General features: G+C 43.2%; 1 protein-coding gene and 1 long non-coding RNA gene across 5 annotated transcripts; one reads left to right on the top strand and one right to left on the bottom strand.

Annotated features, from left to right (window-relative positions):
• The first annotated feature begins 19,066 nt into the window (after nt 1–19,066).
• Nucleotides 19,067–56,084, top strand: SNX10 (sorting nexin 10). 4 transcript variants are annotated; one of them, XM_087772692.1, is made up of 7 exons: nt 19,067–19,141; nt 34,963–35,018; nt 41,223–41,309; nt 43,365–43,465; nt 44,049–44,147; nt 52,313–52,528; nt 52,986–56,084. In XM_087772692.1, the coding sequence occupies exons 2-7, from the start codon at nt 34,995–34,997 to the stop codon at nt 53,062–53,064; spliced, it is 606 nt and encodes a 201-aa protein (XP_087628818.1). In that variant the 5' UTR covers nt 19,067–19,141; nt 34,963–34,994; the 3' UTR covers nt 53,065–56,084. The 4 variants fall into 4 exon arrangements, with proteins under 4 accessions (XP_087628818.1, XP_087628834.1, XP_087628808.1 ...); XM_087772682.1 differs by lacking the exon at nt 19,067–19,141 and adding an exon at nt 19,196–19,600; XM_087772697.1 differs by lacking the exon at nt 19,067–19,141 and adding an exon at nt 20,045–20,295.
• Nucleotides 49,430–52,310, bottom strand: LOC148057617 (uncharacterized). The gene is made up of 2 exons (XR_015707900.1): nt 52,178–52,310; nt 49,430–49,647 (listed from the first exon to the last, which is right to left on the bottom strand). It is a non-coding gene; the product is annotated as an uncharacterized LOC148057617 (long non-coding RNA).
• Nucleotides 56,085–71,817: the final 15,733 nt, after the last annotated feature.

The following is a 71,817-nucleotide window of genomic DNA, read 5'->3' as shown; positions in this document are numbered from 1 at the left end:
TGCCATCTAGAATGAAGGCAAACAAAGGCTAAGCAGTTGATTAGGGGCATGAAGGGCCTACAGAAGAAGATGATGACTAGAAGGAGCAAGACAAAGGCTGACAGAGCTGCCATCACTTTCAAGAAAGATACCAAGGATAAAGGCTGTTGTGGTTTAACCCCAGCCGGCAACTAAGCACCGCACAGCCTCTTGCTCACTCCCCCCTGGTGGAATGGGGAAGAGAATCGGAAGAGTAAAAGTGAAAAAACTCATGGGTTGAGGTAAAGACAGTTTAATAAGTAAAGCAAAAGCTGCGTATGCAAGCAAAGCAAAACAAGGAATTCATTCACTACTTCCCATTGGCAGGCAGGTGTGCAGCCATCTCCAGGAAAGCAGGGCTCCATCACGCGTAACGGCTAGTTGGGAAGACAGTGTAACTCCAAACGTCCCCCTCTTCCTTCTTCTTCCCCCAGCTTTATATGCTGAGCATGACATCATATGGTGTGGGATATCCCTTTGGTCAGTTGGGGTCAGCTGTCCCAGCTGTGTCCCCTCCCACCTTCTTGTGCACCCCCAGCCTGCTCGCTGGTGGGGTGAGAAGCAGAAAAGGCCTTGACTCTGTGTAAGCACTGCTCAGCAGTAACGAAAACATCAACACTGTTTCCAGCACAAATCCAAAACATAGCCCCATACTAGCTACTGTGAAGAAAATTAACTCTACCCCAGCCACAACCAGCACAAAGTCCAAAGGAGGAAAAGAGCTATTGAAGTGCAAGGAAAAATATGGTCAAGAATACAAAACAATTCAGGACTTCTTGCCGAGAAGAAGACCTCACCATAAGCAGTGTAGTAGCAAATGTCACTTGGTGCGTTGATAACGAATGGTGAGGAAATCCTGCACGCTCTTTACATCTCTGCAAAGTTCATGCAGAGGGAACCAAAACCCTTTCTTTCAGCCCTGGCATTGCCACAATCAAATGAAGGTATATGGTATAAATGCCCTTATTTACATAGTCTGAACGTACAGATTAATTTACAGGGATGCCCAGGAGCTGTGCCCAGTGCCTGGCCACCATGGGCAGGGACAGCCCCCTGGGCCTCGTGGGCACAGGGACTGCCTCGGGCCTAGCACCCCAAAGGCTCTGAGGGATGCTGGACAGAGGGGTGGCGGGTGGGCTGTGGAGGGCCCCATCACCCCGATGTCACAGTGCCACCACCTGCCAATGCAGCAGTCACAATACCTCAGGGCAGGATAAAGGGGGCATCCTCTCATGTCCCGCTGGCCTGGGGGCAGCCTGAAGGCATCCGAGAGGAACTCCCTGAGGATCTGGTGGAATTAGTTGGAGGGGGCTGAGGGAGGAAGACTTGAGGCTGGATGAGACTGCTGGAGGTTCTCCACTGCAATTCCTGGTGGGGCCACATTCAAAGCTCATCTGGTGGAGGGAAATCATGCTTCATCCTGTGGGAAACAGAGGCAAGCTCCTCAGGAGATGAGAAGACCCACCAACACCTGGAGGTGCCCAAGGCTCTCAGGCTTTTTCAGCTGGATGCCAGTGGCAAGACCAAGGGAATGCATTCCTGGCACTTGAGAAGCACTGTAGAGCTCACCATCCTCATCCCCTGTGGAGCCAATGGCAGCAGCCATAAGAAATGGGATGCACAGATGTCCCAACAGCTTCCCCCAGTGCTTTGGAGCTCCCACTGGTGTCCTGCCAGGCACGGGAAGGATTCTTGCCCCCAAGGTCGATCAGGCTGGGGGCACTTTGCTGCACTTGGAAGCCCCTGAGATAGCTCTAGGTTGCGGGAGGAAAGGGGATGGGCAGTGCTAGTGTCTCCTGGGAGATGTGACCAGCCTGTGGGATGAGGAGGCAGGTCTTGCTCACGTGCTCAGGGAATAGCTGATCGCCAGCGCTGGGGTCAGGAAGGAATTTTCCCCCGGGGCAGACTGGCACAGGTGCCCGGGGGGTTTTTGCCTTCCTCTGCAGCATTGAGCATGACCACTTGTCAGGGCTCCTCTCGTCTATTTTGGCTAGGTTACTGCCTGCTGCTCATGCACCATGAAGATGGCCTCTCATGCCCTGCAGCTGGGGGGAGGAAGGCTTTTTTTCCCCCCAGGTGCACTAGCAAGTGTCCCTGGGGGTTTTTTGCCTTCCTCTGGAGCACTGAGCACTGCCCCTTGCCAGGGCTCCTTTGGGCCATTTTGGCTAGGTGCCTGCTGCTCAGGCTCCACGAAGGTGGCCTCGTGCCCCGCATCTGGGGGGAGGAAGCTTTCCAGACTCCCAGGGTGGGCCCCAAGGGTGGCCCCCAGGGGTTGCTTCTCGTCCTCTGTAGCACTGAGCACAGCCCCTTGCCAGGGCTCCTCTGGGCCGTTTCAGCGAGGTTCTTGCCTGGTGCTCTTGCACCACCACGGCACCCCTCGGGCCCTGGCTCTCTCTGGCTCTCCGGCCCATCACGAGTTTGTAGCTGGAGCGAGCTCTGCTCTTCCTTGGCTGCATTCCCCAGGTGTTCTGGTTTGTGCAAAAGGGCTCCAGCCTTGCTGCACCCTCAGGAACCGCCACTTTCCAGCTCTCCCTGCATGCAGCACAAGCGCAGGGCAGGCACGAAGAGCACTTTTCATGCATTGCTGGCCAAGAAGCACAGCGGAGGAATTTTTTGAGGGCAAAAAGTATGATTGTCATCAATAGGTGTTACATTTTTGAAAATACCCCATGGTACCACATACCTTTTGTGTGTGATCAGTACCGATCCTCATTCTTCAAATTCTCACTCTTCAGAAAACAGGGGCTGCTTGGCCTGTATTCCTGCTGCTGCTTTCTGTAGCTCTGTGGCTTTCCTTTGCCAGACTGCAAGGGATGTTTTTTCAAGCCAAACTGAAGAATGCATCAGCCTTCTCCTGACTACACATGCGCATTGTGTTAATGCTTGTGAGCGTTGGCTCTGAAACAGATTCAGAAAAATAAAATAAAATAAAATAAAATAAAATAAAATAAAATAAAATAAAATAAAATAAAATAAAATAAAATAAAATAAAATAAAATAAAATAAAATAAAATAAAATAATAAAATAAAATAAAATAATAAAATAAAATAATAAAATAAAAATAAAAATTAAAAATCCTGTTTCCACTTGTAGTATTTCTGATTTGTGTCCTTGAAAGTGTTTTTGGAGCTGAAAAACCCCTGGCATTTCAGGCAAATCATAGTCGCATAATTATTCAACTTGTCATGAATGCATGAAATTTAGAATAGAACAGAACAGAACAGAATAGAATAGAATAGTTTAGTTATGCTATATTATGGCTAGCGTTATGCATGACAAGCTATGACCTAGGTCTGAGGGTCTACCCAGGAGAGAGACTATCTGCAGTGCAGGGCCCGGGCCCATCCAGGAGACAGGGTCAGAGATGGGGACACCTACCACATGGCTCAGGCAGGGACTGAAGGCCCCAGGCTGAGCTGAGACACGTCCCCTGTGCCCTTGGCAGGAGATGGTGTGGGTGGGGGTCCCATGGGAGGCCGGTCCCAGCCATTGAGGCCTATGAGCACCCCCAGGACCCTGACAGAAGTAGACCTGCACTGCTCATACACTCTCCTTTAGACATTTGTGGTTGGCCACTTTGGAGACAGACTGTTGGGCCAGATGGACTTTCGCTCTGACGGAATACCGTTGTTCTCATGCTCTTTTGTTTTTTTATCTTTTTCCAAGGGAAACAGCTCAGGCATTTCTAAAAATGAGTACAAGAAAAAAAGTCCACGGGGAAATGAACAGGTATTCCTCACATCAAAAAGATTTGCAACCATTTAGTTCAGGAGCACATCCTACTTCAGACTGAGGGCTTGATATTTGAGCCTCACCAGTGTCAGACATGTGGTCTTTTGCCATCCTGTGGAAACCCAGCTAAACCAAATGAACACAGAAGACTTTCAAAAACAGCACTTCACACATGCTTTTTGCAAATTTGTTCAGATGGTCAAATTATCTAAAGACAATCCACAGCTCTCACCCCCATCAGAAGGTACATACCTCCTTCGCACAAAGTGACAGAGCCAGTGCCTAGGATGGGAAATGATTACCCATTCAATCCCTTCTGCTAGTGCACGGCTGGGAAGAAATGTCATCAAAGATTTCCTCAGCATGTACTGTTAGGGAAAGAAGGAGGCAGGAAGAAAAATTAGAATAGAATAGAATAGAATAGAATAGAATAGAATAGAATAGAATAGAATAGAATAGAATAGAATAGAATAGAATAGAATAGAATAGGATAGAATTAGAATTAGAATTAGAATAGAATAGAATAGAATAGAATAGAATAGAGTAGAGTAGAATAGAATAGAATAGAATAGAATAGAATAGAATAGAATAGAATAGAATAGAATAGAATAGAATAGAATAGAATAGAATAGAGTAGAGTAGAGTAGAATAGAATAGTTAGAAGGGACCTACAACGATCATCTAGTCCAACTGCCTGACTCCTTCAGGGCTGACCAAAAGTTAAAGCATGTTGTTAAGGGCATTGTCCAAATGCCTCTTGAACACTGACAGGCTTGGGGCGTCGACCACCTCTCTAGGAAGCCTGTTCCAGGGTTTGACCAGCCTTTTGGTAGAGAAATGCTTCCTAATGTCCAATCTAAACCTCCCCTGGTGCAGCTTTGAGCCATTCCCACACGTCCTGTCACTGGATACCAGAGAGATCAGCACCTCCCTCTCCACGTCCCCTCCTCAGAAAGGTGTAGAGAGCAATGAGGTCACCCCTCAGCCTCCTTCTCTCCAAACCACTGTCCTCAGCTGCTCTTCACAGGACACACCTTCCAGCCCTTTCACCAGCTTTGTTGCCTTCCTCTGGACATATTCAAGTACCTTAACACCTTTCTTAAATTGTGGGCCCCAGAAGTGCACACAATACTCAAGGTGAGACCACACCAATGCTGAATACAGCGGGGTAATCACCTCTTTGGACCGGCTGGTTATGCTGTGTTTGATGCGCCCCAGGATGCGGTTTGCCCTCTTGGCTGCCAGGGCACGCTGCTGACTCGTACTGAGCCTGCTGTCGACCAGCAGCCCCAGGTCCCTTTCTACAGGGCTGCTCTCCAGCCACTCCTCTCCCAATTTATACTTGTGCCTGGCGTTACTCCATCCTAGATGCAGAATCCGGCATTTCGACTTGTTAAATGTCATCCCATTAATTATAGCCTAGTGTGCCAATCTATCTAGATCCCTCTGCAAGGCCTCTTGTCCCTCAAGAGAGTCAACAGCACCTCCCAGTTTAGTATCACCAGCAAACTTGCTAATGGTGCATTCAACTCCTGCATCCAGATCATGGATAAAAAGATTAAAGAGAACTGGCCCTAGAATTGATCCCTGAGGAACACCGCTGGTGACCCAGTCGCCAGCCAGATGTAGCCTCATTCACTACAACCCTGTGAGCTCTGCCCTTCAGCCAGCTCTTCACCCAGTGCGCTGTGTATCTGCTCGCCCCACAGCTGGACAACTTGTCCAGAAGGGTGCTGTGAGGGACAGTACCAAAAGCCCCACTGAAACACAGAAAAACTACATCCACCACCGTCCCTTCACTCACTAGTCAGGCAACCTTATTGTAGAAGGATATCAAATTAATTAAACAGGACTTGCCCTTTGTGAACACGTTGACTGTGCCTGATGATTGCATTGTTCTTTAAATGTCTTTCAGCAGCACCCAGCATGATCTTCTCCATAATTTTTCCAGGTACTGAATCAGTTTTGCCCATAGAGTTGCACACCAGTTTTACATCTCCACAGTAAAGGAGCTGTTACAATGAATTAGGTGAGGTCTAATGAATCTATCTGACCCCACGGATCACTGCACTCTCATTCAGTGCTTGGTGTTCAGTGGATTGTTTACCATCATGTGAAACGATTGACCCGAAACCAAAAAACTCTGCAGATTAGCATTAAGTCTTAATATTTCAGAAAAGCGTATATTGGTGAACTCATAGTTACATAAAATAAGCCTCTTTGCATAACTAAGAAATAGTACTCGTTTCGGATTATATGAGCAGACTTGCAGTTTGGGGTTTCAGTTAGTTTCCATTTATTTGAATAATTGAAATAAACAGACATATACCTGTAAAACTAGAAAGGAGAAATTTTTTACCAGGACAAGGAAGGCAATCACCTTATACACTGAACCTTTAAACTTGATACTCCAATTGTTGTACTAAGCCATAAATCCCGTTAAGGCAGTAAAATCAGACACTCAAGGGAGAAACAGCATCTCACCTTGTTGTCACAGACATTCTGCAATTGTTACAGGAGCATCACTGGCTTTTACTGAGCAGCATTTCTGATTATTCTGTATGATTCCATTGGTTGTATCTGATTAATCTAAAGTTTTGGATGCTATTGGTGAACATTTCTTGATTTTGATAAGTCACAGCATGGCTGATTTCTAGTAAATGCATCTCTCTGAATTCAGGACTGTATTTGGCGACCACTCCATTGCTCTAACTGCAATATAAAATCTGACAAAGAAATAGGTCAGTGCAACTGTACAGATGAGAAAATTTAAGGAAAAAGATACTACAAAGATACAGCTAAGACATATGGAAAGGTGGATAAAGAGGACTTGCTTCCTTAAGACATTAGGAATTACAGATTTTGATTTTGAATACAATTCTCAGCGATGTCTGTCCTAATAGACTAAATTGCAAATTTCCAAGTATTCTGTAACTGATGCTAGAAAGTCAGTGTTTTTCTCTTCACATAATGACGTACAAATAAAACAGAGGAAAATTCTGAGAAATACAGATATGCAGTTCTCAACTACAGGCAACACAAACACTTACTACTACAATATTGATTCATATTGTCTTTTTCTGTCCCACGGGCAATAAGAATTTCTCCTTAGTGTGCACACGCTATGGTCAGCAAGCTAAAAATATATTTTATTTTTGTGGACAGTCTATGTCAAAAGAAGCCAAGAGAATTACACCAATCAAGATAAATACAGTTACATAGGCTGCTATATAGGAACCAATATGTTTGGATAACTTGGACAATATGACACTGCTAAATTTATTTTTTTCTTCCACTGTTGAAATGCAAAGGCTGCTTGAACTTCTTCCCCCCCACGTTTTAAAATACCAATCAAAAGGCAGGCAATGAATTGCAACTTTGGTTTTCCCAGAACTGCAAAACGCTGTTTGTACTGAACGTATTGGGAAGGTTAAGAACTGAAACTCCATTTGCTCCTTCCATCATTGAGCACCACAGGTAGCCTGGACAAGATACAACATTTCTGTTGAACAAAAGCCAGCTGAAACAGTGTGCAGCCAGCACGCTTCCAGTCACCTGAGACATGCTTGTGTCATGTTAATAATCATAGGATTAAAGATCCAGGTGGAGGCACTTAAAAGTTTTTGCTTTAATAGAATAATACATGGTAGTCCTTAGATAAAAAGTAGAATTCGTGGGCTTTCCTTTGAAATTCTGTTGTTTTTTTTAATTGTCACAGACCCACAGGTGCCATGCCTGTCAGTATTCTGCACATCACTGCTTAGAAAATGTATGCTATCACCTCAATTTAGAAAAAAAACCTAGTTAAACCTATCTGTTTTGAATGAGTTGTTGACTTACAGCTGGTTTTACTCCTTCAGGGGTAGTTCAAGATACAGTTGCTAGGTTTAAGCATTTAAACATGTTGTTAGATATAACACATGATTAAAATATCTCATGTGTGGCTGCTTTTATTTCAAATGCTGTGGCTAAATCTACAAACCCTAAGCAAATTGCCGTAGGCAACGGTGGTGGTGATTCAGTAGGTGGCACTCCAGCCTGGGAGTCATGCAGTTGCCTGCAGCCAGCCCTGTCAGCCCCCAGCAGGTGGAGTGGCTCTACCCGACCTGGCTGAGCAGCCACCTACGAGGGGAAAATGATGGAGAGCCGCCAAAGATGCCTAAGCACACCCGGTTGTGCACGGTGTGAACGGTGTCTTGGTCTTGCGTGGAGTCTGTCACCCTTGTGCCACCCTCCTGTTGGATCTTCCAAGAGTTTCATGGCTAAAGGGACCCCAGGCTGTTGTGTTTTAACAGCAGATTGCTGCAGTCTGTTCCTCTCCTTTCAGAAAGACCCGGGAGGTGACGTTTGGTTTTTCCCACATAACTGCAAAGAATTCATAGCCGGTGTGCTCTGCTGCAATGATACACCCTTTGACTGCCCCACAGGATGCAGTTTACAGCCTACTGGAATACTAAGGAGTGGGGTCAAATTAACAACATACCGTTTTCCCATGTTCAGTGCTCCACAGTCCACTTGCTGCTAACACTCTGGGTGCCATTTTCACAGTACTGTGCACTGTCTTTCTGAAAACCACTAATACTGAATAGTTCTTCAGGCGTATTGGCCCTCATCTTCATGGATGACTTTGAAGAGCTGGAAGATGCCACCAGCCTGGTCACTGTGACATAACACGGACAGCACTGGAGAAGAAGGATCATGAAAGCAGCTGTTTCCATATGGCCATCTCCTTGCGACGCTCCACTCGAGACGAGATAGTCCCAAGAATGGAATGGCGAGCAGTGGCCATTCAGAATTTCAGAGGTGAACCACGGCTTCCCTCAAGATGGTTCCAGGCACTGATGTCTCCTTCAGGAATCTAATTGTGCTCATTGCTTTCTAGTGACTAATCTATTTGCTGCCTGTAGATCAGAGTCAGAGCTGCCATCATGAAGATTAGTGCCTCCATTGAGAGGATGTTGTGTTCATTTAGAGGGAAGTAAGTGGGTCTGGGGAATAAAGGTAGTAAGTGTTCAATACTAACTGCTTAAAAAAGGTTCAATGTTTGAATAAAGAGACTTTGTTTTTCTTTATCCCACAGCAGACACGCAAGATCCATGCTGAAGTTTGCAAATGTATTTTTAGGATGAACGACTAAATGATAAAGTTTAAAAAGTTTAAACTTAAATTGAATAGATATGTAAGATAACATTAATTAGAACATTAAAATCCCTTACCAAAGACATTGTAAAGGACTCTCTTAACCTGCCAGTAGTTCTGATGAAAAAGAACAGCTTCTCGAGCTGATTTTGGGACAGCCATGGCTACCTTCCTGCTTGTGATTTCATGGCTGCTACTCACATTGGTGGCGGTGTGATGCCCTAAAGATCCAACTTACTATTTGCTTCCTTGACTACCAAATGGTTTTACTGAACATTTGGACAGGAGGCAGAAGCTGTTTAACATCATCCAGGACAGCTGTGGAGTAGCAGTAGGGAGCAGATGTAGATGACTGCAGCCTAGTGCTACATAGCAATATGTGCACAGTTTGCTTGCTGTGCATATGTGCAAGAGCAACAGAAGAACCACAGCAAATGCTGGTAAACATAGATTTGGGAAACTTTTTCACCAGTTAGAAATGTTGCTTCTGCAAAAGGCAGATATTTCAAATTGATTAAAAGATTATGCATTGATAAATCACTATCTTTCCAAGAAAGCTGTCGTGCTAAAACAGCACTTAAAGCAGCACCTACTGAAATGTTCCTGTTCCTTTTGCAATAATATCAGTAAATGCTGGGCTAGGGTCACAGAGCTGACCTGCTGATGCAAGGCTGAGGATGCAGCAGAGTGGCTGAAGAAAAACAATACAAATAAATGAGAGCACCTTACCCATACGGATAGAATGGTTATAGCACATACTGGGGATGTTATGTGGAAAGAACGGATACAGAGCATTTTGCTTTTCTTTACACAATTGCAAGAAACCTACAACACCAAGACCACTGCAGGCTTGATTCCTAGTCCCTTACTCTTTCCTATGACGTATATTAGCTGCTCTTAAAATAAGAGATGCTGTATTTTGAAAAAGAGGTGATTTGATTTAATAGGCAGCGCTTTGCAAAAGCAAACCCGAAATTTAAGGCAGTACTAAAGCTTGAATTTGTGGAGGACAATGTACGTACATAAAGCCACCAGCACTCGAGTAAATTTCAAAGACAGAATTACAAACTTAAGAGATACTTTCTGTTAGTGGAGAACTGAAGTTCAAACAATTGAATGCCTCCTGCTCTTGCTTATCATCCCCTGTTACTTGCCATCTGAAGCTGCTCAATTAGAGCTGCTACAGACTGCTTGCTGCCTGTGTCTATTTTGAATAAGCATAAAAACGGAACCAGCTTAGTTTTCTTGTGTCTGACCCGGTCATATCTCACTAAGAAGACAACTCAGCAGGCTCTCACTTAAAATTTGCATGCCTTTCTGTTTCCTGTATTTAGTGAGAAATTAATTTTGTAGTTGCTGAGAGTGGTCTGACTGGAGGTCAGTATATAAAGGCCTGGACTCTTGCAGGTATGAAATACAACATGCTCTGAAAAGGTAGGTGAGTGCTACAAGTAGGGAAAAGTTGCTTACGTACTCCCTTGAAATCTCAATTCTAACTGTACCCCAGATATTACACAACATATCTGTAATCAGAGTGTAATCAGCATAACTGCACCAGCAAGCCCAGCTACCATGCTCTCAATGCACAGGGACAAAGTGCTTTTTAAAATAATTTCTTTTATTTAAGTCATATAAAAAATTTCTGAGAAAATAAACAAATTATTGCAAAAAGACTTTTGGTTTCTTGCTTAACTGTGCTAATGAAGTGAGGGAGTGCAGCACAGTACAGCATGGAAATACATATTTGAAATCACAGCAAGCACATGGTAGAGGCCCACATCACAAGCTGAGCTAAGACAGGAGGTATTACAAACCTCCCCAGGAATATTGCTATACCAATAAATCCTAAGGTCAGACCAATGAGTTTTGTAATAATTTAACTAAGAAATTTTTACCACTCTTCCCACCACAGAACTTACACTAATATCCAACACTAGTGATTACGAGGTAATTAAAAAATAAACCCCAAATGTTTCAGAATTTGGAGTCAGAAAGAGGGAATCAAGCCACAGGTGGAAATTAAAGAGTCATTCGAATGCTTGAAAGCATGTCTAATTAAGTAACACACAATTCAGGTAGTCCTTGGCTTTAGCTTTTTTGACCACCTAATATAATGAATAAACCTCACATGAAGTAATTAAGAGCAGACAAAGCAATGATCTACACCATAGGACTTGTCTACACAGGAAAGAGCTCAGAACAACTACTGCAGAGTAGCTGTTCTGCAACAGCTCCCCGAGGGGACACTTTTTTGCAATAAGTTTGCATTTGTGTGGTTTCCCTTAATACACATGAGAAGTGAACTATGTTAAAAGCAAAGAAAGGCATCCATCATGGAAAATAAGAGCATCTACTTGAGTAACTGGTGCAGGATAGCTGCTGGGCTTTGGATTCCTCACTTCAGATCGTTTCACAGTAACCACCTTATATAGATCAATCCAAAGTGCACTACTCCTTCATTGTAAACGTACAAAATGAAGGAAATGGAACAATAGCCCGCATGGCTTCATGATGAGGTAATAGTTAGCCAGAAGCTGCTTGCGATGCTGAGCTGTTGCTGCAACTCACACATGTAGGCTCAGAAAGTTCGGGCTGCCAACTGCAAAGAAGCAACAACAGTCCAGCACCACTTACGCCCTACGATGTGTTTTTGTGGCCATAAATGGCCTTGCAGATGTTTATGAGACAATCACAAAGCTGTTTCAAATGTACTAGTGCATATGATGTAATTTATATTGTAAATTCAAATATGAGATGGATGCGACTGCTTATTCCATATAGACTTTAGAATGAGTCTGAAAAAAATAGCACCATTTCTCCACTGTAACGCCTTTAAGGCAATGGATACACTCTTCTAAAAGGGACAGAACACATGAGCAACAGGGAGGGCAAAGCCTGTCTGATGTATCTGTGCCGGGCAGTGGGAGGTATCTGATCCGCTTGACTTACTACTGAAAGAACTAGACAAGACCCCTAAAAAACAGCGTCAAGAGGGCATTCTGAACAACAGATGGTTTTACTTGCCCATCTCCTCTGTTTAACAAGCCACCTGGTTCAGTAGATTTCATCCATGTGTACTTGTAAAATTTATTTGCAGCAATGAGGTATTGATATAATTAAAACTGACAGCCATTGACATGTTAAATGCTGTACTAGAGGTTGTCTACATATGGGAGTCGTACCATCACATGAGAGTAATACCATTCTAACCACGCAGGTGTGTCTAAAATGATAAAGCTTTGTCAAAGAGTTCATTAAATTGGCATTAGGATGGTATATAGATAAGCCTATGCCTGTGCTAAGGAAGGGAGTAAGTTATACTAATGTATGATAGCTTTAAAGCAGTGTAATACATTAGTACTAGGAATTGTACTGGTATATTTATTCTAGTAAAAGATTGCCCCCCTAAACGGCACTTACACCAGCACAAACCCTGCATGTAACCAGGCCACAGCGCCGAGGGAGGGTAACGGCGGGAGAAGCCCTGCACGGGAGCAAGGTCCGTCTGTCCCTTGGCCTGGTGGGAGCCACCCACAGACTCAATCTCAGAGCACTGGGAAGGCAAGATGACAGCATTCAGCTTAAATCTTTCTTGTTCCCCGCTAAATTAGATTGTATGATACAGCATTTACATGAACTAGCAGCAGAGTCAGTGTAACTCAGCTGACGCACGGTAACTTGTTCGGTTGCCACATCTTCGGCACAGGCATAAGCCCTGACCCTCTGCTGTCAAAGTACCAATGGGAAATGTTAATTTAGTGTGTAAGCAGAACAAGCGCACACTCTCCAGATGAAAATGGGTCCCTTCCCCGGTAACAGAACCCCTCTGTCAGTAATGCCAGACCCAATCAGTCTGGGTCTTTCCAAACCCGCTTCTCCTAATTACATCTCTGCTGTTCTTCATCTTCTTCTAACTTCATTCATAGCCACCTTGCTACAGCTTCTCTTAAAATATTGACCACCAAATCGACCTCTCCCATCCATGTGCATCTCAGATAAAAAGTATCAACCCCAAAAGCCTCTCAAAATGACTGACTCCTCCCAGCTTCTTTATCGGCCCCCCCGGTTCCCATTGCTGGTACTCTAACTTCCTTCTGCCTGCAGGCAACAAAAAGTTACCTTAGCAAGTCATTGCACAGGCACTGTCTAGAAGTTAATGGCAGAAGTCACCTCACTGGGTCAGACCTACCTGCCCCTCGGGCTACCGTCAGCAGAAGAGGCAAGTTCCCGAGGCTTCAGGAGTGCAGTGAGAACTGTGGGGTAACCTGCCAAAGGAAACAGATGCTCATTCGGAAATACACAGATACAACCTGCTTAAAGCAGGGCTCCCTCTAAAGTTTATAAGGAATGGCTGATTTTTTCATGGTTTTTTGTTTTTTTTTTCCCCAGATGTGGAATAAATGGCACATGAGGATTTATCATGGGTTTCTTTGCATCAAAAGGAAAAACACAAGAAAAATACAGGAAAGGTACTTACTAACCCAGAGTATTTGGACTGAGAATATCGTAAGTCTGTTCTTATTCCACTTCTTTTTATGAATGTATCAGGACAATTGTGGGGAGTAGAGAGTAGTCCACAGAGATACTGCCTTTTGTATGACATGCACGTTTTCTGTGCTAACCAAATGCCAGTTCATGGCCAAGCCTCTGCAAGCCAAAAGAAAAAACTACCTTTTTATAGCCAGTTTGACCCAGTGCCTCCCACTCAAGGTATAGAATTGCCCTTGACTGCCTTTCCGGACACTGGAGGCACAGGTGTTTTCAGAGGACAAATTAAATCCTAGTCAGTCTGAATTGTCTGAAGGAGATGTTTGTACCTGCCTCAACTACAGAGAGCCGAGGGACCGGGAAGTCCCTGGTGTAGGCAGGGAAAACAGGGCAGCCAGCTTCTTGGCCTTTGTGCCTTGCCTCCCAGTACAAAGGGCCAGAAGTAGGAGGGCAGACTGGGAGATATGAAAATAAACACTCAGCTGGAATCCCCTTCAAGAACAATATTGTTCTGGTCTAATATTTTGCAAGAAACCAGCACACAACCAGTAAGAAACTGCATATGGAAAAACAGCACCTGAGGCTCTTCCAGTCAACCACTGCTTTACGCTATTATTATCTTCTCTGAAATAGTCATGAATATCAAACAAAATTTGAGGGCTGTATATTTTGTTATTCTAGCATTTGCCCTCGGTGCCAATTTTAATTTGAATCTGTGCAAATAAACATAGTGACTTTATGTTATTTTGTTAAATCCGACCTAAAGAAACAAAACTAAACAGAACAAAAATTGTCTAGAAATAAAGGGAGGAAACAACAAAGACCTTGTAAGAAAGAAAGTTAGAGGGGAGAAGCGAAAAGAAAGTCTGAATTCCTTTGCTTCTATCAGATGTGTAAAGGAGGAGTCCCTTTAAAAACATTCCTATTTGTTTCATGCTTGCTTATTTTTACTGCAGAATATCATGCAAGTCTTGCAGGTTGGCCAGACAACTCTCTGCAACACCGAGGATGGTGATGGACCTTTCTGATGGTGATAGCTCTTTCTGATGGTTTTCAGTTTTTAATAAGGCATTTGGTTTCTGCTCGAGTTGAAAAGATGGCGTAGAGATTTCATTAATAGTCCTTTTCTTCTCAATTGATAACTTTCTTCCTTTTCATGCTAGGAACACCGTGGCCTTCCATTTTAGCTTGTCTTCAGATCAGATCTAATACAGAAAACTGGAATTACTTACAGGGGAAAAAAAGAAAAAAAAAAGAAAGAAAATAAACAGTCCTTTTTCATATTACACACAAATCCAAATAATCCTCTCCCTTCCACAGTCTGACCCAATTTTGCTTGGGCAGACTTTGTTTTTCTAAGCCAGGCACCTTTGAGACTGCAAACTTAGCAGATACTACTGAGTATGAGAGCACAGCACTTGCAAGATCGAGTTTAAAGCTACTACATTCCCGACACTAAAATGTCCAGTGTACTGACAACTTGCCTGTTCTAGCCAAAACTCCTCCCTTAGCCATGCTCACATAAATGGACAAACCAAAGCCAAGGGTTTCATTCCTCTGGCGATTTTAGATATCAGAATGTACATCCAAGCTGCTTGAGGGAATGTCCTACTTGCAGGTAGGAGTATTTAAATATATTCAACTGCTTATTGTTATACATACTTGGAAAAGGGATAAAAATTATTAGCAGGACACCAGAAAATGTGTTCATTTCATGCTTTATTGCAAACACGCTACAAAGAAATCACAACTTGCCAAATACTATGTGACAACATGGTTGAGGGACAATGGTTGTTACCCACCACGGAACACAAACCAAATAATGAGAAATATTTGCAGAGTTCCTTCCTTTCTTCTCCTCACTCTTTTCTTAGTCCTTACATCTTCCTCAACATGAAAGCACGGAGCATCTTTTAGAACTGCAGTCAATGATACAACTCCTGCCATTATTTATTGGTGCTTCCTAATAGTAATGCCTAAGAATCCCACCCTAGCCTAATGCTGCATGATTTCCTCCCCTCTTTAGCCATAAAGAGGAAATCATAGGAGAGTTTTAAAAACGTATTTTGTGTCCATAATAGTTCATGTGTGTTTGTTATTTAACTCTAGTTCAAAGAAACGTACCTTCCAAACTCAGGAATTTTCCTTAGTATTTGAAATTTTTCATGATGTGATCAAGCAGTCTGCATCCAAATAGTCCTATAACGTTTTCTGGATGCAGAGCTTTATTCCAGTCTAATGAAATAGTTGAGGGACTATAAACATGCGGTAACAGAACCAGCATTTTAATCCCTCTGCGACTTAGTCTGTATCTATGTTAGCAAGCAGTGGGATGCAACAGGTGAAGCTCTGCAGTGCAAACCAGCTTGTGCGGAGGACCCAACCTTCACGCTCTGTGCGCTCTGGAGGGTTTGTTCCAGGCTGGCTCCATCAGTGGTTGGAGTGCAGCTTTTGGTTATGCTTCAGGTGAAATGTTTCTTCAGTGTCTTCCGCAGCTGCTCCACAAAATGATCCTGATCTGAAAATGCTAACATAGATGCACACTCAAGTTTGCCCTTCCAAGTAAATGGATGGCCATAGCTGTGGCAGACTTAATCTGAAGTAAGTCAAACTGATGTCATGATAGCAGAATAATAATTTATTGCGGTGGAAATATTAAGAGAGAGCTGTTGTGGAATAAAGTCCCCCTTTTTTTTGGCTGAAACATGGAGAAAATACCTTGTTCTTCAATAACTCCCTGAAAAGCAATTATTTGATCACAGTGTTGAGAGGCAAGTTCTCGGCACAGAGGAAGAAGTCCCCTCAGACCAGTGGGTCAGCCAATGCCAGCAGCAGGCCCCCATCGTTCATACCAGCACTAGAGCTGCACCCTGAGAAAGGCTCACAAAAACCCTTGATGCAAATTCATTCTTGGACATCATGTCAGGAGACGATGCCACTGGTGTGAAAAAAGCTGGACAAAAACAGCATGAGAACTACACAGAAAATGCACAGGAATTTCCTCTATGCAGATTCTTAACTGGCAACAGAATTAAATTGGCAACATCAGTTTTATAAAACTCCCCCTTGCCTCCAATTTCTAGCCCTTTCTTCAGGATATTAATCCCCTCTTTCCAGTCTTTTGGTCTTTTTCCCCTTCCTATTTTTCTTCTGCTTCCTCAGTCTTTCCTGTTATTTTCCTGGAGTGCTATATTTTATATTTTTTTTTATTTAGCAGCTGCAATAATCCTGAATTTTCCCCTGCAGTAGATCCACTGGGAGATGCTCTGAGCAATAACCAACAGGTTCCTCTGGATCTCTCACCAGACAGCATTATACAGCTCAAGGCAAACTGAGAGCTTGTTTTGCTGGCAGAAGGAAGAAGGGAAAGGAGTTGGAGCATGCGGCCCCCATCATCCATTAAGAAATGAAGAACAGAACACAAAATAGGAAACATCAATTAAGACAACTGAGGTTAGGAGAATTTTGTCTATGCTAGCAAAAAACTGGGTGCATTGACCAAACTAGGCTATAGAAAAAAAACACCACCCTTTTGAGGAAATTCATCAAGGAGGTCTTGGAGAGATCTTCCACTTCAGAATCACAAAATGTGGATGTTGTGATGATCAGCATCCAGTCCTTTTGATGCAAGCTTTTATAGAACTTTTCTTCCTTCCTGTTCATATAGGAGCATCGTTCATGTGTTCGTTCTGCTGCTCACCACAAACAGTCATCTTAGTAAGGTCTGATGCCTTCCAGTCTCCTTTCTTTCCTGGAAAATATCCTCACACCATGTCTTTATGGAAGGAGGTAATTCAGTAGGACACTGAAGGGGGACAAAACAAAAAAAAAAAAGTCTGGAAAAGAAATTAAGGGTTGAAATCCTATAAACAAGCAGTTTGGAAGTTTGAACAGACCTTCTCTGAAAGAAAAAATTGTTCCCTGTCATAATTGTTTTCTTTTTCAAGAACATTTGCCTGTACAGCCTGCGTTCACTAAATTTAACTACATCTAATTACGATTTTTTGCTGGCAAAATTGTGTGGCTTAGAGGTAGCACTATTTCACATTTATGCAGAGATAATGAAGATTTATAAATCTCATCGATAATAATTTTTATTATGCTAGATTATATAAAAAAAGATCTGATTTCTGCAAACGAGTTTATCCTAGCAATCCCATTGGGTGTTATTTAGTTGCCAGTTAGCCTCATTCTTCCTTTTTCACTCCAGTTTTTTCCTACGTTGGCCTGCCTTTGTGAGTCATTTCTCGGACAGGACAGTGGCTCAGGGCCGCTGCTCAGCACAGCGTCTGACAGCGATAGCAAAAAAGGTGATGCCCAGCCTCGGTGCTTTCACCATCCTACCACAAAAATGGGCTCTGTACAACTTTAGAGGACAGATGCCAGCAGCCGCTTGGAGTCTTGTCTCCGCTGCCAGCGATGCTGAACCACCATGACCAAAAATGGCAAATATTTTTGGGAAAAGGCTGATGTAGACACCTCATGTAACCCCCTTGTAATTCTCTGTACTCTGTTATTATGAATATATTGTTGTTCGCATTGATCTCTACATATCTTCGTAGTGTTTTGCTTAAGGGCTCTTATCAGAGGAAAGTTTTGCGGTACTCAAGACAAATTAATAATACTTATTTTCTTCTAGCAGAATTTTTATCTCAGAACTTGCTTCATATTTTAATATCTTGTGCGAAAAAACAGCCCATAGTTTACAGAAAAAGACTAAGAAAAGAAAAGATTCTAGGCTTCTCAGCATTTAGAAATGAAGTAAATATGTATAGCAGTATTCAAGTGATTTCTCCTTTTTAAAATAGAAGTTGCTCAGATTCTTTGGTGATTCTTTATCAGTACATAGATAAGTAAAGATGATTCAAGCTCCTCGGAAGCAGAAACCCTTACCACTTCTTGTTGTAATAGAAAATTAACTCTTTTCCTTCCACTCTAATTAGGGGATATTTCCTAACCCGCTTTTATTTATTCCTCTCAAAAGAATTTCAGCACACAAGAACAGCCTCAGCAGCCAGAGACAAGCATTCTCACAGAAAAATGATTTCCCGGAGCTTGTTAAGCTCCTTTTCAGGAGCCAGATTCCAAAACCCAGGAATCCAAGGTTCCCGAGATGTGGCGTGAAGTTACGGTACTATTTCTGAGACGATCTGCCAGCGCTGGCACACAATGTTAATCATGTATTTCAAATGCCTCTTGGAACCTTAACATCGAGCAATCAAAGATGTGATTTAGGCAAAATACACAACATCAGTAAGGAAACGAAACGACCGGTATTTTGATTTCCTGATAAATCAAGTAAAGCTGAAAATAAATCTTCAGGAGAGATTTTATTCACTCTTTTAAAGCTAAATTATTAATTGATTGGATTTATCAACTTTAATTTCTCTCTTTTTTCTTTTTTTTTTTTTTTCCCTCCTTAACTGAAAGGCTCCTAAAACCAGCCCTTTTTTGAGGAAAGCCATGCTTTGCACCTCTGGGTTTCCAGAGCACAGGCGGAGAGCACAGGGCTTAAAAATTAAGCAGCCTCCGGGGAACGCACGGAGCACCCCGCCGGCAGGCCCGGGCCGAGGCCGGGTGCTCCCTCTCCCCGCCGGCGGCACCTCCCGTTACCCCCCCCGACCCCGCACCGACAGCGGGGGCGGAGGGGGGCGGGGCGGGGCGCGAGGCCACGCCCACTGGCGGTGACGCACCGCCCCCTCCGCCTATGGGTGGCGGCGGGAGCGGCAGCGGCGGGGCTGTGCGCGGCGGCGGGGGCGAGCGGTGAGTGGGGCCGCGGCGGCGGCGGCGGCGGCGGCGGCGGCGGCGGCGGCGGCGGCGGCGGCGTCCGCTCCTCCGGCCGCCCGGGGGGCTCCGGCCCGGCCGTGCTGTGGCCGCCGGTGCAGCGGGCAGAGCCCACTGGGCGCCCGGGGCGGGGATTGCTCGGGCCGTGTGCGGTTATCTGCAGCGGCAAACGCCGGCGCGGCTGGGCGGGCGTGGGGCTGTCCTCCTCCGGTCTCCGGCCGGCGGTGAGGCGCGCGTTAAAACGAGCCGTGGTTTAGGCAGCGGCGTGGGGCGGCCAGGTAGAGGCAGCGAGCCCTGTCGCAGAGCTGCCGGCTGCGACAGGGCTTGGTTTCTCCCTGCCTTTTAGGGTGTATTTGTTCCCCTGATCTTCGGTGTAGGGCTCCGCTGTGATTTACGGCTGTGGAAATGGCCGCTCCGAGCAATGATTAACACCGGGCGGTGAGAAACTTTGGTTTAAATAATTACTAATCTTGTTTTGAACCAAGGCTTTTTGCTTTGCTGAAGCTAAGTCCGTCACCATTGGGAACCATGACCTTTGTATGGGTGTGCTAAAGCTCTGCATGTATGTATGTTATATTATTACCGATATACATTATATATTAATGCATATTATTGCGTATAATAATATATAACTATATAATGCATATCACATAATGTATCTAATGGCATAATTTTATATTAAATACATCATATTACATCATATGGACATTGCTTCTCACCCTTCTGGCTAAGATCAAGTGTAGTATCTATGATATTTGTTGTGCCTTTTTTGTTAGTCAGGAGACTGCCTCATTATTATTTTAAAATTCTGTGTGTTATTTAAGTTAAGCGGCCTGAGCGTTTTTGGGTACGTACGATGAAAGCCTCTGGAAACGCAGTAGGCAATTAAAACTAACCGATTTATAAACCAGAGGAGGTTCCAGTGATTGAGTTGCTGGGTTTGCCTTGGGCCGCGTACTGGAATTAGGCCAAGAGGCACGTGGGCAGCTGCTGCCTGCGCTTTGCCTTGAAACACCCGTGTTTGCTCGTTGTCTCGCACCCGCCCGCTGGGATCGCCCCATCGAGACACACCGTCACCGTCGGATCAGCGTGACGGGCTGGGTGTCCTCGCAGCGAGGATGTGGCAATTTTAGGTAAATGTTGCCTAATTCTGCCAGCAGCGGTGAAAAGGTAAAGGCAGGCGGAGGTGTGGAGCCAGGCCACCGAGGGTGGGGGTCTGGCCCGCTCGGGTGCGTTTGAAGCTCCCACCCGAGATGTGCCCACATCACCCGTTGCCCAAGGGAAAGAGCAGTTCCAGTTTTCGTTGCCCGCTCTGTTCCTCGCGTTGGCAGAAAACAGCTCAGGTGAAGACGACGGTCTTCCTATTCGTGCTGGGGAAAACTGAAACTAAAAGTAATGCGAGGTAGAGCTTTCCTGGATGACACTAACTGGACTTCCTTTAGAAAAACGGAAATACTGCTGTTTTCTTTGTGTAGAAGATGAAAATAATACTTGTGCCTACTTCAGCCTAGGGTATTGTGCTATGTTTATAATGCTTCACTTGAAATCCAGAAGTCTCTTCTTCATCATGTATTTTTATATTGAATCTAAGAAGTATTTACCTTTTAATGAATTTCAGTTTAAAGACCTTGCATTGGTGCAGCATGCCTGTATTCATATACTTTTAAGGGCTTATAATACATGTGAGCTTTATTATAGATTATTATGATTTTAAATTTTATTTGAAAAATAATTATATTTAAGTATTTTTTTTAAAAGGGAGAGAAATGTTCTGAAATATCACTGCATAATATCACTGCATAATATCACTGCATAATATCACTGCATAATATCACTGCATAATATCACTGCATAATATCACTGCATAATATCACTGCATAATATCACTGCATAATATCACTGCATAATATCACTGCATAATATCACTGCATAATATCACTGCATAATATCACTGCATAATATCACTGCATAATATCACTGCATAATATCACTGCATAATATCACCTCTCCAATGCTATAGTATAATTAGAAGACAATAGCACCTAGAAGCCTCATTCAGTTACTTGTGCCCCATGGTAGGAGCTGGGTAAATATAGGCAAAAAGGCAGGCCTTGGTGGCAGAGAAGTTATGAAATAGAAAACAAGACGCTATTTGTGAACATAGACAGAAATAGTTGTTTAATCAAGTACCTCCAAGCATTCATACAAGTGGCAAATCCATTATAAATGATATTGGTATCATGGTTCCTCTTTCATTTATGTCTCTATGGTTTAACTGCAGTTAACTGTTATCAGCTGAGCTCCTGGAAGTAGGGATTTGTGCTTCTATACTGTTGCAAAACAGCAGTTGCCAGCTTGCAGATTCTCCTTCCTAAAACTAGCTGTTCTGTGATAGAATCTGCTGGAATAGTTTTTATGTTTGAATAAGATAGTAATTTATTTGAATGATGCAGGTTTGGTGGTTTTTTGTTTGTTTTGGTTTCTGCTTGCTTTTTTTTTCTTTCAAGATACATTTATGGTACAGGGATAGCCCAGTAGAAAGCTGGAGTAGCATCACAACACTGCATTGCTATGTTTCATGAAATATTGCCTAGATCCTATTTCAACAGGCTTTTGGTTTTCTGGTTTTTCCTTTATTCCCCGCCTTGCAGGCAGTGCTGGGTAAACATTGCCTTTACTCTTCAAAGCCTCTCCCTTTCATCTTTTAATACACTTAGGAGTTGTTTTCAGCTATGCTTTTCCGCATTAACTCCTGAAGAACAGCTATTCTGAAGGCAGCACCTTTCACCAACCCTGCTGTACCTGCTTAAGCTACCCCTCCGCCCGCCGCATGCCCGCGGCGCTGTGATGCTGTTAGCGCAGACGCAGTGTACTGGTTGGACATGAGCGGTGCCCGGCTGTGCTGCAGGCCCTGGGTGTCCTGAGATTTCCCTTCCCAAGGACAGTGCCACACACAGCAAAAACCACTGGGGATTTGGGTCAAACTGAGTAATTCTCAGGCACAAGAGGAGGTGGAGCATTAAATCAAGCCAGCAGTTGGTAAACATGTTGTGATGTGGCTTCTCTGGGTGAACTGTCACCATCTAGCCAGGACTGGTGATGTGGCTGATGTAAGGTAGTAGTGCTGAACAGATGAGGGCAAAGGCTACGTTCCTAGAAATTTTTACAGAGCTCACGCTGCTGCTGCACGTGAATCTCTTACAAAATAGCTTTTCCCACCCAGAGAAGGTCGTGGCAGTCATCGTTTTGAAGCTTCCTGCGTCCCGTTCCTAGCTAAGCAACCCTAGCGCGCCTCTCCTTGATGCTTCCCTCCATCCCCTTGACGCTCATTGCCCCTGCTGTAGAGCAGCGTTGCCTTTGGCCCGAGGGGCTGCACCTGCTGGTACCAAATGTGCTTGCTTCAATGTGGTGTTCCCCTCCGCCTGCCCTTCTGCTGGTCCTCTGATCCTGTGGAGTGAAAGACACTGTCAAGAATACTGATACAGAAGTTGAGCCCTTCTGACTGTAAAGGGCTGAATCAGTTTTGCAGCCGTATTTTAGTCAATTCTTGCCCAGTACTTTCCCTAATCGCCATCATCTCGGGCAACTGCAACCTGCTCTGCTTTTATCATACAATTTTGTAATTTCTCCGTATGAAAGAAGCTCTGGCAGGCTCATTTAAAAACGAAAACAAAACCCACACTATAATAAATCCCAAAGTAAAAAGGTTGAGAACATTCGCTCAGCAGCATGGACTGCTGCAGGTGTTCGTTGCTTCCTGGGAGTGGGTAGGTAGGATAGGACAGGTGACAAATTCGGTGTATCATATCTCTGCAATGTATCATGTGGATCTTGTTACCATACATGTGGTATGTAGTATGCATAAGTTTTTGGCTTTTGTACGCAGAGAAGTAAAAGACTTCGGGTTAATTTAGGATATTGTGATTTTTCTTCTTTCTTCTTGTTGAACACTTTACATCTTTTTATTATCTCAAAAAAATAACTCAGCAACTTTTTTTTTCTTCTGTTACTAAAAGTACTAAGAGGAAAAAACAGCTGTGTGTCCTACAGGAATTTCCTGACTTCTTGGCAGCATAACTCTTGGGATAGAGAAGCAAATCATGCTATAGTTGCTCGTTGACTACAGGGAACTATGTGCACAAAGTCTGGTGCATAGTATTTTGGCTCTGGATCTGTTTATTTGTAGCATTCCTTGCTAAATCACTACACAGTGCAGCTTGAGCATGGGTTAGTTGCCTGGATGTGTGTGACTGGTGCCTTTCAAGGGGATCTGGGACATCTGTATGAGGCTGGCATCATGACACATGACCTACAGTTGATCCACCTTCTTGGGCAGCAGCTGAAGAGTAAGCAGGACACCTTGTGAGCATCCACAAAGACACTGAATGTTTCTATCTGAATCCTACTTGTCCAGATTTCTGCAGGGCAGGGGGATCAGTTGGAGATTTAACGAAACATAGTCCAATAATGTAATTGCAAATGGTCTTGCATTTCCCACCATGTTCCTCCAGTGATCCTCCTTCAACTTGGAGAACTTCAAAATAGTATTTCTCTTCTTTAAGGTCTAATTAGTGATATTCACAGTCCTTGGGGCTTCTGGTCCCAGAAACCAGTTTCCTTTTGGACTTTGCTGGGCATGTTATATACATGCTGTCTCACTGACACTGCGGCACGAGTTGTCTGAAAATGTGTCCCAGTACCATAGAGGAATTCATCGATAGACATAAACCCTGCAAAAAACTTTACAACTCTGCATCAACCTGTGGGCCTGGCCCAAAAGGAGGGGCTTGATCAGCTTGAAAGGAATTCAAGCATCTTCAAGCTTGCTCAAGCATCTTCATGTGATTGACGTTATGTCTGTCTAGGAGGATAAATTCACTTATGGGTATCCTACGCCTCAAAGCAAAACGGATGTTTTGCTCCTGCAACAAAGCATCTGTTTTACTATGGAGCTGACAATGAGTAACATACCCTGGCCTCTGCCAACACATCCTTCAAGTTCCTGCCCCTCCTTTCCCTCAGGGAAGCCATAACTGCTCACCTACCTTGCTCCATGTGTACAGCAACAGTCACCGCGTTATAACTTTGTGCCTTCTAATAGTCTCGTTGTTTTAATTGCATAATGATGTGTGGTTTTAAATTAGTCATAACTTCGGTACCCATTTTAATGAGATCTTCAGCTGTCTTCCCAGCGGGGAAGGCTTTGTTTTCCCAAGAGCCTCATCCCAGAAGAAATGAATTTCTACTAATGAGGCATGAAAAGGCAAGGTGGTAAGGGGAGTGTTGGGGAGTGTTTACACAGAGAAGGGAAATAGCTGCGAGTTTTGGGCGCTGCAGAGCATTTTGATAATACCAGAGCCTGTGACGTGTTGGGCGTTCGCATGTATAAATAGTCGCATCAGTGCGTACCATCATTGCAATCATACTTGCTTTGAGAACAGCTAAATGTAATAGCCTTGTCTCTCCTGGTGTGGAGGAGCACAGCCCAAAAATACCCTCACATGTCTTCACGCATGTGAAACGATGAGACCAGCATTTAACAGCTGTGACGCCGGTTGGCCTGCTCCCCAAGAATTTATGACTACATTGCATTCGTTATGTCTGTGAAGACTGGTTGTGGTATGACTATTGGGAGTTCAATCGACAGGAAGGCAAATCACTCATTCCAGATGAGATAAAACCCCTTGCCTGCCCCTCTCCGGGCTGAAGGTGGGGGTTGCTGTGAAGATGGTGGGGAAGGCAGCCAGGTGGCTGGCTTAAACAGTCCCTCCGCCTCCCAGACCACGAAACTGGGTTTGGGCAGTAAGATCCAAGGATCAGAGAGGATTTATAGCCAAAATATCCCTTTGGGGATTTTATGAAGAACTCTTTGAAACACATAAATACTTGTGCAGAAACAAAGCCTTCCTAGTCTGCTTGTCTGCGAGGAAGCTTTTTGACTGCTATTTCACTTGTCATTACAGGTAGATTTGGAAGGAAGATCTGTTTGACGACCTGGCCAGGAAAAGGTTGTCTACGCTAGGTGTGTAGTCCAAGGCTAAATGTTAAAGTAGGGATGCAAGATTTTCCCCTAGGTGAGGTCTTTTCAGTGAGCTTTACACAGCTGAATCACAGGGATTTAATGCAAACCCTGTTAAGTAGGTGTTAATAGTTCAGGTCAGTTTGCAAAGAAAGCACTTTGACTTTCTCAGGAAAACTACCCTTCAGTACGTGCACGAAGCCTTGTAACTAATGCACAATAACTGTGAAGAGAATTTGGAGTACTGTGGGCTATCTTTAAGAAAACATGAAGACAGTCTTCAGGCTTCAGTCAACAAACAGATTTTACCTTCCTTTTTGCCATTACATATTTGCATTTAAATACAAGATTTGAAAAATGATATGCTGTACTATAGCATACGGGTATAAGCAATGATTTTCTTTCAAAAATTATTCTTCCGTATTCTCCAGGCTCTTCGGAGCCAGAGATCTCTTTGTCCAAGGCAAGTTTTGCACGTTAAGTATCTTTCATTAAGAGTAACGAGTCTGCTTGGAAAAAATACAGCTTTGGTATGTACAGCCTGGACTGAAAAGCAGTTGTCCCCACAGCATTGTTGTGTTTCTGCAAAATGGTAGAGCTGGAGCAGATCTCTTGGTGATTGTCAGGTCCCAGTAGCCATGTGATAGATGTTTATTACAGATTTGCCTGTAGGACCACAAAGTAGGATTTCAAATACATCCATACATAATGTGTAGGTTTCAACTGGTTTAGCTAAAGGTGTGATCATATAAATTGACACTTGTTCGAGGACTGGATTGTCCTTTTTTTGTCCTGAAGTAAATATATTTAAGTGAACCTGGAATAAGCCTTACTTAAACAACACAAACCAGTTTCATCTCAGTCCACTGTTTTCCCATAGGTTTTTAATACAGTCTGAACTGACCATGTTTAAAATGAATATAAATCTGTGCATTCTGCTCATTTAGGCAGCACCTGCTCCATGAGTGGGAAGTCTTTCTCCTGCTAAAGGCAGAAAAAGTCCTTTAGATTACTTAGTGGTCTGCTTTAATTCATTGTTGGAAAAATATCATGTGGGTTTGGGCACTGTGAAAGGAAGCTACGGGACGTATTTGTCCTGCAGGCATGCAGTTTTCTACCTTTGCTCCTCTTGCTGCTTGACCTTGAGCCAATGTTTGTTCCAGGCTGGCCAGCAACTCCTTTGACTTGGCTGTGATGGCAGAGCAGTCAAACCCAAGTGCTGCTTTTCTTCTCTTCCTCCCATTTTTGTGTGTTTGTCATGTTTCCTGCTGTTCTCTCACAACTTCTGAAAGGAGTTTTCCATACCAGAAATCTGCCTCCCATGCTGAGAGCTGGCCAAGGGCTGATGCCAATCTTATGAAGTCATGGTGCAACAGCGGCGTCCATAATTGGGGTGAAAGTAACCAAAAATCACATCTTAACATTTAATGGACAGAAAAGAAATGAGAAGCAGAAAATCCAAGGATATGGATAAGTCACTGATGTTCAGCCTGATTTTCATGTTGGTCAGTCTCATGAAAAGTTCCTCCTGCCAAAGGCTGTTTGCTCCCCAGAATTGTCTGCTTTAGTAATGAGTAACACCATTTAGAAGCTATGTACTTCCAAAATACTGTTTTCTTGTCACTGGCACAGGCTAGGTCAGAAAGAAAACAAAGCCCGTTGAACAAACAAGCTGCCCAGTTGAAATCACTGTTAATACATAATTAACCAATACTGGTTAATTTAACTGTTCATAGACCCAGCTCATAAACTAGTGCAATATATGGATGCAGCTACACAGGTGCAACACCAGTAAGGTTTTGCATTAATGATGGGCTATCTGATGCATTCTTCAGGGGAAGAGAGCCCAAAGAGTGAATTGCTGTTGTGTGAGAGACTGGATGGCTGATCCAGCTGGACTGTTGTACTCATCCCTCATGGGCTTGGTCAACTTAAAAGGCCCAAGAAACACAAGTTTGACTGGAGTTGATCAAAATGCTTGGTGACCATGCTGTATTGACTGTACTATTTTCTATCTTCCCCACTGTTTTGAGCTGCAGTTAGATCAATCCTAAGCATTCTCTGTATCTCAGGACGTTATTATTTGACTATTCATTTTATTTTTGACTGTACCTGTTCTTGGTCTTTCCCAGCCATCTCCCCAGACACACATCATGAGACTAGGACTACTAATTCTGTGGTTACGGCCAAGACTATTGCTTTTTCTTCACTTTCCTTGCTGGGGACAAGACCAAGCACTAGCACTTCCTGGATGGGACCAGGTGGTACGTCACAAAAATAGCTGGTTTGGTAGAATAAGGAAATCTGCAACAGGAAGAAAGCCAAGCTAAAACATGTAGTGCTGTGTAACAGCAATTCAAGCAGCAGAGAAAAATCATATAACAAATTAAAAGCATTTGAAATCGGCAAAAAAGGAGAAATTGCTGGCACATGAGATTCAGAATGTTCCGGGGGTGAGTCAGGAAGGAAAGGGTCAGGTGATGTTTGCGTTTGAGAGACTGAAAGAGAAATGGTGCAATAAGCCTGCATGGCATTTGCTGATTTTTGCTCTGCTTACTCAGCAGGAAAGATGCAGCTGCCATCAGCCCTTCTTTCTACATGATTAGTAAAAATTAGTTATTACAGAGAGATACCTTGAGGAAGATAATATTTTTAGGGCAACTTAATTTGTTTTAATGCAATGAAATATTTAATTTCTGTAAGAAACATGAAATTTTGGAAGAAAGAAAAACATGCATTCTCTGAACATAAACCCTGCTTCAGAAGCAGCATTTAAGATTTTTCTTGGGATTTTAATTGGTGTTCTGAAATGCTGATACTTCAGTGTCTATGGACAAATCCCTTCTTTGTAATCCAGGCTGTAAAAGCAACAGCTGTCAAATGTGTTGTTTGTAACTGGCATCATATAAAAATATATAGGGATGGCTTATCTGTCCATGATTTTATATTGCTGGTTCTTGTTGGTGTATCTAACAAGATATGCTGTGCGCACGCAAACCATACGTATGTACGTCTTCAATCATCGCTTTTGTAACTGAACAGAACTTTGACTTGGGAAGTACTTGGATGCTATGTCAGCAAGTGGTTTTACCCTGGAAATCACTTGCTGCTTTCTTTGTTTTCAAAGATAGTTTTACTGCCAGTGGTGTGCCCTGTTTAAGTATCAGCAAGAAGTCAAGTGCCTATCCAGTATTTTCCATGTTGAGTACAGCTATAGTTGAAAGATGGTTGAACTCACCAGATTGCCAATGTTGCTGCTTCTCCCGAAATCAGTTTATCCTACCTCAGGGGACCTTGGAAGTTCTCTGGAGCAAGCACACTTACTGGGACTTTACCTTGGAGGTCACCAATGTTTCCCTTCAAAGACTGCCTCATCTCTTTGTTGGCCTTCTGAAAATGCCCTAGCAACAAAACCTGCAATTATTTACACTACAAAATAATTTAGTGTAGTTGAAGCTACTTATTATGCACCATAATGTTTGGAAAGAGTAGCAAAGGCAGACTCGTGGCAGACCAGCTTGACAGGTTGCCTGGAGAACACACGAGCCAGGGCTGGAGGAGGACTTTGAGTGGTCCCCAGGTTGTTTGCAGAAGCTGTGGCGAGCATCAGCCCTGAGTAATAACTAATTACCATGACGAAGACTGGCACATACTGTTCTTTCAGTGTCATTGCCTGCAGTTACCCTTCTCTAACCATTGCCTAAGAGCTCTGTCTGCCAGCATTAGCCTTACTGGTATTGTCTAAGGGGAGAAAAAGAAAGTAATAGTTGCTCTGGGATCAGCAACCCACCGAAACTGCAGAATATACATGAAGTCCTTTGGTTGAGCATACGTCTGCAATTTGAGACTGGGGGGAAAAAAAAAAGGGAGAGTGAAGAAACCTCTGATGCTGTCTCCTACTGTGAACGGATTTCTTAGTACTTCTTCCTTGACTACCTTTAGGCTTTTAGAGGTTTCAGAGAGGCTTGGCATGTGAGTCATGCTGCTGTCCAGCAGTATGGTATTCAGTTGATGCAATTCAAAGTGTGGTATAATACCACTGTCATTGGAAATCTGTGACCCACACCTGACACCGTAATCCATGTCATGTATATATTTTGGAGGGGAGAGGGGAAATTTGTATGTTTGATTAACTGTTTGATTCTCGCGTTCCTCTGAAATTAATGAAAATTTCATTGATAATTTTTTTAAATGGACTGAATTCATTGTCTTTATAAAACAGGTCACAATAGCCAGGAAGATTGCAGCACAAGAAAACAGCTGTTTGGGGAAAAACTATAATATAGTGTTTAAAGAGGAGCTGCCTTATACCTGGTGACCATAAACAGGCATTTAGCAACCAAATGGAGTGAAATCCTGTAGGAAAAGAGCAGTTAACTAAGCATCTTGGCAGCAGCAGCTGGAAGTCAGAATTTCAAGTGCAGCCCGAAAGGCATGATTTTTGGCAGTGCGTTTCTACGTAGCGTTGTGGTTGGAGGAAAGGTGTGTGAATTCTGTCGGTGGTTTGGAAAGCTCTTGTTCTTTTAAAAGCAATTTAGACAGTGTCCTCATTTCCTGCTCAGCAGCAAAGTGACTCTGCTGCTACTGTAATACAGCACTGATGAAACAGGTACCTTGAGCCAGAAAGCAAGATGGATTCGCTCAAGGCATACTTTATTTTGTTGACTTCACTAAGCAGTCTGCAGACATCTCAGTGCTGTGCAGGGTTTAGATGAAAATGCTTATGTATTTCATGTTTTTCTCACTTCTAACGAGCAGACTCTTATGGACATTTGCTGAGGGAAGGCAAGGCGAGTAACCAGCAGGGCTGATGAAAGAAGGAAGGATGCTCTGTGACCTGTACAGTCTAGTTTCAGTCCTCACTGTCCTATTCATGGAGAGAAGGGAACTCATGACTCCTTTGATGAGCACAGTCGAGTTGACTCCAGGTATTAAACTGGGCCAGGTGAAGTAGAAGGCATGCACTTAAGCTGAGGCTGAATTACTCTGGATTGAGTGGAAGTCCCTGCTTGGGGAACAGCATTTGAATAAGATTTTTCCCGCCAGTAAGAGCAGTAGTTCTGTGATGGCCATGTACCCAATTCCTGCAAATGCCAGGCTATGTTATGATGTGGTCAGTTTGTCACCACAGAATGGTACATTTTGTATGTAGAAATGTATGCTACCTATATCTAGTTTTCACATTATTTTCTTCAAAACTGGCCAATAAGCACTCAAAATTTTGCCTGTTTCTTATACTCTGTTCCAGTACGAGTCACCATCTAGGTTGCTGCTGGACTAGATGGACCTTTCCATTGATATATACAGTATGGCTGGTCTTACGATTTCAGGCAGTTTTGTTCCATAAACAAGTTAACATTGCTTTCTGCCACTTGTAATCCTTTCGTTTGAAACCTATATTAATATTTCATCCATGCTTCTGACTAGCTGTGAGCTAGTACTAAGTGGGGATTTAGCTCCTCCATTTCCTACTCCCTTGCAACAGCAGGGGCACAGGCATCTCTCAGGTCCTCTGCTCTGTGCAGGAGTTGCAGGAGATGCTCTTTCCCCAGCAGTGATGCTCCCTGCCAGTGACTGACCTCTCAGAATTAGTCCAGAACCTGAGGCTTCTGAAAACACAATCAGTGCTCCCCAAAAGAAATTTGCATTATCCTATCCCAAATCTAAGTATTACTTAGGTTTTAGCATGGGATTATTGAGTTTATTATAGTCTTCTTTTGAACTCTTCAGAGCTAGCATCTTTTATTACAGCTCTATTCTTCATATCCTTCCCCTCCCACCATCACCCCCTGCACGTGTATTTTCCTTAGAAATCCATACGGATGACTTGCCTTTCAGGAACATAGTGCAATAAGGTGCATGCAGGCATGTTCTGTGATAGTGAACTCCATGTATGGATGCAGCTGAACTTTCTACAGGCTGTAGATTAAAATTCTTATGACATTTTTTGAGTGTTAAGGTAAGCAAAATGTAAAATGCAGGAAAGATCTTTAAGTATTTAGAGATTTAATTGTGACCTCTCTCTCTCTCGGTCACGTTGAAGCCTTGAATGAAAGTTTCATTTGATACTGATGATGGGAACAACCTTGAAAGTGCAGCTGAGGACTTTGCTTGTGACTGGATAGGACTTTCAGTCATCACCAAGGCCTAAAAATAAATCACTCTTCACCATTAAAGCTTGAAGGTGGTCGTTAGTTACATGTTTAGAAATAAGCAAAGGCGGGTGGATGGATAATTCTTGAGCTGAAGATCAGCGTTTATTGCTTGAGGGGAAACACTGTCCACGTGGAATCTGTGAGCACTCCCAGAGCAGACGAGAACATTGCATAGGCCACTGCCCAGCAATGAGTGAAATCATAAAATTTTAGTGCCACTAAACACAGCTACTAGTGAGGTGGCTGGGAGGGCTCACATTTGTTTGTGCTGTTCTTGTAGCAAGTTGTCATGGTTTTTGTCTGTGGTACTGCTTATGTTTTAATCTTTCAGTTTGGGGCTGTAGGGGAGAAGTTACTTCCTCCTTTAAAAGCAGTCCATTTCCATGATAAAAGGGTATTCCCAAGTAATATTAAATAATATGCTTTAATTTAGATTTTAAAATATAAAATCAACTCTAAATTATGAACTAAAATGTAATACTTAACAGTGTTTATCTACTACCCCTAAGAGCAGCACTACAGTATATCTATTATCCCTAAGAAAAGCATTGCAGTACTTGGTTTGTTGTTCCTCCCCCCGATTTTTTTTTAGGCTACAGAAAGTATGGCAAGCCACCCTACCTAATGTTTTTGCTTTGAGGGGGTTGTTGTTGGCAGTTGCGGAGCCGTTCCCCGGTGGTTTCGTTGGTTATGCAATTAAGAGCTGTCAAAAATACGCACTGCAAGGAGCAGGTGTTATATTGAGTATATGAAACTAAGTAATAATAATTTAAGAAGTCTTCAGTCTGATAATAGATCAGAAGCAGAACGAAAACTTAATCAAAGCAATGGGGTTTTTTCCCAGTCATAGCAGACAGTATTTTATCAAAACTACAGATCAACCACTGCCTTTTTGATTCTTTTCCCCAGCACTGGTTCATTTCTCTGTCAGTGGAAATTTTTAATGAGTAAAAAGCTCAGCAACCTTCTGTTCATCTTCTGAAGGCTGCTCCTCTCTGTCACCGGTATTTTGGGTAGGGTTTTTCTAAAGATAAAAGGCGTCTTCTTAAGCAGACAGTTGAACCGTTCTGCTTCAGTGACTTTTACATGTGTTAAAGAAGTCCTAAAATACATGTCTTGCTACCAGACAGAATACTGCATTCAGTGTGTTTGCAAGTGGCTGCAGCATGACTGGGGCGATCTTGGACTTGCTGAGGTGTCTGTGGAAAAGGTAGCTTTGGTGGGCTTGTATTTTCTTTTTTTTTTTTCAAATTACTTATTTTAAATACATCATTTTAGGAAGGTTTTTGGTGCTGAAATATTCATTTTGGTCATTAAATATTTAAGATTGCGATGGCTGTTTGGAGTTTAAACTGTTCTTTCTAACTTGCACCAGCACATAACTCGGTCATTAGAAAGCAGAAGACAAAACGAAATGTGTTATTTCAGCCCTGTCATTCACGAACAGTGTCAGGAGTGAGATATTTTGGGCTTGCATAATTTCTTACTTAAAGCAGTTAAGAGACAGGAGAGAGAGAGAGAGGCTGCAGAATCTGATAGAATAAAGATATAGAACTGAAAAAATATTTGAATTGCCATTTAAAAAACAAAACCACATTCAACCAGAGCAGAAAGGGAAGAAAAGCCCCAAAACTATACAAGTTTATAACTGTACCCAATGAGGAGAGTAGCAGGCAGAAACAGCCCTTCCTCTTTTAACAGCCTGCACCCTGCACAGTTTTCTGTGGTGTGGGGTTGTGCTTGCCTGAGAGGTAAAAGCCATTTATCTCCACCAAAAGGAAAGCTCCTAGCATACTTCTGTATTAGCAGCAGTTATAGCTGATGAGCCGAATTCTTGCCCCTCCTTGCTGAGCTGCTTGGCACTGCTGAGCCTGTGCAGCAAGGAGTGCTGGAGTGCTCTTCTGTGCCTTCAGCCCAGAGCATATATACAAGTTAAACATAAATACATTGAGCAAAAATACCAAAAAGTTATTGGGAGTGTGTTTTCAATAGTCCTCTGTGCTTTTATCAGCACAATCCTAGCTACAGAAGTGAAATGATGGCCTTATCTTTATGGAGGCGGGAACTGTACTGGTGCTACCGTTTAGGATATCCGAAATCCTGTGCGTGGACATCTCTATTTGGAGAGAGAGTATCCTATTTTGAGATAACTGATCCTATAGAAATTTGACAAAGATGTGTTTGTTCCAGAATAATTTCCTGGTCAAAGAAATGTATGTGTGCTCGTCTTTGTGCTCTGTTTTATTAAAATACGTGGAGTTTTGAAAGTTAGGCATGTAGTAAGGGGCATTGGGCAGGGATGGGGTGTCCAGGACTCCTTAGCTGGGCTTGACCTAAATATATAGTTGTATAATAACAAGAGCAGCTCCAAGCTCTGTATCGCTAAACCATAGCAAACCACCTCCAAAAACAGTTGTATGTCTTCCCTAGTCACGTGTGAACATTTTGCAGCCAGCGGACAACAGCTGCCGAGGATTGCCTAAGAAAGCTGCGAATCCACCTTTTCCGATGCAAGGCGCCTGCCTGGGGAGATGCATGGGAGGATTTTCTCCAGCTTCTCCTGCTTAAATGGCATCCATCCTGACCGTGTAGGGAGCTGTGCTCCTGGGGTGAAGGAAGGATCCTGCTGGGCTCCTCTTGGTTTGGAAAGAGGAGGCTGATATTTAAAAGCTGAGGAAGCAAAAGGATGTTTTTGTAGCTGGGGGTCAGCATAGGTGTTAGCTGGCAGTGGCTGGATGGCATGTGGGAGAGGTAAAGGGGAAATTGCAAATTCTTTTCCCATGGCGGTTGCTTTTAGGCAGGCGGTGTATATGTAAGCTAGCAAGTGAATAAAGCTGCCCTGCTCTTTCCGTGTGGGTACCTGTCCTGAGCAAACAGGCCGGTTTACGGGACTGCAGAGGTAGTTAAAAATTTATCGGGCTTTCCAGTGAAAGAGTAGATTTAAAACATAAGTTAATGACGGGATTTTTTAATTTGGTCTAATTATATACTTCCCTATATGGAGGTTTTAAAACCACAGATGCCATGAAATTTAGCTTGAGCCTGCAGGATCTAAACAGTTTGTCTCCCCGCTTATCTCTGTTTCAGAGAAATGGTTGAGAGGGGCTTTTGATTCTGCTGACTCAGATGCTTTAGCATCTCTGGACCACAGCTGCAGTCACACAGACCTGTGCTTGCGTGCCTGCGAGCGAGGCACGGGCAGCACTGTCTGGGCTGTGTTTGTGCACCAGGGATGCTGGCTGCGCAGAGCTGTTGGGAGCTGGGTGCAAGGATGAGCCCCAGCGTGGCTCTCGGAGCAATGAAGAAAAGCACTGACTTCCAGAGATGGACAGGCATCACTGGACTGTCATGTACAACAAATATCCCCAGAAGGGGACTAACCCAGTGCTTCTAAAATGAGATTTTTTTGTTGCTGTTGGTTTTTTGTTTGGTTGGTTTTGGTTGGTTTTGGTTTTTTTTTTTTAATGAATGAGTTCTTAGATATAGTTAATGCAAACATTTTCTGGTATATATGGCACTGAGCCTGGCTCTTTCCAGTGTCTACTAATGTCTAGCAAAAGTTATGATGACCTTCAAATAACTACTAAATGCTAATCTGATGTCTGTGTTGTGGTTTTTTTTTTTAGGTTGATTTTCATTTTAATACATACCAGTGAAGATGACACCAAAACATGAAAAACAAGTAAGTCACGTCTAAGCTTTAATAAAAAAGGATTCTAGTTTGCTGGTTGTGGATTGAATTTCATTAAGGTTCACATGAGCAAGAAAGATTGGTTGTATTCTTCATGCTTTTAACTGCCAAGCTACAGAATATTCTGGAGTGATGCAGTGCCAGTTCCTTCTGTTAAAATTTGATGGAAAAATCAAATATTCATTGGATCAGAGAGAAGGAGAGTAAGTGACTCTGTGCATAAGGAGCTCAGACACTGAGACAGGAGAGAAGGACTTGGATTTCAGTCTTCTCTCCATCAATCTTCAGGTATTTTGTAGGACATAATGGTTGGAGCTTGGTCTGAACTCTTGATTACCAGATGCATGGACCAGAAGAATCACACTTGCACATTCTCTTTTGCTCAGTCCCAATGAACGTTAAAAGTTTCAACAATTTTTTTTGTCTCGGCTGTTAGTCTCTTATCAGCCTTACTACTCAGCATGTGTGGAGTGAAGATGCCAACACTCCCAGTGTGAAAAGCCCCATGTCCTTTGTGGTTGATCCTTTTACTAATAGGCAACCTGATGGGAAACTCTATTTTTCTCAGAAGCTTTGTGGAAAATGACTCTTTAGGGGTTATTGAGTAATCAGATGTGTAACAGTGGCACCATGGAGCATGAGGTTATCACCTGATACAGTCCTGAGCACAGAGATTTGAATTAAAATGCAGCTGGAATGATTAAGGCAAATAATCATCTAATGCAAGATTATTTTTATTCCTCCTCCTTGTGGTATATTTTTTCCTTGTATTAAAAATAGATGTTTCCATGTCAGATTCCCTATTTCCTAACAGGAAAATGTTAAAAAGACTTCTCAGAAACACAGTTTTTGTGGTCAAATTCTATACAGTAGAGCTTCTGGCTTATCCTTGTGTCCAAGCAATCCATTGCATTGTGCAGAAGTATTTCCAGCAGGAGAAAGGAGGTGGGGAAAGGAGGGAAAAAAAAAAAAAATACTACTTGTGTTTGCTTCAGCTGCTTTTATGGTGTATTCTTCCTTTTGAGGCAAATCCAAATGGGAACATTTCAGTTTTCAGTGCTTGTGTCTACATAACCTCAGTGCTGCCCTTTTCCTCTGCTGTCAGCACTCATGTTATTTGCATAGGACTGTAACCATGAGGTGTCAACCAGGCTCAGGGGTCACTTTGGCCATTTTGTCATTTCTGTGTGACCCTAACTGCTTGGACTGCTCCAGGCCTTGAGGACAGGGTAGCAAAATGCCACCGATGCCATGCCTAAACTGGCTGCTTTAGCCAGGAATTAAAAGGCACATCCAGCCAGAGAAGCTGCTCTGCTGATTCCTCCTTGTTAAGTAGTTACGACTACTTTTGGGGCAGATTTGGAGTTCTTTCATGAGGGTGTGTCCTGGTTTAACCCCAGTCGGCAAGCCAGCACCACACAGCTGCTCGCTCATCCTCCCCTGCCGCTGGTGGGATGGGGGAGAGAATTGGAAGGGTGAAAGTAAGAAAACTCATGGGCTGAGATAACAGTTTAATAATTGAAATAAAATAATAAATTGTAATGAAAAGGAAAACAACAAAAGAGAGGAAGAGGAATAAAAACCACAAGTGATGTGGCCACTCGCCACCTACAGACTGATGCCCAGCCAGTCCCCAAGCAGTGATCGCTGCCCCCCAGCCAACTCCTCCCAGCTTATATATACCGAGCATGACGTCATATGGTATGGAATAGCCCTTTGGCCAGTTTGGGTCAGCTGTCCTGGCTATGCTGCCTCCCAGCTTCTTAAGCACCTCCTTGCTGGCTGAGTATGGGAAGCTGGAAAGTCCTTGACTTAGTATAAACACTGCTTAGCAACAACTAAAACATCACACTATTCTCATGCTAAATCCAAAACACAGCGCTATAGCAGCTACTAGGAAGAAAATTAACTCTATCCCAGCTGAAACCAGGACAGGATGTTTGGGCCAGCATGGCTGCTGGGATCCGTATCAAAGCTATGGCACTAGCAGTTTGGATAAGAAATGTTCTGCTTAGGAATTTAGCAGTTTCCAGGGAGAAGGAATAAATGGAGATGCCACTTTTTCCAGTAGCTTTCTGTTGGGTCAGTATTGTTTCCAGAGCAATAGGCTTCCATGACCAAGCCTGGACACTTTGAACTGTCAGCAGTAAGTTCTGGTTTTGAGAGAATTGTTGCAGTTAAGCGTTACAGGGCACATATTCTTGAACGCATGATAGACATGCATGTATGGTGCCCCTCAATTAAAAACAAAACACCAAAATGGAAATGGTATAATAGCTAGATCTGCAATTCTGGAAAAACCAAGCAGAACTGGGCGGGGGAGGAAGACACCTTGGAAAGGATTGCAGCTGACGAAAATAAAAAGTCCCTGAAACTTTGGCTTTCTTCAGGCTCTGCTTCCCAGGGGGTATGGCTGGACTGCAGTACGGTCTTGTGACAAAAGATGAAGTTAGTCTTCATGTGGGCCTCTTCAGGAGGAAGAGGTCAGCCTCACCTCCCCTAGGTGAACAGTGTGTTACTTGAAGATAGGCATGCCTATTGAGAGTGTCCTAATCTTTATAGCAAGAAGGGGAGGGAAGGGAGTATATACAGAGGGGAAAGGCAATTATTACCCAAAACTGCTGTAATCTGATGACTGTGCGTGACCATTGAACACAGGATGGACTGAGCATACAACAGCAATCTCCCAGAGGAATATTCTGGCACCTAACTCTGAACCCTAACATAGCCTATATGTGAATATTGGCCTTTACAAGCCTACTTTTATAGGGGCGGGGAGGCATAAGCACCTTTTCTGACAGTGTATCTGCATCTGTACTGGGCTGTTAGGGCCACTTTGATTAAATCAATATTGTTGTCCCAGCGGGGTCGTCTTGTATCCTGGAGAAGGCTTAAAGGTCAAAAGAGAAGGGGTAGTCTACATGTGCAATGCCACTGTTTCAGCGCAGCAGAAACTGTAACAGGAATTGGGATTAACGCTTCCTGGATTCAAGATGCTTATAGGGGAAGTAACCAGAGATCTTGAGAAAGGCTGTACATTTTTGTTTTTGTTTTCTAGTTGCTTAATGTTTATCTTGCTTCATTCTGAACTCATTATTGGTATTCTGTGGTAAATAAGGCGGGGGGGAGGGGGGGGAAGAGAAACACCCAGTCTTCTGCTGAAATCCTGGTGTTTCAAATCGGAGCTGACAGTGACTGTGTGCGAGGGCTGCGGTTTGCTGAGGTGCTCTGCTGTACCGCAGATCATTTTTAGTCTTGGCCCAGTGATGTACTGCCTGGACACCTGCCTGCCACAGCGTGTACAGCAGGTCTCTTTTCTTCTATAGGCAGAGTCTGAAAGGTGCTTGAATTCCTCAGCGTTGAAACTCCGTGACTATTTAATTGGAAATTAAAAGTGTACAGTTCTTTGTGTAAATCCTGTGGTCTGGAATGATTTGCAAGGTAACCTGTAGCCAACCCACTGCATATCCAATAGTAACTTTTAATCATAATACTTTGGTATAATAGAGGTTGAAAGAAGCATTTTACTTTGAAGATTATTTTGATTCTGTACAAAGGAGAGGGTTATAGAAGGTTACTTGGAAATAAAGTAATCTGAGGAACCTGGACAAAAGAAAGGTCAATGAGAAGCCAGTACAGTGGTAGATGAGAGGAAGGGGACGGAGGTTAGGGTATCAGCAGGCTGCCTGCAGCTGGGACTGCCGGGCTGCAGCAGTTGAAGGGAAGAGGAGAGCAGTGTCCCGTTTGAAGCTTCCTGGCATTTTTCCTCTTCTTCCACTTGCAGGACAGATGCATTTAGTGCTCAGGAAAGAAAAAAAAGTACATTTAGGAGAAGTGGTTGCAGTTCTGGGGAAGAGTGGGACACAGGGAAATAGGAGGCTGGGGAAGACAAATACTTGGGAGAACGTAAGACTACGGATATGAAAAGATGTTACAGTGGGTCTGAAAGTATGCTATGTCTATATATGTATGCTAAATATGATAGGCAGTGAGGCCGGTGGAAAAAAACAACCAAAAAATTTTTTTCTCTCCTTCATTCAGCACATTGCTCAGGATCTGCTCAGGAGGGGGAGTAACTTCCTCATGTCTCCCACTACCGTTTTTGTAAAAGTAAAGGCATGACCCTCAGCTGGTAGGAGTGATTACAGCTCTGTTCATTTGTTCCTCTTGTGCCACGTTGGCATGGGGTTAAAAAGCTGCAGAGGAGAATCGGGCCTGCGGTGCTCTTCAGCAGGGAGAGAAGCGGCAGAGGTGGCGGGAGCCTTTCGAATGGGCTTTCTTTGGCAAGGTGCTCGTGACACGCACCAGAAGGGTATCCAGCAATAATGCAGAAAACACCTCTGTGACTCGGAGCTGGGCTAAGTGGGATAAAACTGTGGGCTGTATCCAGCCGTCAGGCCGCAGGCTCCCCATACCTGAAGCGGTACGGCCTGGAAATCAGAGTAGTAAATGATTTAATCCAGACCATGAACACCTCCCTGCCATGTACAGAGTGCAATGACTATTCAGGCACAAATATATCTTTTCCTTTCAAGGTTGTCGTTGTTCTCCTGTCGGTCCGTTGAAGGTTGCTGCTGGCAGCATGTTGAAGTGTGTGTGGTGGGGGGAGAAGACTTGGCTGAAGAGTAAAGGTTTTATTTCTGACATCTGTGGTTTGGGCATGGAGACACACATTTTGAGAGCTTTCTGGTTCAAGATTTCTTGGTTTATGCAAAGACGTACTAAAAAAGCATGTTATTTACCAGAGATGCTGTCCGTCCTCCCACGGTTGATTTCTGTGCCTGGAGATCTTGCGCAGTACCTTCCTCTCAGGGGGAATGTATCTACAGCTTAAAATGATATGCTTTTCTTTAGCTGAGTCATTGTTTAAGTGGTTGGCTTAGCTCTTTGGGTGAATAGCTTATTTAAGCAACTGAAGTAGGGCAGCCTATTCGTTTGCTCAGGAAATAGCGGGTAGTTCAGCACAATGTCAACCTTTGTATTTTAAAGAAACCTTTTCTATCTTATTGTGAACATACAGATTTAGCAGGCTTTTTTGGGGGTTTTTTTGGTGTTTTTGTTGTGGTTTTTTTTTTTTTTGGAAAAACAGAGTACAAGTTTTCACATGGTTGTTAGCTGAGGATACTCAGAAGTGTTTAATTCTTCAGCCTCTTCAAATTCCTATTAGTGATGCCCAGTTACATTACAGTAATGCCCACAGGCCTCACACTTCTTCGGCATCCCTCTAAATTATTATATAAATGTAGAAATTACAAGGAAATAGACTAGATGTACTAGATGTGACAACTTCTACAACAAATACTCTACTGTTGTCCCCTGAAAATGAGGAATTATGCTCTGCAGTGCAGCTGTGTTGCTTCCTTGGGCAGGTTGATGGGCAGACTGGGACAGAAGTGTCCAGGTCCTGCATCCTCAGCTGTACTCTGTGGCTTAAGTTCCTGGTGTAATAGGAAGGATACGCAGGAGAACGGGGGGATTCATCTCCTTCCACATGGTATCCGGGACACTGAGCTTGAGACCTTGATTCCCTGTGTCAAATCTGTGTCCAGGGCAATTAATAGTGGTACATCCTTTTTCACTGGGCTGAAGCAAGTCATTTGGGGCATAGAAAAAAGGCGGTTCTTCAGCTCCTCGTGGAGATACCAAGCACGCTTACCTCAGATCCTTGAAATCGATGGGTATAAATACTTGATTTAAAAAAATATAGATAAAATGGCAAAAAGAAATTTAGGAGCAAATAAAATGTTATATGTAAGTATTGGGTACCTGGAGCAGGTTCATAACACATTCTCTGTGAATATTGGTTACAAGGGTGGGAAAAGCCTAAAATACCTGCCTAATTCTCTCTTACATGTGTGACTTTGAATGTTAGGTTTTTAGTTTGTAGCTACTGAGATCACCAAATCTCCCATGCAAGAAACATGTATGACTCTTCACAGTATTACTTAATCTGAAATATTCCTTTTCAGCTAGCAATTTGGCAAGGAATTTCCCAGACATGTGGTGTAGCTCAGATGATTCATTGCTTTTTGCTTCTCCTTTTATAGGGTTGCAAAATTCAATAAAACAGCAGTTCAGCTTTTAATCTGAGCACAGTAGTTTTTGGAACAGCAGAGAAATCAAGAGAGTCTTTCAGACTGCCTTTGTCTTCCGAAATTAATTGCTTGATTTTTTTTTTTTATTATGCACTTGCAGGAATTTGTAACTGTCTTGGTGCGAGACCCCAGGACACAGAAAGAAGACTCATGGCATTCTTACATAGACTATGAGATATTTATTCACGTAAGTATAAAAATATCAGCACAGATTCTTTGGGCTCTTATTGCTGTTTCTGTCCAAGCCAGAGTTCTCTTTGGGGTATTAGCGGAATTTCTTTACGCCACTTCTGGGAGGCTGGGGGATATTATTCTCCTTTTAACGACTGAGATGCAGTGGAATAGGTAAGGTGCGTTGGCCAAAGGCCGTGTAGTAGGTCTGGCAGAGCTGGGAGTTGAAGCTGGTATTGTGTTCACGTGTGCACTCCACAATGTCTTGCAACAGAGACTATTCTTAGCTTTACTTATCAACTAGAAGACTGTCATAGTCAGTGATGTCTTACCATTATAGAAGAATTTTGATGTTCAGGTATTCATGGGAAAACAACTTTCTTTTCGAGTAATTATCTGGTTATTTGTACTTTAAATTCTCCTCATTCTTTTTGCCAAGTTATTTGGTTGCTGCAATGTGGTTGTTTTCAGAGTACCGTGACATTCATATTATGCTAGTTTAGTGGCGCTTGGATATGTCAAGTAACTACATTTGGGTTTATGATTGTAGTCTACCATATGTTAATGGGAGTGCACTTAGAATTATGGTTCTCATGTGTCTTAAATCTGTCCTATACATCATTTTGTTTTGTTGATTATTATTCTGTGGTGGATGACGTACAGAAGGAGTTATCCTAATCTCCCAAAGCTACATCCAGGGGGTTTAATTGCAACATGAAAAAAAATCTTTGTGAAGTGTATCTGCTATCAGGTGAAGAATTAGAGAGCACCGAGTTACGTGGTTAATGCTTGGCACAAGACCGAAAACATTTCCTTCCTGCGTGGGAGAGTTAAGCATGCAGCGTAATGAGAGCAAGCAGTCAAATGATGGCTTATTAAATGTCTCTCGTGACAAGTACTTCTCTCTTGTGTGGCAATAAGAGCTATAAAACATTTACATTTTGCAATGTGGTTTAAGTACTGGTTCCAAAGCAATTATATTTTTGACTTCTGGTAAATAGAAATTCTGTAGATTTGCAGGGCGGGTGCTGTATTACTGTTTCACAGGCATCAGTGCTTTTGAATAGAAGCATATTACTGGCTTTCTCAGCGATTACTGAGTTGGGGTGGTGTCATTTAGACCCAGTGTTAGATGATTCAGCACCAGGCATCTTTGAAGCTGATAAGCATCAGCTCAGCTTCCTACCAGCATAATGCCAGGGCTTTCAGAGACCAAGTCTCTAGATCAGTCCTGCCATCCAGGCTTCTCAATGGATTCAAAATCTTGGGTCTGCCAGGCTCTTAGACCAGCTGGGTTCCCCTTCTGCCCAGCTCCTAGAGCATCTGGCTTCTTAAACTGTGAGTTATCCCAGATACTCATCTATTCCAGAAAGCTGGCGTCTTTGGGCCCGCTACGATCTACATCATGTGGCTGTCTAGGAGTTGTGGCTCCTGGCAGGTGATTGATGGTGGATTGGACTGCAGGCAGATTTATAGTGGAGTCCTGTCTGGTAGATGGGGTTTCATCTAAATGTATGCTCCACAGGAAAAATTGGCAAAAGTATTTAATTTCTGTGAATTGTTTTTCTTTTGATGAATTGGCATTTTTCTAGTGGACCAATAGTGTTCTGTGGGAAAATTTCCAAATGCTGCTACTTGTGGAGAGCAGTCACATCGGTTTCTTTGATTTGATTTAAGTAGGATTGCACGCTGGAAGAACTCTATGTAGCTAACTGTTTGCAGGATTATAACTAGAATAGCTAAACGTGACTTTTTTCCCTGCAAGGATTGGCATTATCTGCTGAAACTTTTTTCTGAGATCTTTTTTTCCTGTTACTTCAAGTTGTACCGTAATCCAGATCTCTTGCTTTTAAAAAGAAAAAAAATCAATGAAAAATATTTCCCTGCGAAGCTGTAGAAACTGTCACCAGTCCTGTCTGAGATAAAGCACAGTCCTTAACCTACACCGAATTAATGTCAAGCTTTCCATTGGTGTCTCAGGGATTAGCATCTCGGATGTTTTTTAACACCATGCCAGCACTTCAGCTTAAGCTGATTTTTACAAAGTAAAATGGTTTTTATTTCCCAACAGACAAACAGTATGTGCTTTACAAGGAAAACATCCTGTGTTAGACGACGCTTTCGAGAATTTGTTTGGCTTCGGCAGAGGCTTCAGAGCAACGCAGTGCTTATGTGAGCAACTTTATATATGGCTATTTAATAATCTGTCAATCATGGAAGGGGAGGGGTGTTTCATCTTAATTCTGAGAATTAGAGAAATCAGAGCTGGAAAGTGTCCTGTGTTTCTTACTAGCACAAGTTCATTCTGTACAAGGCATGTTCTTTACTTTAAACCCAGAAGAATGTGGTTCGTACTGATAGCCTTTGTTTGGTGAGCCCCCTTCTAATTCGTAACAGATTTGATCTGTGTTTCCTTTTGCTATGCACAGGTAGCAGAAATAGCAGTCTAGTGTAGGTGTACGTACCTCTGCGCTTTTAGGATGTCCTTAAGTTCTGCAAGGACCATAAGAGACCCAGCCAGACATACATGCAGGCTTAACAACTGGACCAGAAAAATGAGATTAATTTATTTTTCCCTTTGAGGTGTGCAAGAAGCCTTCCAATTTCTCAACCTTGTGTTCCCAAATTCGATTTCATGAGCTTCTGGAGCATGATCCGTGATTTTCACATGCTCAGGGTTGGCATTTGTGTATTGCATTCTTTTCTGCTGTTTCAGATTTGGTTTTAACTGTATATTTGCTTCTTGTTTATAAAGACAGCTACCTGAACTGCCATCTAAAACGCCCTTTTTCAACATGAACAATCCTCATCACGTGGACCATCGCCGGCAGGGTCTGCAAGAATTCCTGGAAAAGTAAGTACAGCCTATCCTAGAGATGCTGGCATTTGTATGATGTCATCAGTTTTCTGGTTTAAACTAGCTCATCTCTGGTACTTGAGAGCCACCATGTGGTCATCTGTACATGTTACACATTTGGTTTTATTTTTTATTTGCACAGTCATATTTCATACACGTGACTTCAGCTCTATTGGTTATAAGGAAACTTCAACGGGGGCTTTTCCATTGTGTTTCATTGCATTGGTTTTAAATAATAGTTCTGGGTTTATGTTACTTTGCAGTTGTATACTAAGGTTGGGAGATCTTTCACTGTGATGTCTATTTCTAGCTTTCAAGAATGAGCTAGATATTCGCATACAAAGAAACAGACTTCTCTCCCTCTTTATGTTCATGGAAAATCAGTGTCTTTGTGGGCTAAACCCCTGGGAGCCTGGGAAAATTCTGTGGCAAGATCTCCTAACACAGATATTTCTTATAATGCCAATTACTTTGTTTACCAGTTCCACTAACATAAATAAGCTCTAGCAGCTGTGACCATTTTCAGTACAGCTGCTGTCTGTATAAAATCATTCATCAGACTTAGCTAGAGCCTGACCTGTGTTACAAGGGAGCTCTGTATGAGTTTTAGTACTGCATCCCTCAGTCCCGCTGCTGTAACCACTTCACCTTCTGTAGTGGCAGAGACCCTGTTGGTGTAATTTTCTGCTTTCTCTGCCATTCTCGTAATACCCTGGCACTGCTGGTGTGAGAGCAGGCTGCTCACAGCTGCTGGGGCAGGAATTGTGCATACATTTGCAGGCTCTCTTTAGCTGCTGCTCGGGGTAAGGGCATGGTAAAACACTGTGAGTAGAGACTATTTATCTTTTTTAGTATCAGTGTTTCCATGAATCAGAACTGCCTGAGCAAAGGAAAAAAGCAAATCATTTAAGTAGGCTTTAAGCCTTGTGGTCAGTGGGTAGAGGAACACTGGACCCACTGTTTTTCCAATCAGTGTATTATAATTGTAAGCCTTCCTAACAGACACCAAATCATTGGTCCTCAGGTTGGGCTTAACAGCTGAAGGCAGGGAGAGCTAACTGCTGCAGGAATTATATTATGTATACAGTTATGTAGGATCTGTGACTAAAAGGGTAGCCAATAAATACTGGTTGTAGGTGTGTGAGACAGGGAAGGGAAAGCAGAAAAGGATCAGAAGGTTTGTTTGGTTTTTTTTTTCTGCACCTCAGGAAAGAATAATGGTGAAATAGTGACTATGCTTCTAGAGGTGATAATATTAGTGGTCATACGAAGGGTGTGGTAGTTCAGGTCCCTAGGTCTGAGCAGTTCTAGCTTAGCTGTGCTGCCCCATGGAGCAGTGCCTTTCCAAAATCAGTCTCATTTTAAAATGGCAAAGAGGCCAATCTGGTAACAAGGTATACAGTATTTCAGCATCAAAAATATTTACAACCACTGTCTGTGCTTCAGAAGTCAAAACAGAGAGGTAGATTCTCTTAAAACACATCCTCGCTCTCCAATTTTGTGGATGTCTGCAGCTTAAATGGCTACTGACAGCAGAAAATGGCAGCATGTGGAGCGTTTCACCTTGCTGCTGTTAATTCAGGAGTGGGAAAAGAGGCATCTCTGTTGTAAGGTAATGATTTAAATGTTTGAACTTGGATGCTGTTTAGAAAGGTGTCAGCTTTCTTTCAGCCCTGGGGAATCGTTGGAAGGAATTTTCAGAGATAGAGTCGTGTTGTGATGAATTGGCTTGGCACCTGAGGTGCTGTACCATTGCCCTCTGCTGGCTGCCACCTCGCTGCTGCTGCTGCCTGCAGAAGGCATCTTTTTACTGGCTCAGCTGGCCTGCCATGGTGCGCTTTTTTGGTTTTTCCTTCCCTTTTTTTTATGAGTCTGAAGCAAAGGTTATGATTTCTTTCTCTGAAATTGCATTTTTGGGCCTCATCAGCGTGTGTGCGTATGTATATAGATATATAGACATATACATACACACACACACATGCTTGGCATTAGTAAAGCTCTAGGTCTGGATGCTGCATGTTCTGTAGTGTGGCAATTCCAGGGGAAGCGGGAGCTCTCTGGTATATTAGGAAGGGGGTGGGAAAGGAACCAGAAAGTAGTTGCGTGGGGTGGCGTAACCCAGAACTGCAAAGCCGAGTGCTCCGTTCACCCTGGCAATGATGGCAGTCACCGTGCACAAGCTCACAGCCCCACTGGGGTTTCTTTGTGACACTGGGAAGAAATGGGATTTGAGCCTATGTGGACCTGTCAGGGAGAGGTTCGCAGGTAACATTTTTCATATGCCCACATGTGATGCAGGACCCCGAGCTCCTCTCTGCACTCAGTGCCTTGTGAGGTTATCAGGATCCAAGTCATCTCCGAAATGGCGTTTAGATCTCTCACAGCCTCAGTTTGTGCCCTGTGCCCGTTGCTGTGTGAGCAGGTTGCTGCTGCCTCTGCCCAGACAGGAGCCACGTGCCTGAGGAGTGGGGATCGAGTGGCTGTAGGCTCTCTCGTGTTCAGCTCCTGGCCCTGGGAGTTCCTCCATGTTGCCTATATGTGGACAGCTATGGAGTTCTCTTGTCCTGCACGCCTTGCTCCAGAATGAGTTAGCTCGAGGCAAGGTGCTTACTTAGGCCCTTTGTGAAACCTCTCCGTGGTCGGCACGGTAGCATGAGAATTAGGCCAAGAGCTGGAAACTGCAGCCAAGCACTAGAGTTTGGTGAGATCTAGAAACGGCTGTCCCATTTTGGTTTGGCTTTACTGCACAAATGCAGGGTAAGACCTGCTTGTCTTATAGGTTATTATCTCTGAGTGATGAAGAGCTGTAAAGCTCACTTCTTGTCTGGGCATAATTTAATATTTCAAGAGGCCATTTGCATTAACGGAAGTCAGCTAGCCCCTTTTCAATTATGAATTACATCGTAAGAATAAGGAAAATTATGTGTTTTTCCTGGTAAGTATCCTCATACCTTTGAAGACATCTGTAAATTCACAGGAAAAGCCTATTCTTAAATTGGAGGTCAAAATTAAAACACTGTCATATCATATTAGGTTCTGTAAGATCCTCCTTCCTTTCATCCCTTTTTTAGCTGCACAGGTTTAACTTTAGGATTTAGATTACCTTCAGAGAAGATCATCCATGCTTGCTTATTAGAAAGCTAATTAACAAAACAGTTTTAAATGAAGTTGGGTTCAATCACTGACATTTTTTCACTGAATACAATTGGATCCCAAAAAATTATGTGGTTTAGGAAAAAGGACTATTCTTCAATTACTTTTCAAACATGCAGTTTATGATGGGGTGGAAGACATACTAGGAATTTTGAGAAATGCAGTGCTCGGATCCACAGGAGACGAAGGGCATCCACAGTGTCGCTGCTCTGGATGGCTGTGCATCGGGCTCACTTGGTGCCAAACAAGCCACCCAAAACTCGGCTGCCTGAGGCAGAGCCGTTCTCCGGAGGTGGCTGGGGTTTTGCCCTCCTCCTCACACCTCCTTACCTTCCCCACCGCAGTCCCACGAGCAGGAGCTGGTGGAGGGTTGGAGGGCTCCCTCCTGGAGGTGTCTCCACTGGGCGCTCTCTCAGGGATGCGGAAGGCGGGAGACTGGCTCCAAAGGGGATGGATGCCAGCTTGCCAGGGCTCGGGCTGGAGCGTCGGCGGCCGTGGGGCAGGTGGGATCTCCTCGGGCACATGGTGGCTCTCTTTCCCATGGAGCCTTGCTAATATTTCCTATCTGCTGAGTGAATAATGCCTAGCAGGCGCATGTCGCTTAATCCTTTCTTAAACATGTGCATTATCAGATGCCCAACAGTTGCTTTGCAGTTGCTCGCTCTCAGTAACATTTCCTCCCTTACCAAAAGCGAAGGAGGAAGCACAGTCGGCTCTTTTTAAGAGGAAACTGGGGCTTTGTTTGCTGTGGGCCGGGGCGAGGGGCTGAGGGGCTGGATGCTCAACAGAGGGCACCACAGCACAGGCTGTCACCCCCCGCCTCCCAGCTCCTGGGGTTTTTATTTTTTTTTTTCTTCCCCTTGCTCTGATGATATGATGTAAACGGGCAGAGTAAATTTGTCGAAAACAAAATCGGAGTGTTAACCTTCCACACACATGCAAGTGTGCATCTGTCATTGTATTAGGTTACAGTAGATACAGGAAATCTTTAGTTAGGATTAAGTTGTACTGTTCAGCCATATGTTGTTCTCCTCCAGCAGAACAGTGTATAATATACCTAATAAAATCATGTTGAAGAAAACCAGATTTTGGACCTTGTCCAGATAAGACAAAGCACATGTTTTGTCTTTTGTAAATGTTCTTGCCATAACACGGGGAAGGAGAAAGATTTTTCATATAGTATCCAACATTTCCTCAAAAATTATTTCTTTTGGTTGTAAAGTGATGTTTTTCAGCCCTGCTTCTTTAAAGGTCTAGAGATCGCAAGCATTTACTGAAAGCTTACAAACAAAGATTCACATGGCCGTGAATAAAAAATGATTTTATTATCTCTAATTCAAATGTAGAGCCTTATCCTGCAGCCCCCTTAATCACATAAGTAGTCATTATGCATGTGAGCAATCTGGCCGAGAGGAGTGAGATCTCTGACAAGTAATGACTACTGATGGGATCAAGACTTGCAGGATTTAGCCTTTCGTTCTTATTCCACGCGTGCATAGAAAGTCTGTTGTTCTCTTAAATATGCCCGGTCAGTTTATAGGAATTATCACCGTGAGCCATGACTCTTCCATTAGCGCGACAGCAGCGAGAGCTGATTTACATCGCTGTAACTGCAGCTTTGCACTGACGCTGGCTGTAATAAAACTGTTTGAGAAGGACCGGGAGTGCTACTGGTTGTGTTCAAACCGCGCACGCGTTCAGCCTCTGCTAAGACACCCGAGTATTAATATTATGACACTCCGCCTTTCCTCTTGCCTTTTTAATTTGTTAGGTTGTGGCGTGTAATTTTAATTTTTTTTTTTTAAAGTCCTTGGAGCCAAATCTATTTTTTAGATGTACAGCCCTTCACACATTGAGTCCCCAGGACAGCAAAAGCCCTGGAGAGCAACTGCTATACCAACACTTAATACTACTAGTAACATCTGGTGACAAATGTATGGTTATTTCCTTGAAGAAAGAGTATTTTGAACAGGAAAGAATAACGCTTATAGATAGCACAGAATTTACTTTTCATTTTGATTGCTTGAAGGATGCAATTAAAAAGCAATCTAACCTGTTGGTTCAGATCGGGGGGGAAAGCAGAACTTATTTTTTAATTAAAAGAAAGAAAAAATGCTACAAGGGTATGACTGGGTGAAAGGTGTTCATATATTTGCTTTCAGGATGGTTTTAAATGGCTTGCAAAATGCGTCGAGTGTTTGGTCCCTTCCCCCTTGTGAACATATATATATATATTTATTTTTATATATATATATATATATATATATATATGTGATTAGCTTTATGAACATCTTTCCATTTCTTCACCTTGGTTTCTCTTCACTCCTTTCACCTCCAGATGGCACTATGAAGCAGAAAAGAAAATTACTGTGAAATAATGAGTCCAATGTAAAGTAAAATTGGAAATTGAATTATAGCTGCAGAAAAAGGACAGTAGCCTTGAGGTCCTGATCAGTCTGTACTCTTATCACTTTTGTTTGCTGTTCCATGTGTTAGGTTACTGCCGAGTTAATAACAGTGCTTTAGCAGTTCAAGGCTTAGCAGAATTGTACTGGACGTGAAATAAAGCTAAAATGAATTTGTGTCCAATATCATTGACATTAGCGCTCATTACTTCTCTGGTGTAATGCCTCAAACCATCTAAAATCAATTTTAAAGATTACCCATTATTTTATAAAGAAAATAAAATACATTTCAAACAGCAACAGAGCTGTAAGTGTAGTGTAATCTCATGAACAGTTAGTTACTTGTGTTTTTGCTGGTTGGCAGGAAACTTTTGAAGGTACGGCAAGAGGAAAAATCTGTGAAACTAAATGCCATCCACAGAATTTAATGTCTTGGCTCTTTGCTGGGTTACTTGGTATTAGACACGCAAATGATAGAATTGCAGAAATGTGCATCCCCTCATTGTGCTCGTAAGCCTGGGAAAAACAGTAACTCTAGTTACTCTACAGTAAACTCCAGCATGTTGGTTTTTTTTTTTTTTTTTTTTTTTTTCTTTCTTAAGAGGAAGAAAAGAGGAAGGAGGATGTTTACTCCCCCAGTTCCATGAACTATAAACGTGGATTTATTGTGAGGAATGATACTTTTTCTTTTACTTTTTGTTGCAATGTTTGTCTTTGTTTGGAACGCGTGTTTATCAAGAGTCAAGGCTGAAACCCTCTTTTAGTGGCCGCTGAATGATGGCTTTTCAAACTGTATTCACGAAGTTGTTGCTGTCAAGGTGTGTAGACCTGTAAATTCTGTGTTTTGAATCATTTTACACAGCATTTGCTGGCTTCCTTTAGAGTACGAAGTTGTTTTTCTGTATATTAATACACTGCGTGCATTGATTTTACAGATGTTTATTTGCTATGTTTATTTTTAAGGAAAATTGCGAGAATTGAGATTGGATTAAAAAGGCTTTCTCTAGGTATGAAAGTGTGCTTATTTTGAACTGCAGTGAAATCTGGTCCGTCTGAGACTGAATTTCAAATGCACCTGGTAGATCATTAGGGTCATTGCAGACATTTCCTCATTGGAAGGTGTCAAAGTTTGAGTTATTTGGTTGAGGCTATGTGTGTGTTTACCTAGGCAAATGAAATGTGCACGTACACAAATACCCTGCATTTTCAGTTAGATATCTCTTATTACTTATTTTGATTTGACAGATTTTTATAGGCTTAGATGAAGCCAGAAATCCTTTAGTGTATTTATTAAACATTATTGTAATGTTGGCCACTTTAGAGAACAGTTTTCAGAACGTATTTGTGCGTTAAAACATTACAGTCCAAACACACCATTAATCTTATTTGAGAGAAGGAACTAATCAGTTATACTTTTCATTTTAGTCAGAGTACCTATAGAATGCAATATTTCTTTCTGCTCTTACTACTTCTTACATTAATGTCATCTCTTGTTTCCTGTTGCATAGCAATGACTTTCTTGGTAACGACTGTAACCTAAATGGGTAGAAATAGGTAAATACTGACTTGTAATAGGTTTGATTTCTTTAAAGATATTTTAATAATTTTCTGTGGAGCACCGTTTGGCATGGTCGTGGGCTCTGATGACTTTATTACATGACTAAAATTACATGTACATATTTAAAAAATCTCTTGTTAATCATTCTAGGATTTGTGTATTAAAGAATTCCTTCTTTAGAGAAATGTTGCAGCAAAGTTGCATTTTTTTTTTTCCCCAAAAATACTAATGATGATCCTCAATTCTCAGTCCTTGTAAAAGTATCTCTACAACTTTCTGTGTTACTGGAATGCATTATATTTTGTTTACTCTCACTTGGTGTAAGTAAATACTCTGTGCTAAATTTATTTGAAGACTTAATTTAAAATACATATAAACCAAGATTAAAATGGACTTTTGAAAACAATAGCTGGAATGAAATAGTATTTAAGATTCCCTGAAAACTGTTTGCAAGTAAATTTAAATCTGTGTTCAGTATTAGCGTTTTCATTCTAGCTTAAATGTACGCAGATTTGTAAAAGTGTAAATGATTTTGGCTAGTGTTGGCTCTGTTGTTTACAGGTATTTCAAAGTCCTGACACTGTGTGTGTATGAAGTCCTGTCTCTGTACACACTTCTTTCCCTCACCGAAGAAATTAGTGACTTGTAATTTTTAGAAAAGCTTAGCTATTAAAAAAGAAAAATCTCTCAAATGGAGACCAAATTTTCATAAGAGTATATGCCTCCAACTGCCTAAAAATCAGTAATTGATCCATGTGGTAATAACAGATGGTTAAATGGGAGAAATGTCCTTGAAGTTATTCTAATAGCAGATGTGCCTAACTATTAGCTTCATGTTTTTACTCACCTAAAATTCCAAATAATGTAATAAGTAAGTAACACACACCTAATCATTTTAATATGTTCATTACCTTCTGTTACTGATTTAGGATTCATCTGAAAACTTAAAAGTAGGACATCATTTAGAATTTGTTCTGGTAAAACGCTTCAGAATACATGCGTATGTGCATCTATATAAAAACATTTGACTTCTTTTCTTTTTCCAGGATCCTACAAGATGCGTTATTGCTTTCAGACAGTAGGCTTCACCTCTTCTTACAGACTCAGCTAAGCCCAGAAGATATGGAGGCTTGCGTATCTGGACAGACCAAATACTCTGTTGCTGATGCGATTCATAAGTTCGCCTCTTTGAACAGACGCTTTCCTATAGAAGATGAAGAGAGAAAAAAAGGAAAAAACGATGCGGACTCTGATTCAGAGAGGTGATTTCTGTATTTCCTTACTTTCTGAGATTATATATATATATATATATATATACACACACACATACATGCGCACATGCTTCACTTTTTTGTTGATGTAATACTAAGATAATGAAAAAATTAATTGACTGAGATTTTATTGAGCTGTGACAGCTCATCATAGAAGTCTTCACACACACCTCCACACTGAATTAATGAATGCAGTAGAAATTCAATTATCTGCATTCTGATTATGTGAATTTCATTTAGTCAGACTTGAATTATTCGCGTTTAAATTATCTTGCTAAAAAAATATCCAACTGCACTCCAAATGGCTAATTAAAAGTCCAAATTTCCTGTCTCTCTTTGTGACTGGAGATAATTAAAGTTCTCCTCTGTTACTCAGGCTTTGAGTGTGTTGTGAAAACCAATTTCCTCCTTTTATTTTTTTTTTTTTTTCCTCTCCCCTTTTCTGCAGTTCATCCTCCGGGCTCAGACCTAGTGATGACAGCATTTCATGTGGATGTAAAGCAAGCCCAGCTTCTGAAGAATCATGAAAAATCATTCCTGTATTGCTATCTTAAGGACAGTACAAAGCAGTTTCTGCTCTATTTACTGGTTACGTGTGCCACACAAACGCGGCTGGCTGCTAACACGTACCTAAAAGACGCGTCATCAATACAACCACATGTCCTTAAAAAAAATTTCCGAACAGACCTTGATACTATTTCTTTGTCGATTTACTATGTATGTTGATTCAGGTTTACACGCTGCCTATTACATTTAGGGTTTTGTGACTGTTAAAATCTCAGTATTGGGCGAGTCATGCTCTGCTGATATATGTGGCAGTTAAAATACTTCCCTGAGTGAGTGCATGTCTCGGATCTGAAAAATAAAGATAACTTAATTCCTCAGCTTAAAAGTTGGTATATCATATCAAATATATTCAAAGCATCTTTTTGTAATTTGCATCAGAGAAGTTTAATCTTTAGGAGTCATTTGACATTGGTGATGAAATTACATACCCCACAAGGTATTCACTTTTTAAAGTAGCTCAGCAACATCAGCAAAACAACATTTGTACAAACTATATGCTGCTGACAATTTGAGATATAAATATCTCTTCCTCTGGTCTTTCTGTAATGTTTATGGAAAGCTTGGTTTTATCATGCATAAGAACTGAAGGCCAAAATTCTTGAGCATGGTTGCTTAGAAGTTAGAAATATTAATAAAAATGACATCATTTCGAGGCTTGCTGGAGATTCTCAGTTCCCAGGGAATTACGGATACTCATTCCCAGTGAAAATCCTGCATGAGGTCCATTGAAACCAAAGGCTGAATTTTGCATCGACCTCGCTAGGGCCAAGATTTCACCCAGCGCGTTTAACTTTAGGCACTTATATTTGAAGACGCCAGGAGCGATGTTTTAGTTTAGCAGCTTAAATGGAGAGGATCTCCCTCTCCAAAATGATGATAATCACATAGCTATAACACACGGTACGGACATGGACCTCCCCACTCTTTGGGAGTAAGAGGAGCTGCTGATTTCATTGTGGCTGTAGTTAACATGTTGAAATATTGACTCTTTTCACAAACAAAAGGCAGGCTTGAACACAATTTCGTAACCACCAACACTTATTTTGATTAAACGTCAGTTTTGCTCTTTATTGTTAACAGCAGCTGCGTAGTGTCTTGTCCCAGATTCTGTCAAAGGAGTATGTTTCACTGTGGTGTTGTATTTATATTTGACATTTAACTGCTATTAAAAAGAGCTAGGGGGTCTGATCACCCTAGCAAAGCTCCCATTAACTTCAGTGCTGTAGTTACTGGCCTAGAAATGGATATGTATGTGTGTGTATATATATATTTTTTTAAGAATTCTGTGGATACTTTCAAAGAAGGAGCATTTTAAACCTATGAATTACAGAAACAATAGATTATTAAATGGCCAGATAATAAAAGTTTAGCATAGGCGTGTGTGGGCATGCTTTTTTTAAAGCATCCAGCTGGGAATCTGTGTAATTTTAGAAACATGCTTTAATAGCCTGAGGATAACATCTCTTAGGTAACTACTTTAAGCCACTGGTTTTTGTTGATGGTAGCACTTTTATAAGATAAATATCCGTGTTTCTTTTTGCTTGGTCTTACTGAATTGCACAAATGTATCTATTCACCTTCTCAACTTGTGTGTGAGTTAGCAGCAAAGCTACTGTAATGTAAAAGTGATAACATTTAATTAAAGCAACAAGTTATCACTCAAAGTAGCTTAAAAATAGCTGTTATTGCCAGGCAGAGATGTTTGATTACTTGGCTTTTTTTTTTTTTTGAGATGGCACATTACAAGAAAAATTGTTTAGCAAATTTATTTAAAAGATGGGGAAAATATAAAAGCAAAAACTGGAATAATGTCTGAGAAACATATTAATGTTTTTATTTAACACAGTGTTACGGTAGTGGTTTTTGGTTTTGTTTTAAAAGATTGATCTAAACTGTTGAAGCACTTCACAATTCTGGCCTGCTAACACGTCCTCAATATCTGACAAAAATTACAGAAATATAAGGTTTGGAGAGCCTTTATGGCTATTTTTTAATTCTAGGAGCTTATCTGTATGCCAGTGAGTGCTTTGCAAATGAAGATGTTTCCGAAATAAATACATACTTGTTTTCTAATAGTTCTACTGTTGTTATTTTCTTCATCACCCTGTTCAAAAATTCAAAGACTGCTATAATAGAACTTTTGTCCTGGCTTTGACAGAAATTTGTTTAAATATTTACCTTTTGAATGATGTTTGTATAGCTGGTATTACTGGAATTTTTCTTATTAAAGGGGAAGGAAAAGTATTCTGTGCTCTAGTATGTCTTCTTTTTGTATCAGCTGTATGTAACTGCATATAAATGCTTTAAGACATTTTATTTAATTTGGAACATTTCAATGTAACGGTTACAAATTTAAATGTAAACAAATATTTTTAATGTCTTTTGTGACTTCAATGATTCAGTGATTTTTCAACACTGTGTAATATATTTTGATTCAGTTGATCACTGGTATTTTAATTCTGATCTTTTACTTTCGAATAATGCTGACATTTCCTGCTATTTTTTTTAAACAGGCTAATATCTTGTTTATAATACCATCTAATTAATACTGCTAATTTATATCTAGTTGCAATAATTCTGCACTTAAAAACTTCTCTTTATCTTTTGCTTAGAACTTTATTTTCTCATTTTTATGATGATTTCTTAAAAGCTTTTAAGTAGTTAGAAAGTCGTAACTTGTTTTATTTATCTTGTGTTTAAACCTGCCAGTAAGGTTTCCTTTATTTCAATATCCTAATCACTGTATGACTTACCATGTGTAATTACTGTTCAACTATTCTTGTGATATGTGTATATACCTACTAAGTGGTGTTTAGTTTGGGGTTTGTTGTTATTTTTGTAGAAAAATATAAACAAGTGAAAATAACTCCAGCCATATATGCTATCAAATTCTGTAATGTGTAACTTCGGGATATTGTAGGCAAGCTGTTACTTACAGTGTCATTGAAATATGCTTTCAAGAAAGATGAGAAAAATTGTCTGTTGGAAAGAAAATTTTCATTTAAATAGCAGTGCAGTTTTATAAGCATTGAGAAAATTTATACTCTTAAATGCTCCAGCACGTAACACTACGAAATTCTGTGTCCAAGTCTTTTTTTTTTGTCATGTGATATATTGAATTTTTTTCCAGAGCCATATATTAAATTGTGCAGGTACACAGTATTTATTTGGGACTTGCTCTGTCGTAAAATACACGGTGTAGATAAAGTCAGCGTGACTGAAGAACAAAACGTCCATGTTTCGGCGTAGCCGCTCTGTCACTGCGGGGCTGGGAGCGGTGCCCCTCACCGGGGACGGGGGGGTTACCTTTCCCCGCTAGCTTCTACAATATTGCAAAAATGTAAATCGGTATTTCCAGTATCGGCTCCATTCTTTTTATGAAAGGCCTAAACGCTTGAGGAAAGACACAATTGTTCTCCCCTTCGATGTTAAAAATATTCTGCAACGGGTTAAGTCGCTGCTTTGCCTTCTGGAATAAAACCTCCTTAGAAAATAATTCTTAGAACACAGAAATGGAGCTTTCTCCTTGGGGCTGAAACCCCCGGGTTTTTAATTTGGGAGGGAGCCCTGCCCCACGCGTGTGTGTGCCCGCTGGAGCTGTCACTCGGGGGCGGCGGGCGGCAGCGCTGGCCGCCTGCGGGGCTCGGCCGCCGCCGGCTGCTCCCGCGGTTGCCGCGCTTCGGGGGGGAAAGGGGGAAGGCGGCAGCGTCCCCGGCCGCGCTGCCCGCAGGCAGGAGCGCCGCTCCCCGCCGCGGCGCCCCGGCCCGGCCCTTCCCCGCGCCGCCTCCCCTCCCGGCCCTGCCCGCCGGCCGCACAGCGCAGCGGAGCGGGGCGAGAGCCTTACCTGGGGCCGCCGTCCTCTCCGCCCCGCTCCGCTCCGCTCCGCCCCGCCCGGCCCGGCCCGGCCCGGCCCGCCGGGGGCTGCCGGCCCCCCCCGGCGCAGGGCCGGGATGGCGCCGGCGGCGGCGGGGTGCGCGCACGCCTGCGCCCACGCGTGCCCGCGCCCGCGGGTGGCGGGGGGACGGCTGTCAGGGAGCGAAGCCGCCCGGCCTTGATCCGGTAACTCGTGGCAACCGCAGCCCATGGCAACGGCGGGGGGAGCGGGGGGGAGCGGGAGGGAGCGGGCTGAGGCGGGGGGGCCCGGCCGCCCGCGCTCCCGCCGCGCCCCCTCCCCATCCCCGCGGCCGCGGAAGGCGCCGGCCCGCCTCTCCCCGCGGGGGCGGCGCGGGGACCGGCTCCGCGCCCCCCGCCGCCCCGGGCTCCCTCCGGCTCCCCCCTCCCGCGGGGGCGGCGCGGGGACCGGCTCCGCGCCCCCCGGCAGCCCCGTGTCGCGCCCCGCGCCGCCCCGGGCTCCCTCCGCCCCCCCCTCCCGCGCAGGCGGCGCCACCGCCCCCGCCGGCCGCGCCGCGCCGCCAGGGGGCGCTGTGGGTCAGGGAGAAGCGGGCAGCCGGGCGGGGCGCGGGGCCGCGTCGTCCCCGCCGCTGTCCGCGGGGGCTACGCGATGTTTCTCGGTTATTTCTCGGTTTCACTGCTCCCCGTCCCAGAGCCCCTCCCGCAGCCGCGCAGCTCCGCGGCCAGGCAGAAGAGGGAGGCGCCCCCCGCGCTGGGGATGGGGGTCGGGCGGGGCGGGGTGGGGCTGCACCTGCCTCCCCACGGGGAAGCCCCCGCCGCCCCCCACGCACCGGCACCCATGGCACGGCACCGCCGGGCTCCGCAATTTAAAAAAAATAAAAAATATATATTTTTTTTAAGCTACTGTAAAAATATTCTTTATACAAAAGCAATTAGGGGCCAGCGCAAAGCCAAGGCGTGACATTTACCAGCCTCCGCGGCAGGCAGGCTGCACTTAAACGGAGGCCTTTCTGCGGAACGACAAGAGCCAAAAGGCCTTGTGTCACCCCGTTATGTAAGACACAATCTCGCCTGAAAATGCACAATGAATCGGGAAGGATTTATGTAATTAATTGACCAGTCTTAACCTGTTATCGTGATGTAAGGAATTTGGAACTCATTAATTTGGGCCCTGACAGATTTCATATTAGAGCTGGCAAATATGGATTGAGCCTCTTATTCTTGTAGCAGCTGGAATTTCCATGACAGTGAGGATTAGTGAAGAAGACCTATTGCTCGAGTCAAACTGCCTCTTTTGTAATCAGCAGCCCTGCTCTGCATTAAAGGGGTAATGGGAAAGAGAAAAAAAAAATACCAAAAGGGAAAAAAAAGAGAGAAATGTATTCATGTATGGAGCAGAGCAGGGGGAGGGAGAGGAGGGACGAGGCAACAGAGCGGTGCTTTCCCGGCCCCGTGGCAATGATAATGCCGCAAAGGCAGCCCAGGCGCGGTGGGAAGGGAAGGTACCGGAATGACAGGTCTGAAGCATCAGTCTGGGGCTTGCTGCCTCTCGGCCAGACCTTCAGATGGAGCCTCCCGGGAGCCACCGAGCACTTGGAGCCGCAGCATCAGGAGTCCCAGGAATGTGCTCTGGGCTGCCAAGGGCTGGAGGGATTTAGAGACAGAGGTGTTTGGGTCATCATCCCGGGAAAGTGGGGCCTGGGAGATACCTGTCTTCCATCCTGGACCACGATGCCCTCCCCAGCAGGGAAAAGGGTGCTCAAGGCTGGTAAGGAGCAGCTCCGGGGGAGAGGACAGGCCTCCGTGCTGCCCGGGCGAGGGTGACTCCGCACGCAATGTGCCTCAACTGCCCACGTGCAAAGGCGAGAGTAGGAAAACTCCCTTTGTCTGCTGGTTCACCACAACCTCTCAGTACAGTTTTTCACGGTGCCTGGCTGGGGAGGGCCCTCATCCCATTATCATTTCTAGGCATTGATGTAATAGTAATAACATCGGGTGCAGACTGTACGGAAACAGTCTAGGAGCTTTTATTTTCTCTCCTGGCAACCTGTTAATGACTGTGCTGGTAGTGAATACAGTTGTTAGAAATTACTCTAAAAGGTTTCCATGCGACATCATCATATTTCTACCTGCAAAGTGTTTACCTACTCTCGTGACAAAAGCCATGCAAAGATGGAGAGGTGTTTTTCCTTTTCTCTTTGCTTCTTTGCTTTATGTTTTTTGGTAGTCAAATATTTCCCCTCCGCGATCGCTTAGATCCACTGTTTGCTCCTGTGGGTCATTTCTGCATAATAACTGGGAGAAGGGAAAAGACATAAAACAGGGGGAACTGACAGTAAACCCACAGTTGTTTGCAAAGACTGTAATGGCAAATGCAGATTAAAAAGAAAATACAGCAAATAAGGCCTATGTGGCTCAAATCCTCTGGTCAGCCTTGTCCATGTGCATATTGGCCTTGTTTCCCATCATTGTGCCAGGATGGTTATATGAATCCTGGTAGCAAAACTGGAGTATTCATTCCTAAATTTGGGAATCTCCACGGGGCTGAGCACCTGGTGCTGGATACCTGCCCTTACCAAAGTGCAAACTCTTTGGAGAAGGGCTACCATGTCCTCCTTGGGGGCTAGATCTAGCTCTGTGGTAGCCTTTACATTGCTCTCATAGTTGTCAGCTGATAATCTGGATGATAGCTTTAATCTCCTTGATTTAAAACAAAAAAACCCAACCCAGACCAACAGATTACTATTTGATTGTGCTCCTTCAAAGAATATCTTTTGTCTTACTGTCTCCCGATAAATTAAAAAATCTTCACACATGTCAGCTAGCTCAGATTTCCCCCAAAGGTAGGGAATAATTTATCTTTTATGGTGGTACACAGACTCAACTCAACCACTGTCTCACTGAGTCTATCTTTGCTTTTTTTAGGAGCCGCTTAGGCAGTACTGCAGCTATAGATTTTGCTCAAATGTTCCTCTTGTTAAAATGTTGATCAGGCACAGTTAATTTCCATGTTAAATGTGCCAGCATATGCCTGAGCTTAGGGTTATTTCAAAAAACAAAACAAAGCATTTTTAAGTTTAAATTGGTATTGTAATTATAAGTATTTGCACGTTGTCGGATTGATTCCCATGGTTATATTTAAAATATGCCTGAGTGGTAGAACTTTCCTGTGACACCCATGATTTTGGGTGCTCACAAATTTAAAGTTAGTATTTACTACTAGTATTTACTAGTATTTACTAGTATTTACTAGTATTTACTAGTATTTACTAGTTGGGGTTGTTTTTTGCTTGTAGGTAAGAAAACAGTCATTGGCTGAGATGGGCATTTTGCCAGATTCTTACACTGTTTTTATTCTTTGATGGTTAATCAGAAAGCAAAGCAAAAACATGATATAGAAAACCAAATACAGAAAAACCCCACAGTTAAACCTTCTGAACAAAAATATCTTTGCTGCAGATATTTTGTAACTTATACCAATATAGAAGGCCTGTTTTAATTTATGTGCAAATACTAAACGCAAATTTCAGAGTAGAAGTGGTTAAGAAATATCAAGCACTGATTCAGTTGAAGTAGATGGAAAAAACTTTGTGCTGCTTATACTGAAGGTGAAAAAATTCTGTCTTCCGAATGGCACTCAGATTAAAAATGACATTCTTGTTGGAACCAATAGGTGGCCTTTTTGAATGTGCTACAGTTAATTTTTTCCTGAAAACAGAAAAATGTCTGCTTTGAAGTAGAGAACATTTTCAAACAGTAATTTTCAAACACAGTGAAAATGTATTTTTACTTCTGAAAGACAATAGGTAGTAGCAGAAGTTCTGGATTTATTTCCCAGTATTCTAGAAGGTTTTGGTGTACTTATGTTTATGTTAAGTTCTGAGTCTTCGGTACATGATAATGATCAATAATAGCAATGATAAAGTGGACTACAAAATCTATCCTTTCTTTTTTGTGTGTTCGTGCTCTCAAAATGCCATATATTTCCAGTTTCTAAGACCTCTCATAGGTTCTTATTTCATGTTATTTACACAGGTAATTAAAACAGTTTTAAAAGAACAGTATCTCCTTGTGCTTCAGAAAAGGAGCACTTGTGATTCTTCAGAAGTCACACCTCTGAGCCAAGTGTCAGGAATCTTGATTCTATTTTGTTTCCTATATAAGCAATACATTCTTACAAGGGTTTCTGCAAGGAAAAGGCAGCCAGCAGCCATAGGTGGCTAAGCTCTCTTAAAAGCCTGGGTCAGGTGAGGGTGTTAAACACTTGAAAACAGAGCCCTGAGTTCTTCAGACATCCCTCACTTGGGCGTGGATCCCCCGAGATATTTTAGCAGCTCACTCCCTGAGTTGTGTTTTTCTGGATACATGACTATTTCTTGGGTTTTTTTGCCAAATGTTGGGCTTGTGTTTTTATCCCTGTGAAGCCAGTGTGGGGCCGAGAGCTGGGCAGGTATCCCAGGGAGGGAGGCAGCACCCTGTGCCTGTCTTGACCCTGCGGTCTTTTCCTGGTGTTTGCTGGTGGCCCCCGTCTGAGAGCAGATTCAGAGTCACAAGGACCGCTGGTCTGACCCAGTTCTTACGTTCCTCAAGGGCAACGGCCATCAGGTAGTAACATACAACGTGGTCTGCACCCAGCACTCTCACCATGAAATTGGCCTTTAATTAGGACCTCAGTGTGGGACAGGAGTTCACCCACAAAGTCCAGTGTACCTGTGTTCCCATTTGTGTCTGCACATCATTTTTTACCTCCGATGTTCATTTGAAGGCTCTGTGTTTTGAATTATGAGACCGAGGTACCCGAGGTGTGGGGAGAGGTTTTCTCAAAGGGTAACCTCAGCCTAGGGAGGCCAGTTCCTAACTAAATTTAGTTGCTCTGATTCAGCCCCTGAAAGAGCCCATCACTCCCCTGACATGTGAGAGCCTTGGGAGACCCAGTCCTATGATAGAAAAGTAACCCTATGAACGTCCACCTTGGGACAGTAGTACTTAGCCCCAAGAAATAACTTTGTTGTAAATGTAACCTGTATATAGCAATAGGCTGGCTTCTTACTATATGGCAAAAAATGCTTTATAAGTGCTGTTTATATGAATCTTCTCTTTTATTACTATTTTCTGTTCTATGAAAGACCCACAACTCTTGCTGCTTCTAATGGTCTAAGACACTGGGAGGAGAGGTGGGATATGACTGTCTATCCATCAAAATGTTGCCAACTCAGTTGCACACAAAATGAAGTCTTAAAGCAAGTTTGGCTCCTGGTTGGTTTGAATTTTGTTGGGAAGTCAAAGCTCCCCCTTGGCACCAGAGTCAGCACATCACTGGCTGGATATAGGAAGGTAATAATTCGTCTGTGTCGATGATAAAGCTTTCCTGTCTGGAATCTCAAAGCATTTTGCAATGAGGGATTAATTCAGCCTTACAATAAACAGGATCTACTATTTTACAGCTGGGGAAACTGAGGAACAGTGCGGCGATGCACAGGGATGTACGGGGTGTCCGTTGCAGATAAGGGAGGAACGAGGATCCTCCCGCTCGCTCCACTGCTTTACCTGCTGGGACGGACAAAGAGCCACGCTCCTTGTGAAAGATCTCACCCCAGCTATCAGCACAAATCCTTTGTGAGCGGTAGCAGAGGGGCCCTAGTTTTTGATGTTTGACTTGAAACACCTGAAAGGGATTTGGTTTTTGCTTCCAAGCGCTGTGCATTCTGGCACTTGGAAACCAAACTCCCTCCAGCATCTGTTGCATCTGAAAATTTTGGGCTAATTGTCCTTTGGGTTGCAGCATTGAGAACAGAGATTTATGTCTATTTTGGTAAAAGGGGGTTGCTCACTCTTCTCGCTAATTAAAAAAAACCAAGGTGAGAAGAGAGAAGCAATTAGGGTACCTTGTTTGTATTGGTTAAATAAGCAGCACTGACAGGATTTTCTCTGAGGGACACTTGCAGAAGTGCTGCAGTCTTGTTGATATCAGGTGGTGTTATCATTGGAACTGGACTGAAGGAAGCAGGGCTTTTAGTTGACTAAAAACTATAGGAAAGATTGATTTTGGCTGGATCTTTCAGTCTTTACTCATCCATCCATGGCAGCACTTATTAAAATAATTTGGGACTGCTAGCATGAGTGAAGACCGTTTGTGTGAATGAGCATTGCAAACCTGGGCTTTAAACTTCCCGTACCAAAGTTGTGTTGCCTGTTCAGCTGATTCTAGCAGACCTCCTCACACCACGTGAATTTATTTTGCTGATGGGATGTGTGACCTGGCCTTCCATACTACTGTAAAAACAAGTCTCAAAAATTGACTTCAAATACAAGCATTATAGGTAAATACAATTTTCTAGATTGCAACAACCCATTTAATTAAACCCAAGCAGAATCTTTTAAGGTTCATATTTTGCTTTCTGACCCGGTCTTTTTCTCAGGGCAGTGGTTGAGACACTTCACCAGCAGGGTCTGCGAGCTTAACCTTGATTCTGCATTGTTTGTACAAAGCAACGATGACTTCTGAGCAGGAGATGAAGACTGTGCCAAGGACAGAGCATTGTGCCGTGCCTGGAGCTTTACTAGCTCTTCCCTCCCACCCTGTTTCTTGCTAATCACAATGGCTTCCTACAACACATTTATCAGCACAGGCCACTGCCTGTAAATAAGAGAGTTCTTGTACTTTCCAGAAGTACAATGTTATCTTTCCTTTTTCCCACAGAGGAGAGCCATTAGGAAATTCCTTGGTTTAGTTTGTCCCTCCTTGTTCCTGAATGATGTTGGAGCCATTGTAAAAAGATGAGGCTTACATTTCCTTCTGAAGACGGCAAACTCATTGATGCATTGGATTGATGAGCTGGATGTGCGCTGATGGGTTGCATCCTGTAAGGAGCGGAGTATTCTGGGCTGCTTCAGGGCTTGGGAGTCCACAAAGCATTTTGCTGGTCTGGGATTTTCCTTGGGGAAACACAAGCAAGTATAGACCTGAATGTCAAATTTAGTGAAAAATGATTGGGGGAGTCAGTTCATGGCAGCGGTGGTGATGTGCTTGCACTCATTTGTGACCATCACCGTCAGCACCCCCTGAAATTTCTTTGAAGGCAGTGCCCTAATTCCCATGTGGGAATAACTCAGGAAAGAGACCTCAAAGATTTGGCTTTATAAAGTCAAATGCAGTTCCTAGAGAAGGATCCTCTGGCAGTTCTGTTTCTCTGTCTGCCATAGCAGGGAGGGCAAGGAGGGGCCCCTGGCTCAAGCTCTCCTGCCACAACCGAGGGGGACCGCTTTGGCTGTGGGTGATGCCAGAGATGTTACCAGTGGCAGGGTCACCTGCTCTTGCTCATCCACTGTTTGCACCACTTTGATGTGGTTTTGCCCTGCCCAGCTTTCCCCCAGGAAAAGCCCAGCTTTCCCCCCTTTGGCGTTTGCTGAGAGACGCCTGCCAAATTCTGCCACTTGAATGCACGATGCTTTGCAGCTCCCCTGATAGATCTGAGGAGTTCAAGCACCCCTCTCGGTTAGGCAGGTATTAATACTGTGCCCATGCAGAAACTCTACAGGCAGATAAAGGATTTTACTTTTCGCTAGTCACAGATTAACAACCAAACCATCCTCACTTACAGGAGTCATCCCCTGGGGTCAGAAGAACCATTTGTGTTAGCAAGAGAGGCGAGACCTCCCGAGATGAGCCAAAATGATCCTGAGATGAAATTGCTCCGCTCTTCCTGGGAGGGCCTGCAGCATCTCACAGGGTCGGCTGCATAAATTGTATGTTCTTCAGGGCAAGGACCTTGCCCTCCGATTTGTCTGGGAAACACGCGTTTGGTGCTCCGTACCGCAAATAATAAATAACCACTTTGGCTGCTGGCTGGGCTTGGGATTACGAGTCGATTCTCCCTCCTGATTCATTTCTTGTTCCGAGATGCCAGCGATGCAGTTTTACCAGAGTATGTCAGTCGCTGGTGTTAGCCCCCTGCTCTTCCCTTGCTCACAGTAAGGCAACTGTCATCTCCTGTCTACAGCATACTTTACAACACCGAGGAAGAATATTAATAGGACTTCCAATGGGCTTGCTGCCACTTTTGGTGGAAAGGTTTCCTACAAAGGATGCGCAGCAAAACTCCCAGGAGACAGAAGGAGAAAACCCTCCCACCGAGAAGAGCCGGCGTCGTCCCGTTTCATTGTCTCTGTGTCACCGCAGCAGCCCCGTGACTCTGACACACTGCTCTGCGCTGCTCTGGCTTGTGCTGCTCAATGTCATTTCCTTGGTCGAACATCTTTATTTCAGATTTGTAACGAGGTATTTACTAGTTTCCCGGTTCCTAACTGTTAGGTGTTTGCGGTTTAAGGAACAGTCTCCTTCCTGGTAAGGTCAGCTAGACTTCTACTTTCCCCATTTGTTTTTGTATCGCATCACATTAAAAAAAAACTCCTTATGTGCCACATTGCTATCCAGGTTAAGGACTCAGGATCACAGCAGCGCATCTGACAAGGAAACCAGAAATGCACCTTGTCAGCGAGCAACAAACACATTTAGCCCAGCAGCCAAGAAAAGAAGAAGGTAGAGACAGAGAATCCCAATGCTAGGCGATGAGGCCCACAGTCTACTAGATGTATTTCTCCTGGGCGAGCTGGCAGAGAGTCGGTATTACTACAAAATTACTAGAGTGCACTTTGAAATGCAGTGGGCATCCCTGTTGTCGTTTCTTCGCCGTGTCTCACTTGCTGCCATTGCAGCTAAGCCCGCGCTGGGTGGTCCCAGCGGTTGGCCACCCCTGCCCTGCTCTGGCGGGGCACTCTGTGCTCCCACCACCCCTTGCCAGGGGAGACCCTTCCTCCTGTGAGCCGCGCCGGTGGGGTGCGGATCTGCCAGAGGCAGCTCGTTGGGGCATGCCTGGCGTCAGCGATGGGGAGGCAGACTGCCTGTTCCAGGTCTGCTCCTGAGGACGCCCCTTAGATGCAATCTGGGCATCCTCAGTAAATCTGTGGACATAAACAGGGCTGCTTTCTAAATAAAGAGGTGAAGTGTAAGGGAAGAAGGCTTTTAAAGCAAAAAAACCCATAATGCTAATTGTCGAGGAGCTCCCATTAGATGTTAGGCAACCTCAAGCCAGTCCAGCAGCTGCCTTTGCAGATCTTGACCTTTGTTATTTTTATCTTCTTTGCGCTCAGGGAGACAACTCTTAAATGGAATTAGGAGTCTGCGAGCTGGCTCTGTATTTGCAAGCAGATGCTCATCAAGCAACTGCAGAGTTGACCAACAGATTGCCATACCTTTTATTGCTCATTCATGGATCATACATATATATATTTATATAGTTTAATAAGCATAATACTTTAAAAAGTTTGACTAGTATATGAATTGCATCATCCAGACATAACTGTTAATATGGAGCAGTGATATTGCTTGGTGTATTCAAATAATAAATCCCTAACTACCACGTAAGGCATATTGAGTTTTTGTTTCATTTTCTTTTCAGATTGAAACTGGGAAGCTGATGTACATGAGTTGCCCTGTTCTGAATCTTTGTCATCTTAGACAGCCCTGCTTATTGCCAGCTCATTTCACAGAGATCTATTTCAAATCAACTCATAAATTATTAATAGTACATGTGTAGGTCAGAGAGACACTAACCCTGACAATCACACCCTAATATTCTCTCTTTAGCATCAGAAATAAGAAAGGAGACGTGAATAATCAATATTCAACAACCAAGGTACATCTCATACAGATATGGTATATGCACTTAGAAAAAAAAAAACGCAGATCTTTGCAAAACCTGTCAGGCTGGCATTAATCTTGCATGATGAATAATGTGGCAATCTATGAATTTTTAACACCTTTAAAATGATAAAATTGTGGAATGTGATATCCAAAAGTAAATTTGTTCAAATTGGAGAATATTTTTGATCAAATGGAGATATTGAATAATGTGTATAAAAATTTTTAAACATCAATTTAAATTGCACAGCAGGCAAGACAGTTCATACGGGTTTGTGACTGGGAGCAGCTTTCCGTCACAAATAATTCGCCTGAAGATTTAATTATAACTCAAAGCTTAAGCAGTAGCTCTTCTGAGAAGAGACCTAACTCTGGAGGCCCTGAGCGGCTCCCGGGGCTGGCAGGCAGCTCTCGCCCCCCGGCCACCACCGGCGCTGGAGGGGCTACACGGACCTGGCAGGCTCCTGGGCAGAAGGGAGTGTTGCCTTGCCTGGTTCCTGCTGTGCTACACCCTCTGCAGAAAACCCCGCCAAAACCAGAGCAGAATGCTTGCAGAAGAGGATGTAACGCAGCAGCAGAAACGGGCAGGAGCAGAATTTCACCTTTTATTCACAGGAGGGCTGAACCCCGCAGGTGCTGTGCATGCAGGGCTCTTGGCTACCCCTAGGCACTGCCAGTGCTCCCCAGTGAGCAGGATCAGGCCCTGCTCAGCTGATAATGCTTGGTGGGAGGGGACGAGTTTTGGGGGTTTTAGGTTGGAAAAAAATGAACTGCTCATGTATAGGAAGTAATGGGATGGATGCCGTCCTACCTGAAGTCAGTGCGAATTTGTTGTTGACATTCATGGGGACAGGATCAGACTTTACATTTGAAGTCACCTCCCTCTGAGATTGCCTGACAAACACTAAACCAAAATGTTTCATTTAGAAACTGTCAAAACGGAATTACTAACCTTTTATACTTACTAAAATTGCTATTTGAGTTCCTGTAAAGGGACTAGAGAGCAGCTGGACATTTTAATTTTCACTCTGTGCAAAACAAAAATGACACTTAAGAACTTTACCTATTTTTTAAATCCTTCTAATGAAAGCATTTTATTCCATTTTTATTGAACAGAAAATAAAATGTGTTTGTTTCCCCAGATTTGAGGAGAATTAACATGTATCTGATTGTTAATATTTGATCCTTCTTTAATTATTTATGGTATCAAGGAATGAATCTGTCAAGTAAATAATGAAATGCGTACATGCAGCATATGTAATTAGGTTAGGTGCATAAATCCAAAGTGTTCACTTTATAGTTGTCAGTGCAAAATTTATTAATAATGAGAAATGCTAAGTGAAGAAAATCCCTAACAGTCTACTCATTAGTGTAGGTTAGAGCAGTTGCTGAAAAGGAAAGTTATCATTCCTCTCTTACTGTATTTCCTCATTTAGGAATGTTAGTAAATCACTATACATTTTCCTCATCCCTGCTTTAAATTTGTAATAAGAGCAGTCTTTAAGTTGTGCTGTGCACTTTATCATCACACTGCAAACAGACGGCGATCAAAGTAGAGGTTTTCTGCAGCTTTATGTAGTTTAAAGCCAATGTTATGCCCCGTGTCTTGCTTTCCTTAGGACACAGGAGTTCCTATAGATTTAAAAGGGAAGAACTGCACTGGTTTTATCTCCTGGTATTTTAGGACTGAAGGTGATGAATGAATGTTTATATACAAGAGCAAATGTGACTGCAGATTTGTCGGGGGGGTAGGACAGAGCCAGTACAAAACAGTGTGCGTTTGCTTATGCTGTGTGCCATCTCCTGCGTTAGCGTAGTTCACGTAGCCACAGTCCTGACACAATGTGGGTCTTCCTATAACATATATGTTGCATTAAAGCTCCTCGCTTAGAGGTCCTAGTTTGTAGCCAGGTGTAGCAATCATGTTACCATCTATTTTGAGTGGAGTGGTGCATCTGAGTATTTCTCGGGCCGTGGGTGATTTGGTCCAGACAATCACAAACCTGAACGTATTGCCCAGGGCAGGTGACCTGAGCGAGGAGCGGCGTGGCTGTGCCTGGACCCAGGGGTACGCGAGCCAAACTAATTTGCTTTAACAGTAGGGCTATGGCCCATGTCACTCCTACCACCCCTTCGCCTTCGCTTGCCACCAAGTTGTTTCTGCTTTTTGCAGATTAAGGAAAAAATGGTTCTAGTTAATAAAAAACAAACCAAAATTAATCTGCGAGTTTATGCCTCTTGGGGGCTGAGAAAAATGTGTGAGAGAGATGAAACACCTGTTTGAGACAGAGAACTGTCATTGTGGGACCACAAAGAACATTTCTCGATCCCAAAAGGTATTTTTCAGAGCTCCCTCTCCGAAAGAAGATTTGATTGCAAAGTGTATATTTAAAACAATATTTCAATATCATTTTGAAGCTTATCATTAGCACAAGCACTTCATGGGCTAATTCTCTATATCCAAGGATAGGCATTCACCCCAGCTCACTTTCGCTGTTGAAAATTAGATATCTAGTCTGAATTAGTCATCTGGGCTCCCTCCACAGCCATTGAGATTCATCCCAGCCTGAAACTGGTGCTTGAGGCTGAGCCTAAGATACAGGAGGTGAATCACCCTCTGGAGACAGCCGCTCTCTTCTTGAGCTGCAGAAAGCTCAGGCTGGAAGCCTAACTTTTAGGCTGCTAAATGAGATGAGCTGAATCCCATGCCATGCATCTGTGCTGGATCTGACTTCCACTGGGGAGTTCAACGGGGAGGTCATCACGCAATGACTGTAAGGTAGCTAGAGCTCTTGGAGACTGACCGCACGACCACAGCAAAGTGCTTATGCTGCCTGCACCTTATTTTTTCAAAGCATTAAAATAAGGAGGACTGGATTTGCTGATCAGCAGAAGCTGACCTAAGTCTGGGCTGTCACTGAAAGCCCCCAACCTGAAGCTGCATATCTGTATCCCTCACTTCTGCTGGCCTCAGCATCCACGCAGCTCAGCGGGCAGCTGCTTTGAGAGCTGATTTGGCTGAGCACTAGTCTTTGGGGGGTGTCGCTGGGTAACTTTTCATTTTTAGAGATCTAGCTGACCGTGCAGCCCCACAGTCACTAGTGCTGGCACAAGGGAGAAGGTGGGAAGGCAGAGGTTGCCGGCATTGTGAAGCAGGAGGGTTGCTGCTGCTGGTAGCGGTGCAAAATTAAACGGATTGTGAAATTGAACCCTGAGCAAAAAGGATGCTGACAGCCATTCATTAAATTTTGCATCACACTGTTAGATTTTAATCACAACGTTTTGGATCAGAATCACAAATCCTCTTATCTGCCGTAAGAGCTTCTTTCAAGCTTAACATTTTTATGCCCCATATAGGATGCAACAATATTCATCTCTGCTAGTCAAGCTTAGAAATGCATTAAACTGCCCAGCCAGAAAATCGGGAACAGGCATTTAGTGATGCAAAATGGTCATTCTGCAACCTAATGCCTAAGGGACAGATCAGTCATCACAGACTCCCACTTCTGCCTGAAAAGACCAATTAGGTGACTCTGCCTGTTCAACTATCAATACAGGATTGCTCCCAACAGGATATTCCCCTGTGCTTTACCCACTCTAATTTTAAATTACTCAAGTGCCAAGACTTCTATCACTTCCCTGGGGTGACCATTACACAATTGAAGGCCTCACTGTGAGGAAATGTTTCCTGATATTCTGTCACAATTTTCCTATGCTTAGACTCATCCCGTTTTACTGAGCTACACATTCTGGAACAGCTCTACCTTCCTTCGTAGCCATGTCGTTGCAAAATACAATCACAGCTAGCACCCCCATGCCCCCTTTTTTTTTGTATAATCGTTCCTGCTAGGCATTAAACACACACAGGAAAAGTGAGTTATTTCAACCACTGGTATCATTACTGGTGGTGTTCCGGTGCTGAGGTGCCCTGATCATTCAGCGTCGAACAAAGCATCTCCAAGAGGAACCGTTTTCTGCGCACATCCTTTGAGGAAGGATGATAAAGGCTGAACAAAGGGAAGTCTAGGAAAAAAACAACCAACTTGAGGTGTTACGTACTGCTGTGGAAAGAGGAATTTGCTAGTCACACAAAAGAGTCCCCTAATAATAAATAATTAGGGTGAAACTCCTCACAAAAAGAGCTTAAGGCTTACTCTGTAATTCCAGGTTTTGGTAGGTAAATGCCAGCATGCAGTGGGTTGTGGCTGGTTCGGGCAAGAGGCAGCAGCCCTGTGCCACAGCCCGGTGCTCTCAGGCACTCTTCGGTGCCCTTGCTCAATGGAATAAAGCTTGGGTGCATCTTGTATAGCACGAAGAGACTTGTCTCCAAGCATCTTGGGCAAACAAATGGCAGACCTCCTCCTCACCAGTCTTTTTATGCTCAGTAATGGGGAAATAATATTATGTTGCTGCTCCTGTCACCTGAATCAACGCCACCCTGAATTTTGGGTCGGGTGCGTTCACGATGAGCTTTCCCAAGGTCATTGCAGGACCTTTCAGCCTGCTGTATGTAGGATTTCTTTTTTAATTTTTCCCCCACACAGCGAGTGTCGTATAGTCAAACCCTTCATCTGTTTTATCAGACAAGCAGAACTGGGAGCCTGATATCTTTTAAAAAAAGATACAGTTCTCTGATTAACTGAAGAGTAATAGCATGAAATTCTAGTCTCCAATAAGTAACATATTGATGCTTATGTCTAATTTAATCAGCATCAGGGGGGACGGGGGTGCCCATTCCTTCACCATCAGTTATGCAGCAGTTCAAGGTGATAAATCCTATCTGCGGAATGATATTCCGTCGACATTTCTATAATATTAATTAGATCTCCGTGTCAGGCTGTAGGAAATTTGCTTAACATTCATTAGAAATTTCTTATAGATAGATAGGTATCCCTCCCTCCTTCTCCCCCTGCTTTCTTTCTCCTGTGATTGACAGATGAGGTCAAGCCGGAGACAGCCCCCCCCTCCCTCCCCATGCCTGAAAAGCCAGGTCACCGGACTCCATAATGCATGGGGAGTGGGAAGGGAGGATTATGCCTTGAAGAGATATCCTATTAAATTGGACAAAAGCTCGTCTGCCTCCAGGCTCCATTGCCAGGTCTCCTCGGCCTGCAGCCGGCATGCAGAACGCAGGCGAGTGTACGACGCAAAAGCCATTTGC

Source organism: Nipponia nippon, unplaced genomic scaffold (genome assembly GCF_047370975.1).
Source record: "Nipponia nippon isolate SJK-2023a ecotype South Korea unplaced genomic scaffold, ASM4737097v1 scaffold_1, whole genome shotgun sequence".
NCBI lineage: Eukaryota > Metazoa > Chordata > Aves > Pelecaniformes > Threskiornithidae > Nipponia > Nipponia nippon.
Note: the sequence above shows the minus strand (reverse complement) of the source record. Positions and strands in the feature narration are given on the sequence as shown.

Bases quoted from the DNA above. Each gene is read 5' to 3' on its own strand.
- SNX10 (XM_087772692.1), top strand. From the start codon at position 34,995: ATGACACCAAAACATGAAAAACAA. The intron at 35,019-41,222 runs GTAAGTCACGTC...ATGCACTTGCAG, and splicing joins CACCAAAACATGAAAAACAA to GAATTTGTAACTGTCTTGGT. The intron at 44,148-52,312 runs GTAAGTACAGCC...TTCTTTTTCCAG, and splicing joins CTGCAAGAATTCCTGGAAAA to GATCCTACAAGATGCGTTAT.